The sequence below is a fragment of the Mytilus edulis genome, chromosome 2 (genome assembly GCF_963676685.1).
Source record: "Mytilus edulis chromosome 2, xbMytEdul2.2, whole genome shotgun sequence".
Lineage (NCBI taxonomy): Eukaryota > Metazoa > Mollusca > Bivalvia > Mytilida > Mytilidae > Mytilus > Mytilus edulis.
The window spans coordinates 66,045,581-66,117,669 of NC_092345.1; the positions used below are offsets into that span (position 1 = coordinate 66,045,581).

General features: G+C 32.5%; 2 protein-coding genes across 2 annotated transcripts in view; one reads left to right on the plus strand and one right to left on the minus strand.

Annotated features, from left to right (window-relative positions):
* Positions 1 to 31,738: 31,738 nt before the first annotated feature.
* Positions 31,739 to 58,152, plus strand: LOC139512706 (serine hydroxymethyltransferase, mitochondrial-like). The gene is made up of 12 exons (XM_071300563.1): positions 31,739 to 31,835; positions 37,900 to 38,049; positions 38,409 to 38,488; positions 39,344 to 39,544; positions 42,183 to 42,264; positions 43,534 to 43,656; positions 44,038 to 44,177; positions 44,830 to 44,992; positions 47,034 to 47,133; positions 48,758 to 48,913; positions 53,898 to 54,005; positions 55,108 to 58,152. The coding sequence occupies exons 1-12, from the start codon at positions 31,812 to 31,814 to the stop codon at positions 55,233 to 55,235; spliced, it is 1,455 nt and encodes a 484-aa protein (XP_071156664.1). The 5' UTR covers positions 31,739 to 31,811; the 3' UTR covers positions 55,236 to 58,152.
* A 5,771-nt stretch (positions 58,153 to 63,923) lies between these two features.
* Positions 63,924 to 72,089, minus strand: part of LOC139512708 (GATA zinc finger domain-containing protein 1-like) — a gene marked incomplete at its 5' end in the record, with an annotated part of 10,144 nt that continues 1,978 nt past the window's right edge. Inside the window, 2 exon segments of the mRNA XM_071300569.1 lie at positions 63,924 to 64,788; positions 65,397 to 65,577. Coding sequence (XP_071156670.1) covers positions 64,499 to 64,788; positions 65,397 to 65,577 — 471 coding nt within the window. The 3' untranslated portion in view covers positions 63,924 to 64,498.

Sequence of the window (72,089 nt, forward strand, 5' to 3'; positions counted from 1 at the left end):
CAGTAAAAAAGAGGAGTGATCGAAAATTAGAGTCAAAGAAACACTGACATGAAATTCCGAATCGAAAAGTATCAATATACAAAACATTACATGGAAAACATTAAACTGAGCAACACTATGTTCAAATAATAACAAAGCAGGGTAATTTCCGGTGATCTTGAATGGTAAGCTAGTGGCATCCGTCGTTTTGATTATTGCAAGAACATACAGGAATGTCAAAATCCGAGAGTAAGGACGGGGTTTGGGCTTCGCACATTAAAACATCAGTGATCGTATGTGACACAAGATTCTATTATAGTCAACCAAATCATTTGAAGGGATGACTTCAACTTCAACATTATAAACCCTCAATGCCATGATATACCCAAGTATTTAAATTTCTTGTCTTATGTTATATGACTTACCGATTGAAAAAAATGATAACCAATTTTTTTACTTCAATATAAAATATTAACACGAAAAATGTGAACAAACAAAACAAAAAACAAATAACATTAAAACATGAAGTCTAAAAGGTTAATAATTAAAGTTGAAAATATCAGACATATCTACAAATGATTGAATGTATTTTGTTATTTTAATCGTTTCGTTCATGTTTTATTGTCGTATCCCCTCCCCATCATCTTCTGTCACGCATACACAATATTTTAGGATGTTGCAAAATCTAATGACAACTGTTACAAAGAAAATGATTTGAAAAATGCAAACTGAAAAAAAAAATGCATGTGCGAACGAATAATCCGATGTACCCCGTCATTGCCCAGTTTGTTTGTTAATATGTCTATAATTATGTTAGTTTAGGATCAAACTCTTGGGGTCTTTTAATCTAAAATTTTAAAGCAATGTTAACCAGAAAATAAAAACTCTGAAAATGCAGGAATCCATCATTAGATTCATTAATACAAGTATGACCACAAATGTATGTAGGTATATTGGTAAGACTAAGGCGGGTGTTTTTAAACTAAGCTATGGAAGCCGAATGCTTCCAAGTTCGCGTTGTCGCGTCGTGGCCTTCGTATTTTTAAATTTTCCCTTTTTCGCGTAAAAACTCAAAATTGCAAATTCTATTTGATTTCTTTTTTTTTTTTTACGTTTTTTACGTTTTCGCTTCTGTGATTTTGTCTTTGAAAATACAAAGGAGGCAACGCAAGATAAGTATATTTCTTTTCAATAACAATATTTGAATCCGGTTTAGAGACCGACTACACAAAGGGTGTGAGAGGGGCGAACAACATTCCAAATAACACACTGAAAAATGAACAACTTCACGTATACAGGTGTAAACTTGGTTTCTCGGGAAGGGTCAGCAGTTACTCCCCGATCAGTTACACTTCGTAAATATAAACTGATCATAGATACCAGGATTGAAATTAAGTGTTTACTCCAGAAGCACGTTTCGTCTTTAAAAAAGGACTCATCAGTGACGCTCGAATTAAGACGTTATATTAAGTCTTCAAATTCAACGATTCATAATTACACATATTTCATCTCTTCCGTTAAATTTCTTTATTTGTAGTAATCATCAAATATCAATATCTAATTATACTATTTATTGTTGTTTATTTTTACATTATTTCACATATCACATAACTTTGAATAGATCGGTTCACGGTTCTATGTTTATAGAGGCATTATTTTTTTTTTTTTTTTTTTGGTTTATTTTCATTGTAAAACGTCGTAGACCTTGCAGAAGACAAATATTTCTTTCTTATAATGTGACTACGTAAATGCAGGCCTTTGAAGAAGATACCAAGTTTGCCTGTTTGAAACAATAATTTATCAAATATAATCAAAAAACGTTATTGACCATAATAATCGATAGGTTCTTACAACACTACATGGTACGCAAATCATTTCATAAATATTTTGAAAGCTAATAATATAATTGATGGGTAGCCTCGTGAATATTAACGCTGGCTCCTATTGACTGCTAGTTTCACACTAATCATTCTTAAATTATGTTTCAAACAGAGATTTCAATATTCAATTCTCTTTATGAGATTTCAATGTTTCATGATATGAATTTGAATTGTCAGTTTGGAACAGGATGTTATGATAAAAAAACAAATGTATCATGACAAAGATGTGTCGTGCTTTTTGAATTCCGAAACAATAAACTAAAACAGACTTTTGCAAAAGAGTGTATTTTGTTTCCATACATTGTTTCTAGTAATGATAATATTATGAATATATCTTACTTTGCGATTATTCCACTTTAAGTAACCGATTAATTTTGATAATTCATTCATTAATAAAATGCTTGTTATAACCCGAGGGGTTGAAGGCATATTAACAATACAAGTATATACACATTGCAAACATTATCAAAATTATATGTATGAAGGTGTTGTGTCCGCTGAAAATGGAAGTAATGGTAATCATTTTTTATGCAATTTCGGGAATTCTGGGAAAATATTATTCATGTCTTTTACAAAATGACTTCGTAAAAATTTATTAATTTTACATGATAAGATAAGATAGGTTTCATCTTCAACCTTATTATTATTACTATGTTTACTTATTCTATTTTCTCTTTGAATTCTTTTATATCTACCCCTCCCCATTTTCAAGAAATTGTTTTCTTACTCGCATTTTACATAATATTTTCGATTTTAGAAATTATTTTTTAAGTTGTACTTGTCTATTTCATATTTTGTATCAATTCTAATGTTCAAAAACATTTTTCTTGTTTCATAAGTTGTTTTTGATTTTTCAAAGAGTATATCGTCAACGATATCTCGTATTTCTTTTCTAATATTTTTAGAATAAACTCTTCTATTGTTTATAGTTTATATATTGTACTCTATTTTTGTCTGTTTTCTTTGTATTGGCTTTACTTTCTACATACGAGAATCATACACATGTACCTATGCTTAACCATTTAGATAAACAGAAAGCATCATGTAACAAAAGGGTTGTTTTCATCAATGGATATCAATGCTAAGTATTTCAATGATTATATTTCAATACAAAAAATCTAGGAGATACTGGGCTAGTTGACAGATTATTTACTTAGCCCCTAGTGCATATTTGCAAAATTTTAAATGTGTCTTTTCCACTTGGCTTCTATCAATCATTGCTACAAAATAAAATCTACTTGTGTCTTTTGGTGTGCTCGCATATCAGATCTAGGTTTTTTTTCATCATAAAATCCATATACAAAATTTTCGAGTTATGCATGAGAATGGGTATAACTTGGGATTTGAACATTTTTTTATATAGTTTTATACTTAAAAGTATACATCATAACTTAAGTACCTACCTCAGCCAATTCAATGTGTGATTAACTTTATTTTTCCAGACGCTTCATTTATATTTCCAAGATACTTTTATTTCAAAACTTTTTCTAGTTTGCCACCATGTGTACAACGATAATATAATCATAGACATAGAGCAAGAGGGACGAAAGATACCAGAGGGACAGTCCAACTCATAAATCGAAAATAAACTGACAACCCCTGGCTAAAAATGAAAGAGGATAAACAGACAAACAATACAACACATGACACAACATAGAAAACTAAAGAATAACCAACACGAACCCCACCAAAAACTAGGGGTGATCTCAAGGGTAAGCAGATCCTGCTCAACGTGTGGCACCCGTCGTGAAACTTAGTTTGGAAATTATATATCCGGGAATAGAGTCTAGTAATTAAAAATGAAATTAAATCAATTTAATTAGCTACTGTACCGTTCCATCAATATTGTAAACGTATGAAACAGATGAAAGATTTTTCAGAGGACAGCGTAATTCCATAAAAGTTTCAAATAGAAATAAGAAAATTTGGTATGAGTGCCAATAACACAACTCTCCATTCAAGTCACAATTTGTAAAAGGTAAACCAATATTGGTCAAAGTACGGCCTTCAACACAGAGCCTTGGCTCACAAAGTACATCAAGTAATAACGAGTCCCAAAGAACTAGTGTAAAACCATTCAAACAGCAAAACCAATCTATATAAAAACGAGCAAAGAGAAACACCTTTGAACCACATCAACAGACGACCATCACTGAACAACAGGTTTCTCACTTAGGACAGGTGCCAAACAAACGCAGTGGGTTTGAACGTTTTAACAGGCGCCATTCTTCATCCTAACCTGAAACAGCAGGACAACACTATAACACAGAAAGACACTCTATAAAATATTAATTGAAATAGCTTAACTCGATCAAACAGATATATTAAAAATATACTTGATCATGAATTTGATCTTTGGCGCAATATCAATACAATATGTAAAACAATGCAAAAAAAAGATGTTTAATAGAATAACGTAACTATAAATATAATTATTTTGTTGTTTGGAGTATGGAAATGTGTTTTACAAAATAATTTAGTTGTTCATAGCAGAATAGTAGTGAAAAAAATAGTTTAATACACTATTTTTACATAATTTTTAGCCTAACTGGCCCGAAGGGCCAAGTGAACTTTCTCATCACTTTGCGTCCGTCGTCCGTCGTCGTCGTCGTCGCCCGGCGTCCGGCGTCGTCTTTTAACTTTTACAAAAATCTTCTCCTCTGACACTAATGGATCAAATTTAACCAAACTTGGTCACAATCATCGATTGGGTATCTAGTTTAAAAAATGTGTCCGGTGACATGGCCAACCAATATGGCCGCCATGGCTAAAAATAGAACATAGGGGTAAATCCAGTTTTTTGCTTATAACTCAAAAAAACAAAGCATTTTGAGAAAATCTGATAGGGGTAAAATTGTTTATCAGGTCAAGATCTATCTACTCTGAAATTTTCAGATGGATCGGAAAACTCGTTGTTAGGTTGATGCCCCTGAATTGGTAATTTTAAGGAAATTTTGCTGTTTTTAGCTCACCTGGCCCAGAGGGCCAAGTGAGCTTTTCCCCATCACTATGCGTCCGGCGTCCGGCGTCCGGCGTCGTTAACTTTTACAAAAATCTTCTCCTCTGAAACTACTGGGCCAAATTAAACCAAACTTGGCCACAATCATCATTGGGGTATTTAGTTTAAAAAATGTGTCCGGTGACACGGCCAACCAACCAAGATGGCCGCCATGGCTAAAAATAGAACATAGGGGTAAAATGCAGTTTTTGGCTTATAACTCAAACCATTTAGAGCAAATCTGACAGGGGGTCAAATTGTTTATCAGGTCAAGATCTATCTGCCCAGAAATTTTCAGATATATCGGACAATCCGTTGTTGGATTGCTGCCCCTAAATTCGTAATTTTAAGAAAATTTTACTGTTTTTGGTTATTATCTTGAATATTATTATAGATAGACAGCATTAATGTTCAGCAAAGTAAGATCTACAAATAAGTCAACATGACCGAAATGGTCAGTTGACCCCTTTAGGAGTTATTTCCCTTTATAGTCAATTTTTAACTCTTTTTCGTAAATCTTAGTAATCTTTTACAAAAATCTTCTCCTCTAAAACTACTGAGCCAAATTAATCCAAACTTGGCCACAATCATTTTTGGGGTATCTAGTTTAAAAATAAGTCCGGTGACCCAACCATCCAACCAAAATGGCCGCCATGGCTAAAAATAGAACATAGGGGTAAAATGCAGTTTTTGGCTTATTACTCAAAAACCAAAGCATTTAGAGCAAACCTGACATTGGGTAAAAATTGTTTATCAGGTCAAAATTTATCTGCCTTGAAATTTTCAGATGAACCGGACAACCCGTTGTTGGGTTGCTGCCCCTAAATTGGTAATTTTACGGAAATTTTACAGTTTTGGGTTATTATCTTGAATATTATTATAGATAGAGATAAACTTTAAACAGCAATAATGTACAGCAAAGTCAGATTTACAAATAAGTCAAACATGACTAAAATGGTCAATTGACCCCCTAAGGAGTTATTGTCCTTTATAGTCAATTTTTAACCATTTTTATAAAATTTGTAAATTTTTACTAACATTTTCCACTGAAACTACTGGGCCAAGTTCATTATAGATAGAGATAACTGTAAGCAGCAAGAATTTTCAGTAAAGTTAGACGTACAAACACATCACCATCACCCAAACACAATTTTGTCATGAATCCATCTGCTTCCTTTGTTTAATATTCACATAGACCAAGGTGAGCGACACAGGCTCTTTAGAGCCTCTAGTTTGTTATTATCTTGAATAGTATTATAGATAGAGATAAACTGTAAACAGCAATAATATACAGCAAAGTAAGACCTAAAAATAAGTCAACATGACCAAAATGGTCAATTGACCCCTAAGGAGTTATTGTCCTTGATAGTCAATTTTTAACAATTTTCATAAAATTTGTAAATTTTTACTAACATTTTCCACTGAAACTACTGGGCCAAGTTCATTATAGATAGAGATAATTGTAAGCAGCAAGAATGTTCAGAAAAGTAAGATGTACAAACACATCACCATCACAATTTTGTCATGAATCAATCTGTGTCCTTTATTTAATATTCACATAGACCAAGGTGAGCGACACAGACTCTTTAGAGTCTCTAGTTTTTATTGTATTCTTGTCTTTTGTGAAGAATTGAGACAACTAGAATTGTCGCATTGCAAATCATACCACATCTTCCTTTTTATATTTTTCAATATGCCTTTTTGTTTATTTTTATAGGGATTAAGATAATAACACAAAAATGACTGCTGCACCCCTATTTTGGACATTTGTACCTATTACGTCTGTTTGTTTTGTTCATACATTGTTGTCAATATAACAGAATTTAATGCGACAAGTGAAAGGGTTAGCTAACTATATAACCAGGTTTAATACACTTTCTTCTACATACGAAAATGCCAGTACCAAGTCAGTAAGACAGTTGTTATCCATTCGTTTGATGTGTTTGAGCTTTTGATTTTGCCATTTGATTAGGGAATTGCTCTTTTGACTTTTTCTTGGGGTACGTAATTTGTTATTTTACTTTTTATCTAATGTATTCATTACTATCCATTTTACATCATTTCATGTATGCAACATGTGTTGTAAAAGTCGTCTGTCGAGAAAATAGAATGTTAATAGATAAAGGCAGCAGAAGTATACCGCTGTTCAAAAGTCCTATAAATCGATTGAGAGAAAGTAAATCCCTGTTTCACACTAAAATCGAGGGAAATACATCAACTTAAAGTGCAAAATAGGAACACTAAAGTGCAAAAAAACAAACGCTAATATACATAGAAACGAACTATTTGATAACAACTGCCATATTCATGATTTGGTACAGGACATTTTTAGAAAAAATGATGGGTTGAACCTAGAATAATGGCTAGCCAAACTTTTTGCTAATAAAGCAATGTTCAAACATATCGCTAAAATGACAACAGTACGGGACAGAAATACAACACAAACACACGCAAGAACACGCATCACTGACAGAGAAACGCAAAAACAAAATCCTTTAACTTTTTTAAATAAATATCAATGTAAAATCCATGTTCCGATTGGACTATTATAGTTTACTAGTTTGATGGTAAATAAGTATGCATTCCAGTTTGTTTTATTTAAATTCAAGGTTGAAATTAAGAATGCAACTCAATAGAAAATAAAACTGTGTTTTACTTGGCTAGAGGTAAGTTTTTTTAGTTCATTTATTTTATGTTTTGGAGGTAAGTATGACGTCTATTTTCACTAAACTAGTACACATTTTTATTTAGGGGCAAGCTGAAGACCACCTCCGGGTGTGGGATTTTCTTGCTGCATTGAAGGCCCATTGGTGTCCTTCGGCTGTTATCTTCTCTTTGATCGGATTGTTGTCTCTTTGATATATTCTCCATTTCCGTTCTCAATTTTATTGCATCGATCGAAATTCACTCGAAATATAATAAGAGCCGAAGGTAGCTAATCAACGACTTGTTCCTTTATTCTTATGAGGCTAACTTCATACAGGAACGTCTAAGGAAGAAAGAAAAGAAGTTAGCAATATCCTTTAACTTTACTTTCATCTATATAGATGATAATCTCTCACTAAATAATTCAAAATTTGGTGAATATGTTGAAGGCATCTATCCCATCGAACTAGATATAAAGGATACAACATACAGTTAAGGCTGCTTCATATCATGACTTGCATCTAGAAATTGACAATGAGGGTCGCTTTGCGACAAAAGATATGATTTCAGATTCCCAATTGTAAACTTTCCATTTCTATGTAGCAACATTCCAGCAGCGCCTGCATACGGAGTATATATCTCTAAATTGATATGCTATTACCGGGCTTGTATTTCCTATCATGATTTTCTTGATAAAGGGTTGCTGCTAACAAGGAAGCTATTAAACGAAGAATTCCAAATTGTGTAGTTGAAATCATTCCTGAGTAAAATTTACGTACGCCATCACGAGTTGGTTGGCCGTAATGGATAATCCGTTTCGGATATGATCCTAATGTCGAAACTACATTACCGTATCCTTTTCACGAATGTGACCTACCGAATTAGACTATGGACCAAGTTTGTTATAACATGCGTAACACGACGGGTACCTCATGTTGAGCAGGATCTGCTTATCCTTCCGGAGCACCTGAGATCAACCCCAGTTTTGGTGGGGTTCGTGTTGCTTAGTCTTTAGTTTTCTATGTTGTGTCTTGTGTTCTAGCATTTGTCTGTTCGTCTTTTTTATTTCTTAGTCAATGCGCTGTCATTTTATCATCGATCTATGTACCACTTGTGACTAATGCATTTTGCTTTGGTCGTATAAATTGCATGTAATTATAAAAAGGACACAACAGTATACAAAACACAAGATGGAAAGTCAAAGACTAACTCTTCAGTTTCGAATTGGCAACGTCATGGAAAAAAACGAAAGACTACAAAATTCAAATTAAAACACTTAATATATAGAAAAATAAAGACTGGGTAACACGAATCCCATACAATTCTTTTGTAAAATCTTCCAAAAGGTAACCACATCGTGCTCTTCTTTTTGGTATTCGTCGCGTCACTCATGCCATGGTAAATACAATTATGTGTGGTTACAACAATTGGATCATATTCGTGTTCGTCATAGTCACCAACATTTCAATATTTAGTGAAGTGACATCATCCACAACGTGGAGTTGAAGATAAAGTGGAGTTGAAGATAACGTGGAGTTCAAGGATAGAGCTATCTTCTTTTCATTCTTCCTTGGAGGCTTCTGTATGAAATCATCCTCATAGAAATAAAGGCACAAGTCGGCTAGATGAGACCCGCAGTTAGTTCACATATGATTGTCGGTTTTTATTTTAACTGTTCAGTGTTATCTAATCACAGAAGTCTGATTACATCACGATCCTGTCCATGTGCATGTAACACGACATGTGAAAATTATTTTACATTAATAGATACTGTGGCATGGTGTTTAAATCGAAATTTGATTAGAATAATTGGAAGGTCGTTTATGTACGATCGAGTGTGGAGTAAGAACTGCTTGCACTTCCATTACACCAGAATTCAATTCTTGGAGTAATGAAGCATTCGATGAATTCATGAAGCACTTGCTTTATTTATCCAGATTTGCATTGCATTCAATTTCAAATATTTATGTTATTTCTATCGGTAACTAACTGTCTGTCGTGTGTCCTGGAATCTTTTTTTATTCATTCGAATCTTTCACATTCAGTAAAACTTCATGGTTAGAGCACTGATAGTATAAATGCATTAGTGCATGCCCTAGTGTTAGTCAAGAGACATTCCCCAATCTGGTATTGAATGATACGTGATCACCTGGTATTACTCATCAACGTATTTGACAGGAGTATGTATAATGATAGTGGAGTTAAAAGAGGGACGAAAGATACCAGAGGGACAGTCAAACTCATAAATCGAAAATAAACTGACAACGCCATGGCTAAAAATGAAAAAGACACAAAATAGTACACATGACACAACATAGAAAACTATAGCATAAGCAACACGAACCCTACCAAAAACTAGGGGTGATCTCATGTGCCGGAAGGGTTAGCAGATCTAGTTCCACATGCGGCACCTGTCGTGTTGTTCATGTCACAACAAATCCGGAGGGATGATGATGCAACTTCACCGTTTGGAACTCTTGGTTTCAAAGCTTCTTTTGAGCAGCAACCCTCTATCAAGAAAATCATGCTAGGAAATACAAGCACGGGAATATCGAATCAATTAGAAGATATGTACCCCGTATGCAGGTGTTGGAATGTTGCTACTCAGAAATGGAAAGTTAACAATCGGAAAGCTGAAATCATCTCTTTTATCGTAAAGTTTTATTTTCAACCGACCTTCATTGTCAATTTCTAGATGTAAGTCAAGATATAAGGCCAACTTAACTGTGTCTGTTGTATCCTTTATCTCTCGTACGATGGGATAAATGCGTTCAACAAAGTCACCAAATTTTGAATTATTTAGTGAGAGAATATCATCTATATAGCGGAAAGTAGAGTTGAAGGATATTGCTAACTTCTTATTTTCTTTCTAAAAAGTTCCTGTATGAAGTCGTTCTCGTAATAATAAAGAAACAAGTCGACAAGAAGAGGGGTACAACTGGTTCCCATTTGAATGCCTACAGTCTGTTGAAAAACACGTCCTTCGGACGTAACAAAATCTATATAAATCCATACTGAGCATTCCAGAACATCTGAGAACTCATATAACTCAATATTACTGTTAGTGTAGTGTTTTAAGTTTGCATTTCTTTTTACTTTGGACTTGAATGTGTCTGTTTTTCTTCAAATTAATATTCGTGACTAGTATTTTCTGGGTTTTTTCCGTTTCGTTCCTTTTGCAAATAATGCGGATATTTTGTTCTGGTATTCATTTTAAATTTAGTCTGTTTATCTGGACCTTTTTATAACCTCATAGCATAACAAACATCAGTATCAAAGGGGCACTAGCTACAAGAGATATAAAAATCTAATATATGATTATTTTTGTTCAATAATTAAAAAAGTAAAAAAGTGAAATAATAATTCGCATTTAGCAGCGAGTATGGTTCAATTTTTTTCAAAATAAGCTAAGAAACATTGATGATAAATTATTCACTTGCAAGTGAATAGTTCGATCTCATTGAATCCGTATTCATGTGAACTTCAATTCAACCCCTTACCTATAGATGGATAACACATGAATAGTGCGTGTTATCTATACTATTAAACGAGAAGACCTCATTTTGTGTGTCGCTTCTCTTCCTTCCGCAATAAATTAATCATCATGCCTCTGTGTCCTATAGGTACCATATATTGTCGCATTTGTCATCCATTCTTATGATTATTCAGTTTTGGGTTATTTTGGGAGAAAAACGAGAAAAACTGCGTCCGGATATTTTTCCGTCATTGGACGAAATTATAAGTCAGACTAGACATCCGGTTTGCGTTTTTTCTGTACTTTGTAATACCAAAGACTATGAATAACGTGTATTTGCTATTTGCTACCATTTTCATATTTACTATCCACGGCAGTCACTGAGTTTAGTAAATAGAGAGGTTTTATATAATATGTTAATGACCGCCGTGGACCGGTTAGTAAATTGAGAGTTGATAGTAAAAAGCAAATACACTTTATTTATAGTAATGTATGTTCATAATATACAGATAAACGCTAACATTATTGAAATCAATAGAAAAAAAAGTTATAGGAGTTCTGGAGGGAAAAAAATAGGAGCCGGGCTAGAAAAAACAATTGTCCTGTCCCCAAGTACCTATAACTTTGATTACCTTTCCTGAAATTCTCCAGTCAATAATTTTTTACACTTTACATACTTTCAACCACGCTCTGGATGCCCGCGATTTCGCGGGTGTGTTCTAGCATTTATCATCCTTGCTTAAAGTATTTCAGTTTGGGTTATTTTGGGAGGAAAACGAAAATATAGGCGTCCATATATTGTTTCCGATATCGGACTGACTTTTTGAGAAATTTAAAAGACTTCTGCTGCCCTAAAGGCCTGTTTTGAAATCAAACATAACTTGCATAAGTACTTGGGACCGAATAATTAGTTTTTTGCGTTTTTCTGTATATTATATGATCATACATATACTATAGATAAAGTGTATTTGCTATTTATATATATCATCAATTCCAATAGTTTTCTATCCACGACAGTCACGGAAATATTTCTGTATACTACATACATATATACTATGAATACAGTGTATAAATTTGCTATAATGTACTATGAATTCCAATAGTTTACTGGGGTGACTTTTAATATATCATTGACCGTTTTGTATAGTAATTATAGTATATATATATATACATATGTATGTTCATAGAATACAGAAAAAAAACCAGAAAGAATAAAAATCGGCATTTGGAAAAAGGGGGAGGACAAACAAAAATGTGCCCAGTCCCCAAGTACCTTTGACTTTTGATACCTCTCCTGGAATTCTCCAGTTATAATTTTTTTTACAGTTTACATACGCTCTATTTCCCTGCGATTTCGCGGGTGTGTTCTAGTGTTATTTATATGAAAAGAATGTCAATAGTGAAAGTGAATAAAATGTAAATCCTTTGATTGACTGATTTGATCCACAAAAAACATTTTTATACGATGATTTACCTATTCTTTTTATCTATAATATAAAATTAAACAGACATAGAAAAAGCCAATTACACGAGATGCATTCTATTTATATCTATATTCATGTTTTTATCGCTTAGTGACCATTGGAGGTATTCGGATGTCAACTCGTTAGTTAATTAGATGGCGTCTAGACTAGAAGACACACGAAACGAAGTTCCATCTTATCGAGCTCATGCCCTGTAAAGTGTTTATTTTAGACTAATTGTAATTTGGATAACTGTTTTACATTGTCATAAATCAAATAGGAGAATTTGAGTCTAATCGATGAACATGAATTTTGCAGCTTTAAACCTTTAAACCATCTGTTTTAACCACAACACTTGTCTTTGAAAGAAATCTATTTATTTTTTCGGAGACAAGAAAGTGACAGTGTTTTTTTTACAAGTGTCTTTATTAATTTGACCTTTAAAGACCATGTTTCTTTGTAATTTATTATTTATTTATTCATGGTTATATCTCGTCTATATATCATCTTTGGTAAATGCTTGGTATAACTATAAATTTTCACTTCTCCGTACTGTGGACAACAAAATTATTAATTTTGTAAAAAAAAAATATTTCCATTCTCCATGCAAACTGTATACCTTAAAACAAAATTATTTTCCTTTACCTGTGTATAATATTGTATATGACTGCTCTTTGTTAAGGTAAATTGGTGTTTTTTAATTGTTTAACATCTCACTACTGCGGTATACTACTCTTGTCTTTATTTATTCACCCCTTATTTTATTGATTTTGTATTTAAATTGTATCGTAGATCATATCTATGCGTTCAGTGTAGGTTCACTTGTGTTATAATGTCTTTTGAATGAGTTAAGCCATTCCAATTTATATTTTATAGTGTCTTTCTATGTTGTGATGTTACACTATTGTTTCAGATAATGATGAAGGTTGGTACCTATTAAAACTATAAAACCCGCTGCATTTGTTTGCACCTGTTCAAAATCAGGATCTAATGTTCAGTAGTTGTCGTTTGTTGATATGGTTCATACGTGTATCTCGTTTTTATATATATATTTGACCGTTGGTTTGCCCGTTTGAATGGTTTAATGGTCTTTAATAAAGACAACCGTAGTATACCGCTGTTCGAAAGTCATAAATAGATTGAGAGAAAACAAATTCGGGTTACAAACTAAAACTGAGGTAAACACATCAACTATAAGAGGAAAACAACGAAACAACAGAAACATTGAAGTGCAACAAAAAAAACGACAATGTAGTTTAACACTAGTCATATGTTGAGGCCTTTTATAGCTCGCTGTATAGTATGAGCCAAGGCTCCGTGTTGAAGACATCGAGAGTTGTCTCATTGGCACGCATACCACATCTTCTTAGATCTAGCTTAATTTTTCTGAAGTATGTAAAGGCGGTACAATTTCTAAATCTCAATGACACAGATCTCCAATGCTAAGTGTTCAAGTAGACGATACACACGTCCATCTCCAAAAAATCTAAAAAGTGTATAGATGGAATTAAGTACATTAAAAGGGAAGAATGACTTCAAGTTCTGGTAAAAATGCATAATTTAAATATTATAAACAGTTATATTGTATATAATCATATCATTAAACTCACACTATCAATAAGGAATTACCAAGATTCCTTGACCATGCAGATTAATTCACATAAAAATGTGACATCATTAATAATTGCTAATACAAAATTATTCAAAAATCTCTCTAAACGTATAAAGCATGTTTTCAAAACCTATTTAGGGAAGATTAAAAGGAATAGATTTTTAAACCTGTAAATAAACCGAATCATACGGTATAGGTGGACAGAACTTCTAAATCAAGCAAATGTTGCAAAATTCAAGGTGTAGTCGACTGTGTTGTAAACCTGAATTGTAAAAAGATTGATTGTAAAATGCATTCGATGACCCTGTCATCCAACCAACAAGGGTAAAAATATCACATAAGGGTTTATTATAGAAGTCTATGAGAAAAATTGTAAAACACAATATCAAATGGTCACAACTTGAAATTTGATTTAAATAATGATAAAGGGTCTTCGGTAACTATTGTAAGGCTACAATGGGGATCACCTGCTTAGAATTTAACTACTGGTCCTAATTAAACCAGACTTGTTCTCAATCATTATTAAGGTATCTAATACTGTATATTATGGTTTAACCTTATCTTACATGATTTCAAAAACCACAGAAGATACATGTGAGCAACACAGGCTCTTGAGAGCCTCTAGTTTACTTGATTTTGTTTGGGGATCCAAATTTGCAAATATTATTTTCATTCACTAAAATCCGGTTTGCTGTCACTCTGACAGATTATTGTTAAACTCTTTTGTCGTCATTAGTGTCAAAAATGTTCATCTATATCTTATCACTGACATATAATACAATACAGGTATTTTATGTCTCTGTCAGTACAAAGGAAAATGGAAATGGAATAGTATACCTTCGGGTCTCACTTTTAAAACAGACGTTATGTTTCTTAGTGACTCCGTCGCAATATCATGCACACCAAACACTTATTTCCCTTACTGATATAATATTTGACAGGTTTATAGAAGGAAAAACATGAAGGCTCTTTTTGGACTTCTTTTGTTGATTGCGCATCTGTATACTGGGAAACATAATTAAAACGAACGTTAATTTATAGATTTATGAAACATTATACAATTTTTAAGTAATGCAAGTAAAAATCGTTATAAATAACTCCCGTTACAGTGAACATAATAATTAAAGTATAACTTTACGTGCCATCTCTTCATGAGGAAGAGAATGAAACATAATGAATAAAATATATCTGGTATTGACAGTTTCATCAATAAATTATGTAAAATTTGAATTGATGCGACAAATTAAAAAAAAAACATTCATTAGAAATTTCTTCTCTTTAATTTCAATAGATCAATGTTTGCTGTAGATTATTGAGTCTATATTCTAGACATAATCGATTAGAATTTAGAAACAATTGTGTATACTGACTCATGGATTAAAACAAACCTATTCATACAGCGGATTTTTTTTTACCTTCTTGAATATTATATTCTATCCATAATTATTTATCTGATTGTTTGTATTATCAATGATGAGAAATGTTCCTATAATTACCTCGAACAGGGCTTTAGTGAAAATATCAACATATTTTTATTGTTGAAATTTTTTGCATTGAATTTACATGGAAAGAAAAAGTTTTCAACTGTGTAATATATAACATACAAATATTTTCTATGCATTATGGTCTTCGATTGCCACTCCTTTGGTATGTTTTCCCGATTCCTATTGAAAATTGTGGCTTAGTTTAATTCTTCTTGGCTCAGTAGATAAGGGGGATAAGAGTTTTTTACGAAAAATTGTGAAAATTCCTACATAAAAGTGTACAAGTCAACAAAGATAAAATCTAAAATCGTGAAAATTGATTAAGACCTTCATTTCACAGAAAATAACAGATTTCGTCAAAGCGTTTTCAAGTCCTTGTACGGACAACGCTTGAAGTATCACTTTTCGCTACTAAAATCTCACCAACACATCAAAGATAAAAGCTTAAATCTTGAAAATGTAACTTGACCTTGATTTAGTCACAGAAAACAACATATCTAAATTTCAAAAGATTTCGTCAAAGAGTTTTTCAGTAATTGCACATACAACTAACCAAGTATAACGTTTCGCTCCTTAAAGGTCTACAACTAAACAACGATAAAAGCTAAAATCGTGAAAATTGATTGAAAACCTTTGAGCTTCTACATGGGGTTTTTGATTTTGTGATTACTTGGCCGTTTGTATAATGATTATTTGAATACCAGACCAAAACTTTCATGATTATTTGATTATTTGATAATCCAGGACTATAACGATAAAAGCAAAAATCATGTACAGATACATTCTACATAATAAAAGACTTTAACTTTTACCTCAGCTTAATACCTTTACAGAACAGTCATATCATACAAAAGAAACAACTAACTGGGTTTCTAATAACGACATCTTAATAGTTATTAAAGGTACCAGGATTATAATTTAGTACGCCAGACGCGCGTTTCGTCTACACAAGACTCATCAGTGACGTACTGGGCTGGTGATACCCTCGACGACAAAACGTCCAACAGCAGTGGCATCGACCCAGTGGTGTAAATAGTTATCAAAGGTACCAGGATTATAATTTAGTACGCCAGACGCGCGTTTCGTCTACACAAGACTCATCAGTTACGCTCATATCAAAATATTTATAAAGCCAAACAAGTACAAAGTTGAAGAGCATTGAGGATCCAAATTTCCAAAAAGTTGTGCAAAATACGACTAAGGTTATCTATGCCTGGGATAAGAAAATCCTTAGTTTTTCGAAAAGTTTTGTAAACAGGAAATTTATAAAAATCACCACATTATTGATATTCATGTCAACACCGAAGTGTTGACTACTGGGCTGGTGATACCATCGGGGACGAAACGTCCACCAGCAGTGGCATCGACCCAGTGGTGTAAATAGTTATCAAAGGTACCAGGATTACAATTTAGTACGCCAGACGCGCGTTTCGTCTACACTAGACTCATCAGTGACGCTCATATCAAAATATTTATAAAGCCAAACAAGTACAAAGTTAAAGAGCATTGAGGATCCAAATTTCCTAAAAGATGTGCCAAATACGGTTAAGATTATCTATGCCTGGGATAAGAAATTCCTTAGTTTTTCGAAAAAATTAAAGTTTTGTCACACATTACTCTTTACAGTCAGGATTATACATCGTCAAAATTATCTCCCCATTACGCCAGTACATTTTTACAATCGTAGAAATGGAAGCCATTGTAGAGATGACGCGCTGCCAATTTACCTCTTGAAAACCGATAAATTTATCCACATAGCACCATTACGATCCTTATATGTCAGTTGTATTTTAAAAGACAAATGTATTTACTAGCTAATGATCATCAGTTAATGTTCTTGTCTGCATTGAGTCAACTTAAAACTATTGTCTGATCGGTTGTCAGGTGGAATTTTCTAAAATTCATAAACATTTTAAAAAAATCGAATTAAATATTTCGTGGAAGGGCAGACTAAATATTTTCAGTGGTTGGGGGACTATAAACCCTAATTATCACACACAAAAAAATATGTTTTTTCGAAGATATGCAGTTTTACCATCCAACTTAAAAGACTATTGTCAAGTACTTTTAGTAAAAATTTGCTATTCGAACACACCTGCTCTGTTTTTGTGATTCATAAGAAAGGAATTTCACTTGACCTATATTTCATTTTTAGTACTATGAATTTCTTATGTTATAAAGTCAACCTGTAACCTTGATATATAAAAATGATAGAATCTGAAGCGAGATAACGTATCAAATACTCTTGCTTTTTATACATTTTCAAGACGAAGTATTCAACTCAAACACGCCCTAACATTAAAAGATACACTCGATTTTCTTTTCGATACAATTGTTACTCATTTTTTTTTTATTTTTCTTGAGTCACATAATGAAAGGACAGACACGAAAATTACTGAACTTATAGATTGATATGTCCGAGATAAAAAAAGAAACTTCAAATCGGAGGTTATGCATTTTCTACATCCAACTTGATAGATACCCATGTCGTCGACTTGATATCTAATTGTTCTGCTTACCTTTGTAATAGATGAACTGAAAACTTATGCATATGGTGTTTTTAAAATAAAATACTTCGTAATTGAGCAGAAAATTTTTATTTTATTTGTTTTTATTAACTTTTAAAATTTTTGTTACTATAGTAACCATTGCAGTAAGCATTTTTCTCTAACAAAGAGCTTTGATTCTTTTGATCTATTTCAACCGTGTTTCCGCCTGTTTAGAAGCATATCCAAGCAATCTGTTATAAATATGTCAATTTGATTTTTTTAATTATACAAATGTACAGATTTTTTTATTGGGAATAAATTGATATGATTCATTGTACATCATCATAATCATACGGATGAAGATTATCTGATATCCGGAATATTTAAGATACTTATATTCAAAGTTTCTTTTTTATAATACTTTTGTTGTTTTGTGCACTTTTTACGCGTTTATATAATATATGTGTTGTGTGCATGACCGTAATGATCCAGTACCCACGTGATAAATGGCGTTATAAGCAGGTATACAAAAAATAAAGTATAGTATGAATAATGAGTGTCGCAATCATGTTCACGTAAAAAATTTAATAGACTATTTGTAATTTGGATAACTGTTTTACATTGTCATAAATCAAATATGAAAATTTGAGTCAAATCGGTGAACATGAATTTGACAGCTTTAAACCTTTAAACCTTAAATTTTAACCACAGGCACTTTTCTTTGAAAGAAATCTATGTTTTTCTTCAGAGACAAGCAAGTTCCTGTGCTTTCAATGTGCTTTTAATAAGTGTGTTTATTAATTTGACCTTTTGATACTATTTGTAATGATTTTTTGTTATTTAATGTTTAATTATTCGAGGTAATAGTTCGGGGTTTTTTTTTAATTGTTTTAAAACATCTCACATAGGTATACTACTGTTGTCTTTATTTATTCACCCTTTGATTTAGTTTATTGATTTTGTATTTAAATCGTATCATAGATCAAATTTATTCGTTCAGTGTATTTTCACTTGTATTAATATGTCTATTGAATGAGTTAAGTCATTACAATTTTTATTTTTTAGTGTGTTTTTCTATGTTTTGATGAAACACTATTGTTTCAGGTAATGATTGAATGTTGGTACATATAGAAACTATTAAAATATAAAAAAAAAAAAAAAAAAAAAAAAGACTATTTTTCTGAAGTATGCAAAGGCGATACAATTTTTAAAAAAAAATCCAAGATTCCTTGACCATGCAGATTAGTTCACACAAAAATGTGATATCATTAATAACTTCTGATACACAATTATTTAAAAATCTCTCTTAACGTATAAGACATGTTTTGAAAACCAATGTAGGGAAGATTTAAATTAATAATTTATTCAACTTATAAATAACTCTAATCATACAGTATAGGTGGACAGAACTTCTGAAGCAAGCAAATGTTGCAAAATTCAAGGTGTAGTCGACTGTGTTGTAAACCTGGATTATAAAAAGAGGCAAACATACCAAAGGAGTGGCAATCGAAGACCATAATGCGTAGAAAATATTTGCATGTTATATATTACACAGTTGAAACTATTTCTTTCCATGTAAATTCAATGCATAATATTTCAACAATAAAAAAAATATGTTGATTTTTTTACTGCAGTTCTGTTCGAAGTAATTATAAGTACATTTCTAACCTTTGATAATACACACAATCAGATGAATAATTATAAATAGAAGATAATATTCAAGAAGAACTTTGAGAAAACTAATAAAATTAAGAAAGGAAATAAATGGGGAATGTGTCAAAGCGACAACAACCCGACCATAGTACAGACAACAGTCATGCCCATATCTCAAATTGAAAATTCTCAAGTAGTAGATTCACTATGCACAAATCGATACAGATATTTACCTAAGATACCCAAGAAGATCAAAAAGTTTATTTATCGATTGGTATTATCTTATTATAACTTTTCAAGTTAATGAAACAAAAGAATGCAATGATTTTCTTTTTAGAAGGAACCAAGTCCCAATTGTCTGTAAATGAATTGAATTATTTATTGACTTTCTCCCCATTTGCAGCAGTTGAATCGAATTTGAAGGCCCAAATATACAAATCTATTATATGAACAATATTTCCTGAGAACTAGTTCGTTAAATACTCAGTATAAAAACTTCATCGCTAGCTGTATTACTGATATGACAAAATGTTGGACAAACGGAATTTACTACTTATGTCATATTTCATTTTGTTATGTAATTTCATAGAACAATTATTTAATTATGTTTCCCAGTATACAGATGCGCAATAAACAAAAGAAGTCCCCAAAGAGCCTTCATGTTTTTCTTTCTATACACCTGTCAATAAATTAGTAAGGGAAACTGGGTTTGGTGTTCATGATATTGCGACGTAGTCACTAAGAAACGTGACGTTTGTTTTAAAAGTGAGACCCGAAGGTTACTATTCCTATTCCATTTTCCTTTGTACAGGCAGAGACATAAAATACCTGTATTGTATTATATGTCAGTGATAAGATATAGATGAACATTTTTGACACTAATGACGACAAAAGAGTTTAACAAGAAGCTGTCAGAGTGACAGCAAACCGGATTTAAGTGCATGAAAATAATATTTGCAAATTGGATCCCCAAACAGAATCAAGTAAACTAGAGGCTCTCAAGAGCCTGTGTTGCTCACATGTATCTACTGTGTTTTTTAGAAACCATGTAAGATAAGGTTAAAATCATAATAAATAGTATTATTACCTTAATAATGATTGAGAACGAGTTTGGTTAAATTCGTCCCAGTAGTTTTAAAGCAGGTTATCCACATTGTAGCCTTAAAATAGTTACTGAAGACCTCTTATCATTATCTTAATCAATTTTCAAGTTGTGACCATTTGATACTGTTTTTACAATTTTTCCCATAGACTTCTATATAAAGACCTATGTTCTATTTTTTAACCCATGGCGGCCATGTTGGTTGGATGACAGGGTATTCGGATGCATTTTTCAATCAAGATACTATATTGAAAAATGTGGCTTAGTCTAATTTTCTACTTGGCTCAGTAGATAAGGTAAAGAAGATTTTTGGAAAAGATTACAAAAATTTACGAAAAATTGTGAAAAATTTAAAGGCCAATAACTCCTTATATGAGGTTTATTACCAAAATTAATCCAAGTATCACGTTTTCCTACATAAAGGTGTACAAGTGAACAACGATAAAAGGTAAAATCGTGAAAATTGATTAAGACCTTCATTTAGTCACAGAAAATAACAGATTTCGTCAAAGCGTTTTCAAGTCCTTGCACGAACAACGCTTGAAGTATCCCTGTTTGCAACTAAAAGGTCAACAACTCATCAACGATAAAGCTGAAATCTTGAAAATGTAGCTTGACCTTGATTTAGTCACACATATCTAAATTTGAAAAGATTTCGTCAAAAAGTTTTCAAGTTATTGTAGAACACAACTAACCAAGTATAACGTTTCGCTCCTTAAAGGTCTACAACTAAACAACGATAAAAGGTAAAATCGTGAAAATTGATTGTAGACCTTTGAGCTTCCACATGGGGTTTTTGATATTATGATTACTTGGCCGTTTTTATAATGATTATTTGATTACCAAACCAAATATTTCATGATTATTTGATTTTTTGATAATCCAGGACGATAACGATAAAAATTAAAATCATGCACAAATACATACATAATCAGACACTTGAACTTTAACCTCAGCTTAATACCTTGATATTACAGAACAGTCAAACTTCATATGTGACAAACAATTAGACGACATAACAAGTCACTAGGTTTCCAAAAACGCCATCTCAAAACGGTAAACCAACATATAAAACCCAGATATTCAAAGCACTCATTAGACTGAAACTTGAATACTCTTCTTTTGGGTGGAAAGGAGGGAGTGCGGGAACATAAAATTGAGAATGGAAATGGGGAATGTGTCAAAGAGACAACAACCCGACCAAATAAAAAACAACAGCAGAGGGTCACCAACAGGTCTTCAATGTAGCGAGAAATTCCCGCACCCGGAGGCGTCCTTCAGCTGGCCTCTAAACAAATATATACTATAGTCCAGTGATAATGAACGCCATACTAATTTCCAAATTGTACACAAGAAACTAAAATTAAAATAATACAAGACTAACAAAGGCCAGAGGCTCCTGACTTGGGACAGGCGCAAAAATGCGGCGGGGTTAAACATGTTTGTGAGATCTCAACCCTCCCCCTATACCTCTAACCAATATAGTAAAGTAAACGCATAACAATACGCAAATTAAAATTCAGTTCAAGAGAAATCCGAGTCTGATGTCAGAAGATGTAACCAAAGAAAATAAACAGAATGACAAAAATACATAAATAACAACAGACTACTAGCAGTTAACTGACATGCCAGCTCCAGACTTCAATTAAACTGACTGAAAGATTATGATTTCATCATATGAACATCAGGCACAATCCTTCCCGTTAGGGGTTTAGTATCATACCATCATAACATATATGAGAAGAACATAACCCGTGTCATGCCAACAACTGTTTTTAAAAAAAAATAATGTGTTTAGTTCCGATGCAAAGACCTTATCAGTGACTCAATATTAACGCCAAAATATGCAATCTTTAATGACTTGACAACAGTATCGTAATTACACACAACCGATCCGTATTCAAAATAGAAATGGTCCAACGACGAACTGTTCGGTGTACCTGCAACAAATACCACACTATTGGTAGTGTTTTGAATATGCTTACCACAATAAAATTACCAGCACTAGTGGAAAGTAGGATACGAACAAGATTAATGATAACGTACCAGATATCATCATCTTTAGTTTGTTGCTTGTTACCATCATAAACCACAACACAACTTGGTCTAGGAACGACAGATTCACTAGGGAAAGATTTTAAGAATTTAAGATTAAATAAGAAAATCAAAAACGTTGGCAATGAAAAGATGTATAGTTCTAATTCGCACAGTGCGTTTCATTTTGGGTTGTATTCACAATATCTGTTGCTTTTTCTCTACCTACATCAACTCTATAATTCTAGAATTACACATTTTAAATCGCAGGGTGCTATTCATTTGGGATGTATAAATACGCAGCCACTGTGTAATTACTATTCCTTCGTCAAATTTGAAATTGTAATATTATATCAGCTCAAATTGATCAATGCTATTAATTGGAAATGTATTTCTGTGCAATCTCTGTTGTAATAACTGTTTGTCACCTGTGAAATTTTAGTATTGTACCAGGATATTGTACCAGGAACATATATATACTGTTCCCAGATTGTACCAGTTCATATCGCACATTAATATTTGGAAGCATATTTATCTAAAGCAATCTTCTATAAATACGTGTGTCATTTTGATTTTTTTTAATTATACAAGTGTTCGGTTTTTAATTGTATAACTGTACAGATTTTTTTATTGGGAATAAATTATATGATTCATTGTACATCATCATAATCATACGGATGAAGATTATCTGGTATCCGGAATATTTAAGATACTTATATTCAAAGTTTCTTTTTCATAATACTTGTGTTGTTTTATGCACTTTTACGCGTTTATATAATTTATTTATTGTGTACATGACCGTAATGATCCAGTACCCACGTAAGAAAGATATTTGACAAATGGCGTTATAAATAGGTAAAAAAAACGTAAAGAATAGTATGAATAATGAGTGCCGCAATCATGTTCACGTTAAAAATTGAATAAGAATGCAAAGTCAGCATATGTTATATGACTATTGATTACAACTGAGAAGAAAAGAAAAGCTTTTGATTATTTATCGTATGTAAAACACAGAGAGTTCTTACTTGTTAACCAATAAAAATCAATTATACTTTGTAGTTTTACCTGGATACGTACATGTAAGCAAAATTTATAACTAAATTCAAATTCAAAGTTTTATTTTTAAAGCCGATATTCAATAAACTACATAAACACAAGTTCTAGTGAGCTTTTCGAATCGACTGATTAACAAAATATGTACACACATACAAAAGTAATGAAAAAACACAATTTTAAACATATATATATATATAGTGCATAGTAAGATATCGTAGATAATATATAAAAGGCATGCAGGGGCAATTTAAAGTAACACGATACCGAATGGCATATCTCCCGATTTCCAAAATTTTTGGCATACGTGTACTTTGAATCGAGTTACATCGGAATATGTAATAAAAAATGGGGGTCACCATTTTTGTTTTTTTGTAATTTTCATAGGAAAACGTCAATTTTGGCGACAAATTTACTTAGGTATATAGGGGAAATGCCTTTTTTTCGGCTTACCTTTTTAGATTTTCGAATGGATGGCTATTTTCTTATATACGGAGAAAAACAAAAAACTAACATAATATCCAGGATTGCATAGTGAATCCATACACGTATAGAAACTCATATGTCACCATCCTTGTTTTTGAAATAAATGGCTTCAAAGTTGATCGATAGGCCTAGAATTTGACCAAAAACGTGTGACGTTATATATGGTGTACAGAATATAACGTTATTCCTTCTCAGAGAAATGGAGAAAAAAATATGTGTCGGGATCTGAATGAGTATATTTTATTTTCATTTCCCCTGTCGACTGTCGTAAAGTTCCTAGTAATGCAATATAAAATTCTACTGAATCAGATATAATTTTATTTCGTCCTGCACATGGAATTTCACTCATATGAATTAATATCAATATCGTCTGATTTTCACATCAAACGAGCATACCATGACTTGAAACTTGCGTGAACAGGTTCCATGTGAATCTTATGATAATTATAGTTCATGCATAAATCACCGGAATTTTGTACACGTTAAATTCACGTAAATATTTGAAATAAAATTATTTAAATAATATCTTTGTTCTAAAATTTAATTAAAACCATAAAAAATACCTTCAGATTTTTGTTAAGTTTACGTAAAAATTAAATGAAACATTTCACGTGAGATTCATCCGAATTACTGATTTTTAACTCCATCATATTAGACAATGGTGGTATCATCACTGCATCCCGTGATGCAGAAATATAGTATTTTAATAAAATTGATTCATTTAACAGTTTTCCAATTGCTCGGTTTGATGGTTGTTTAACGTTCAGTGGCAAATAGTTCATGCATGTTCGGAACAATACAATTTTGAAAACAGTTGTTTATAAAAGACACATTTGATGCACCAGTCAAAAAAGATTTTGTAAAAATTATGAGGAAAAATAATGATCATGATAAAATACACATTCCAAAAAATAAAATAACAAAACTCCAAGAAAAAATCAAAACGAAAAAAATCCCTTATCAAATGACGAAATCAAAAGCTGAAAAACATCAAAAGAATGATAAACAGCTGTCATATTCTTGACTTGGTAAATACAATACATGTAGTATAGTGTACTCTGCGTTGTGTAAATGTGTTACTTGTTTGCTCAGCAAGTCGGACAAACCTTGCAAACTGTTAACCAGAATAATTCAGTCGTTATATTCCGCTTACTACATTAAGTAAGTAGGAGAGATCGATTACGGGGAGGGACTGAATTATTCGGGTTAGCAAACTGTATGCAAAATTTCACAAATTTCATCATTCTGTCATTTGTGAAAAATTATTTACATAACAAATCTTGAGATCATATATGCATTCTTTATATACGTAAAACAACTGCGAAATTTAAAAGTTCCAGCTTGAAATTCAACCTGTATCAGTTGTAAGCCGGAGTCTGTACTCTGTGTGCCTTTGTATTTTATCAAAATGCCTAATCCGGCTGCCTGTCATGAAACAAAAAAGAAACTCCAGACGATATGCGCACCTATAATATGAGTAGTAACACCAGGTACATAGTTTTAAAGCTGAAGCAAAACTACTGTAGTTCTAAATAATTAGCCGATTTAACTCTATATATACTAAGTGCGGGATTAACGGTCGAACGGACAAATGTAAAACAATATGATGATACGTGCTCTATAAGTAATTTGGTGACAATGCATATTTTTGAATATGCAGTTCATATAATGGAATGGTAATTTGGAGATCTGAAATGTAGTAGTAATGTAAGAAGGATAGCATTTCCGTCATTTCGTCTTTGGTGGAAACTTGACTAATTGGAAATTTTACCGCATCTCCGTTATATTTCATAATGGTTTGAATTTTCTAGAGAAGAGCGCGCTAGCAAAAGTTTTAAGACTTAAACTAATATTTACCAAGAGACTGAAATGTTACTGTGAAAATTATACTACACATACTCAAAATTTTCCAACGTTTACTAAAACTACAAATAAGAAGTGAAAAGATACTATTCCAATTAGCATTAGTCACGATTTTCTTGATGTCTTCAAGGTGTTGATGTCAGTGAATTAATGCCTAGCTGTTGCTATCTTATAAATTGCATATCACACATCTCCATTTATCATTCTATCAGCCAACTTTTGTACAAATAACATGTACACAATTTTTTTTTTATTTGTACTTGTACTTTTACAAATAAAGTCTCATGTTACCCCACTTCCAAAATGAGCAAGCGGTAACGCAGATATTTAGTTTTGCCAATCTAATTAAAATATAGATCTCCGATTTCGTTATACTACGTTACTACATATGAAGTAACGTAGTATAACAAAATCGGAGATCTATATTTTAACAGGTCGAGAACTCTAGATTTCATTACGTCAGAATATATTTGCATAGTAATTTCCCAAACACAAGGCCAATACGGCCTTGAAAAACTGACCAATCGACTCAATGAGCTACAATGCATTGTGGGCTACTCACGAGTTTACTACAACCGAAAAACACGTGGAATTAGTGGAAGAACTGTCAACTAATATAGTGTCTGGGATTCTCAAAATGTATGTTTTTGTTCTGCGAATGTGATTATTGTAAAATATATAACATAATCTTCAATTTGCATGCTCAGAATAAAAAAGTATTGTTTACAGGCTTCACTATTCGACTTTTTTTTCGCCTTGTTAAAGTTGTTGAACAGGTTTTGTCCATTGTTATTCATTGTACCTGTTCAATACTTTTACGACCCGAAACAGTGAAATTTCAGATGAAATGACCACTGTCCACTATGAAATTTTTTGAGCTCTTTTAAACCTGTATAATGTCATTCCAAAATCATTTCGGCCTAGAAAAATACGAAAACTTTCATTGAAACACTTCTTTCTGTACTGGATGTGTAAAAATTATCAGGACCTGAACTGAAAGTAAGAACATCATGATATGCATTATGCTAAAAATAAGTGTTATGAAAGCGGCAGGGCGGATCCAGCCATTTCAAAAAGGGGGATCCTAACCTAGGACAAAAAAAGGGGGGGTCCAACTACATGTCCCCATTCAAATGCATTGATCGTTAAAAAAAAGGGGGTCCAACCCCGGACCCCCCCCCTCTTTGGATCCGCCACTGAGCGGGTACGGTATATAGCTTAATACATTTTATATAGCTTCATCCATCGATAAAGTCCGATAGTTGCTAATTTGATCACAAAATATACCTTAGAGGGTTTTTATCGTTCGGCTGCTGTCATGTTAACGTATGTGAAATATCTCCAATATTTAAAGCCTCTGGATCACATTGTCATATTACCTATTATTTTTATTCAAAAACGTGCTTTGTATATAAAATAAGAAGATGAGGTATGAGTGCCAAATGAGACATCTTTTATGGCTGACTATGCTATATTGGCTTTGCTTATTGTTGAAGGCCGTACGGTGAACTATAAATGTTAATTTCTGTGTCATTTTGGTCTCTTGTGGACAGTTGTCCCATTGGCAATCATATCACATCTTCTTTTTTATATTATATCCAACGCTGCAATTTTCACAAAACATATCAAATTTTCCACCTCGTCGCACATACATATAAGGATAACATCATTACAGCTTATTTCCTAATGCATGTAGAGCAAAACTTTGGTTAGCTTGCTTGCTTTGTTTGTATATTGTACAATCATATTAGGATAACAACAAATTGAATTCAAATATAATATATACAAGTTAAACTATGCCTATATATATTGTTTAAACAACTATACACACAAAGCAAGCAAGCCAATCAAAGTTTTAATTTGCAAGCAGTAGGAAATCAGCTGTAATGATTTTATTCAATTTGGCGAATGTCCGAGCCCGTTTAAAAACGAAAACAAAATGAAACTACAGTTGCTGACTTCACTACCTTCAAAACACAGGGAACAGTTTGGAAGTCTCTTCGCCTTTTTTACGAACACAAAATTCAAGGATCACACATTTGCCTTTAATCATCTATACGGAAATTGCTGTAATCGTGAATATTAGCACCGGCTGTTATCGACGGCTTACTTTACACCAGTAAGTTTGTCTCATGGGTAATTGTGTTTTTCGCTGTTGTTTCGTTGCTGTCTGGTGGACGAATACATGAAATCTCCATGCCATCATCAAACATATTAATGGCTATATATCGGGTAATTCAAACCCTTTTTTCTTCGCATAGAAACAACTCTTCATTAATCTAAGCATGGAAGGATTACTTTGTACCACAAACTATAAATGAGGATACAAAAAATGAAAAACTAAGCGAAATTGTGAATACCGCATTGCACGAAAAAATGTATTGTATTTCAATAAATAACACGTGTTCTCGGTTGATTGTAAACACGTAGTAGTCCATCATGCATTGTTACTCATTTAGTGGATTGGTCAAAAACCTAGGTAAAAATAAATTGCGTCACATGTAAATAAACAATTACATGTGCGAGAACATAAGTATGCTAATTTATGCATTTCCATATAAGGTAGTGGTCCCGACCTGTTTAATTAGATTGTAGTTTTGCGTAACTGTTCAATGTTGGTCTTCCTCGCGGTCTGCGTTTAAACTTTGTCGAATTTTTTGAAAAAATTAGAGGCAATGATTTAAATTGTAACAACTAAAGTTCCAAGTGACGGGTGTAAATTGTAGGATTGATTGCTTTGATTATTGGTTGGTTAACGTCCAGTGGAAAATAGTTCATGCATGTTCAGGACGAGAACAAGTTAACAATAAATACAATAGGTAGGTTTTGCAAAAGAGGCAGGGCATCCGCGATGATGGTCGGGAAAAATTAAACGCTATACATGTATATATATACTTGTATACTTGTTCTAGAAACTAATTTTAAGAAAGAAACTTTCCGGGCCTTTTCCGACGCCTATTATGCGAGCAATATGGCCCTCAGAGCCCTAAAAGGTAACTTTGTTAATTTTCTTTCAGTCGTTTTGTCTCCCAACTTGTACATGTACATTATTTCCAACTCAAAACTAAAAAAAAAAAACACCGAATACCCATGCAAGTGTAAATTAACACGAATATAAAATCTAAATGATTTCAAGATCTAGCTTTTTTACAGTCTCTTGCCGTTTGAATATTAAAAAGTCAGCCATTTGCATGTAAATTTCGAGAAAAAAATTATAACGGAATCAGGGAACACGGAACCGGTCTGACTACAGCCAGCCCCAACTATCAACTTGCGTTTGTAGACGCAAGTGGATACTCGGGACTGGCTTTATTCAGACTGTAACGGAACCTGAATTTTGTTATTTTATTGCTGCCGAGTCAAGTGCCCATGTATTTCTCAGCCTTCGTTAACTTTCTAATGGTTCATTCCGATGTTGCTGTCCGTCCTGAGTAGACGTGGTTTTTACGATTTCAAAGCTGGCACTGTATTTTAAAATATTTCCAAAACTATATCGAATTTACTCTGTACAGACCAATGAATTTCAGAGACTGTTTACACATGGAACACAGGAAAAGTTATTCGGCTAAATAACCACTTTTTTACATTCCATACAAACAAACTATTTTCTGTATGATTTTCAACGTCTGCTTGTATTGTGCTTTTCCCCCTAATTATATCCGTATTCTCGTCCAAATAAATTTCAATTTTGTCCGAGAGGTGCCGGTTTTTGATGACCATTTTAAAACGAATTAATAGTTGTAAAATTCCCCGTTTTTTCATACATCATCCTAAGCTTCTATGAATTAGATTTCTACTTTCAAAACAAAATTTCATTGGGATACGGCGTGAATCATGAATAAGTGCTTATTGCAAAAATAAACCAAGGTTTACTTTTATAAATTGTTATTTGGATGGAGAGTTGTCTCATTGGCACTCACACCACATCTTCCTATATCTATACCAAGAATAAAATGTGTGGCGCTAATACGCTTCCGTACTTATGCATAAGAACATATATATAGATAAAGCGTGCAGATGCTTAAATATCAAAGAAACAGAATATTTAAAAAGTAAAGTAATACTTTTTAAAGATTAACAATGAGCAGAATGATTGCCGGAAAACGATCAAACAATCTATGTCAAATAACTGCTACGTATTGCATCAAAACTTTCGGCACTCTGCATCTAGGGAATTTACCGTTAAAAATGCTACACAAAACCCGCTGCATTGGCTTATATGTGTGAACGTTATTCGATAACGTCAGGAACGATAACTCATGGCGTAACGTCATTCGGTATCGTGTTACCTTAATTTGCCGGCAATGATGCAATGAGATTTCTATTTTTTTTTATTTTTGGTTATGACATACAGTTAAAAATTCTGAGTTCTTATTCTTATGCATACATGCATGTGGCATTTAAAGACTAAAATTAAAATTGAGAATTGACTGATTTTAGAAATAATTTCAACTACATGTTAAGATATGATTTCATTGCATCAAATGCCGGTTGCTCAATGTTTTTATTTTTGTTTTTTTCTTGTTATAAATTCTTAATAATTATTTACGCTTTATATTTTTTTAAACAATTAAATGTGTCTCAAATATTGTTAGATGTTTTCTTATTTAACAACTGGTATATCAGTAATTATTTGATTCTTTTATGTTGACAGTGCGGCACATTTTCAGTTATCAAAGCAGGTTTAATCCACCATTTTGTACTTGAGAAAATGCCTGTTCCAAGTCAGGAATATGACAGTTGTCATCCATTCGTTTGGTGTGTTTATGCTTTTGATTTTGCCATTTGATTATCATTGACTTTCCGTTTTGAATTTTCCTCGGAGTTCAGTATTTTTGAGATTTTTCTTTTTTGTAGTATTTTTCAAAAGTACATGCAAATATTAACTATTTACAAAAAGCTGGCAAATAAAAAGTAAAATAGTAATTTCTATAGAAATAGGCTATTTTACCGGCCTGAATTAAGATATTTTAATCAGAGTCGACAAAATAGCCACTGCCTATATAAAACGATTCCGCTTCACTAGTAGGACTATCATACCAAGGATACCGATTTGTATACTATTATTACTATATACAATAATGTCAAATTCTTGATTCTACTACTATTAAACGTCAATATAGTATGATATCCCAAAGTTATCAAAGTCGGTATGACTCACTAGTAGTCTTGGGACTCGCACGCTTGGGCAAGGACTTTCTACATAATACAAATCAAATCAAAGTTTTATTTATTGTCGATACAACGTAAACAAAGTAACACAAGCTCTACTGAGCTTTTAAAATCGACTTTATAATTATTAACAAATAACCGTGCCATGTAAGCAAATAACATGCAAGCAAAACACACATATTAAGACATTTTTTTAATTATTTTTTGTCTCCTATTATTCTCATTATCTTCATTCAATGATATAATTTTGTTCGTGAGTGTCTAAATCGCTTTTTTTTTTTTTATCTCTATAAATATTTTTCCAGTATCGGTGAAGCTTCCCCATTTTTGCCCTTCTTGATTCAATGGAATTTTTTCCGTATTTCACCAACCGGATCCGGTTTCTCATTACAGATTACTTATAACAGGTCAAAGGTTAAAAGATGTTGTCGAGGAAAATTTCTGCAGTAAGTTTTCATAATTTACATTAAAAATATGCACTATTGGTACAAACTTTATATGATAATTTGGTCAAAATGTTTCAGGCATTATTTTAATGAATAAAGTTATTCATTTGACACAAAGCAAGCACGGTAAAAAGTTTTATGTTACGTCACCAGTACCAAAAAACTTGGAGCGTGGAAATTTTCCAGAAACTCTTTTATTCTTTTGAAAACCTTTTTTTTTAAATAAAGTACGAAACTTATTAAAGAATACAGTGTAGACAATGCAATTCATGAAAATTTCGTAAAAACAGTCATAAAATTCTGTTAAAACATGCATGTATCATGTACACTGTTGCCAGCTGGTTTGAACTTTGATACATTTGTGCCTGCTCAAAAAGGGGGGTGGGGGTCCGAGCGGTTCTGATCCAGAAATCCTGGGCTTTAAAACATGAAATCCTGAGGTCCCAAAGTTGAAGAAATTTAAATCCTGACATCCCGAAATTTGAAAAAAAATTCCCAAACCCTGAAAGGATCAATTCCAAAATCCTAAACTTAAAAACCCCTGATCCCGAAGCCCTAATAAAGGTCCATCTTCCCTCTGCATAATAATGCATTGTTCCAGATAGTCCAAATAATTATGACCTTGAAAAGCTAATTTTTTTTTTGTAATACCTTCCTACGACTGGTCATATGAAGGTGTCACTGAAAAATTAAAGTAGCCTTTCAAGGCATTTATAGTTATTAGGACTAGGGTTCAGAGATTTCCTCATAAATTCCTTCAAAACACAGATTGACAAACTGAAAACAATTGAATTAAGACCAGACTAGTAGTAGTAACATTTACTTCCTTTCTATATACATGTATGATCTTTGAATGTTAAAATCATGTGCAAGTCAACTCATATTCTACATGTATTAAAAGTGTTTCCACCAAGCATGTTTAGCATGGATAAACGCTGTGCCCTTATTTAATTTTTTCACTTCTTTGGATGACGCCGTTGTCTCGAAAATGCCCTAAAAAGAAGCCTTTTCAAAAATCAAATATCAAAATTTCGTGCCAATCTCATGCAGTTTCGATAATACTGTTACCTGATTGTGTAACACTCTAATTTTACTGACAATGGGATAAAGTTAAATACCTTGTCTTGGCAGTTTTATCACCTGTTAATGATTGTTCACTGCAAATTAGGGGATTTATAGTATAGATTATAAAGACAACTAATACCATCCATGCCATCAATAAGTTAATTCGGACACAGGCACTTGTCTCAGAAAAAAAATCCTGTATACTTTAATAATAACAAAAGATTCTTAACTGGCATTTTTGAAAAATGTCACCTGATCGCGAAATTCAGTTAAATTTCGATTTTTCTTTAATTTATCAACCCCACTTAAAATTGTTATGCAGTAAATTTAAAACACAATGGTGTATAACATGCCTACCTTTAATTTCTTCACTTGTCAGAATCTTTTGTAGCCAGCCTACCGAAGTATACATGTCAACTGTTTCATCTGACAACATATGCACCACACTTATTCCCACAAAACACTACTCTTTGGTGGACTTCAGCTGTTGTTTGCTCTATGGTCAGGTTGTTGTCTCTTTGACACATTCCCCATTTCCATTCTTAATTTTATCTTGTTCAAATTGGGTTGCGTCATTTTTGCTGTTCATGAGTAATATCCCTTTATAAATGGAAAAATTGCTAAATCTGTCGTTTCTGTTCTCTAACTTCAGTTTACCTCAACCAATTGCTATAAAACTTATACACAATGCTTATAATCACAGACATATTTACAAGCAGAGGCATCTTTGGCCCATAGTCACTTTTGAAATTCCCTATTTATTTTCATGATTTAATACATACACATATAGTCAACAGTCACAGAACAAGGTTATTATATATAATATATTTCTTACATTAGATGTACAAATGTATGTTTCATTATAATACGTTATCTAGATTGGCTACACTGCAATCTCGTGTTATTCCTTAATCAACTTCATTACACAATAAAATTTATCATTCATGATGATATGAGGTCCCACAATAAAGTGCACAGGTAAATTAAAAAAAAACTTGACAAATATCGTGCTTTCATGGTCCTACATAAAAAATGTAATTATAAGTATTGAATGCTTCTTTTTGTAACTTCATAGGGTTGTAAAAGCGTTGACCATGTGCACATTTTTTAGAATGAAGGGCTTTCGCACTTCAGTCAACGCTTTTACACCTCAATTCTTAAATAAATAAGCAGATGTTGTATGGTTAAGGGTTGTCAATGAGACAACCATCCACCAGAGACCATAGGACAAGAATGTAATTGGCATATATGTCTGATCATGTCACCCTACACCTTCAACAATTAGCAAAATTGATACTGTACAGCAAGGCTTCCAAAAAATATTTGAGACAGCCGGACATTTTATATCTGATCCCGATTTTAATCCCTTAAAACAAAGTTACAAAAGGCAATAATGTTAATCAGATAGCAATCCCAGTGATTGACATTAGATAAAACAAAATACGATATCAAACTTTATTTTGATATGAATTTGATGTTCTTAAGTAAACTATTAAATTGGCAGTGCATCATTCCAGTGATTTTCCTGGTGTTTAGGGGAAGGGTCCTGGGGCCCATGCAATTGGGAAAAAAATTATGGTTTGGGAAAAATATGATTGGTCTTTACGACGGCGGGCACACGGCATAAGCCGTGTTTGCCTCGCTAAGGGGGGTTGGGGGCATGCCCCCAAGAAAATTTTGAAAATTAGGTGCAAAATCCTGCATTCTGAGAAGGATTAACTGCATGAATTGCCTACAAAATAAGCTATCTTTTTAAGGAAAAGGATTAAAAATAAAAGTTGAATGTGTCTGAGGACACATTTGCATGCACTCAAGCTTTGTAACTTTACTCTTGAAAGGTAAAATTCAACCTATCCCTTCTGATTCTATTTATAATGATGAGAATCTATAGAAATTCTAAAAAGACACATTTGAAATCTGAAGCATTTTTTTTTAGTTTTATTTAAAATTCCAAGTTTTCCTTCATGTTTATTTTTAAACATGTCAACTAGTTGTTCCAGTTCTGTATCTGAGAGTCGGTCTTTTCCTTCTTTCACTTGTTTCATCAGAAGGAAGTAGAAACGACTTTTTGAATCCAAAAGCTTCCAGCTTCCGGCATTTACTACCGTCCACCGCCTTTAGCTTCTTTGTGTAATATTTGGAATTATGAGACATGATCCACGTTCATTTTGTTTACATTATGTCTCATTTTTTTGCTTTGTCATTGAATTATTAATTCGGATGTTTCAAGCGCAAACGTGACCAGAATATCGTAGATTGCAATGCAATCCAAAAAAGATTGCAAACCAATCATCGTCTTAAGTGAACGATAATGATAACTCCCGAAATACCCCGAACGCTCAGAGATTTGTCAACAAAATAATACACGATACGGAGATACGACAATAACAAAATCTCGCGACGATGTCCATATACAATTGGGAATTTTAGAGCTGAAAATTGGGAAAAAAAGAGCATATTTCTCTTTGGGAATGGGGCTGAAATTCTGCCCCAAAATGAGGGTTGGAAATCACTGCATTCGAAGTGTGCATATCAGCGTGCTCATATCTGCATTAGACTCTTTATTTGTGCAAAATGACGTTGTCAAAAACTTTACTTTTGATTTCAAAATCCCATTCTTAAACCGGATGTTGACATGACAATGGTAAGCCATGGACCAGAAACGGATACGTAAAATCCGTGTATGTTTACAAAGCATGACTGAGTGAAGAAGCTCTTTCCCCGTTATTTCTTCAACAAAAAACTTGAAATGAACGTTAGATACAGCAGTGTTTTCCATAAGAACCGGCCGCCGGCCAAATTGACCGTTTCAAACAGTTTTTTGGCCGGTTCAATCGTCATCAGTCAAAAAAAAAATAGATGTATATTTTACTTATACGACTATTCTATACGTCGTAACTTTATTGGATTGGATGCAAGCAATTCTATAAATTTATTCAGTCAGTTCTAGTGATTTTCTAAAATATATTAAAATATCACCAGGAATGAAATATTTTTATTCCTTAGACAGGTTAAGTAATGTTTGACATGAGTTAAATAAGGATGTTGGAATATGTGGATGTTGGGTTCCATTTTTATTTTCATTTTTATGATAAAACAATTTATAACGTTTGCATGCATTATTTTTCAATTTGTTCTGTTGTGTTTTATTAATAGTCGCGAATGAATCGATGACATAATTGTCAATTTGGTTCAAATGCACTACGCTGTATCGAAGATTCGACAGCTAGTCGATATTCCACGATCGGGAGACAGCCTCCAGATCTAGAGATGTCTCTAAATTGGGAGACATGGAATACATTATTTGTCTCCTGATTTGATATGACCCAACAGGCCTGAATACTTCAAGCAAATACAGAAAATTTCCTACGATAAAGGAATATTTACAAATCAAATTTGCTGTCAGACAGAATTAAAAATATAATTTAATTTTGAAAAATTAAGTCACACTTAACAAGAATACATGAAATCATGACACTAAGACTTATTAGTTAGAAAACATCAATTGAGGGGCATTAAATATAGATGTAAAATTAAAACCCTAATTTTGAAATAAAGCAAAACTATAAATGTTACTTCTTGTGATCATTAACATTTGGCTTCATACATTTTTAAAATATTTTTTATCCTTTTTAATGGTAATTTTCATTATGAATTCTTGCCAATAGGGCCAATACTACATGTATCTTTGGAACCATTTCAATGCACTCAAAAAAATGTGTGATAGGAAGAGATGAAAAGTGTGACTTAATTTCAGATCCAATTTTGTTTGTTTTAGTTATGCATGGATGACTTGAAAAAGTTTTTTGTTTCAACAGCATGTTTAGTTTTGGATTTGACCTTAAATATATTGCAAAATTATTTCAAAACAAAAGCTTAAAAGACATGATTATATAGAATAAAGTGTGCATCCTATCTATAATTAAAATTTCTAATAAATAAAATTGCTGTATCCAATACAGAATTGAACAGTATGCTCAATTTTGTGAACGTTTAAATTATAGCAGTATTCAAACTCTGAAAATTGTGCAGACAAAATTTTTTAGAAAAAAAGTTCTGCTGGTAGTATGTCAATTTGACAAGCATAAAATATTGTCTTAAAATTCACCAGATGCCAGGATTTTGAATCTAGATTTCAAAAATTTTTTCGGGGGGGGGCAAGCCCCCTCGGACCCCCCCTTCTTTCCGGTGACCGCCTACTTATTCATTTTGGCCTGTTAGGCCAAAATGAATGGAAAACCCTGGATACAGGTATCAATGATAATTTTAGCATTTTTGAAGAAATGTAGGATGCAAAATTAAATTTCCCACCTGTGCACATGCGCACACGTGTTCTCGGTCATTCAATGTAGTTCTGACGATTTTTCATTTAAAACTTTTAAAAAAAAATTCATCAAATCATGTTTATAAATGTATTTCTTTTAATTTGAATCTGCTGGACTAAATAGGTTAGATACAAACCGCTGAAATGTAAAAAAATAACTTTGAATAGACCGATTGATTTATACGATGTCCGTACTGAAAATAGTTTACCTGTCGCCTGAACAGGTAGATTTCAGCTGTCCAACAACTAATTAGCCTTGATTAAAATTATAAAGTATTGAAGTAGGGGTTGTTTTGATAGTAATTAATGATCATGTCACTTTTATGACCGGAAATGTGTGGCTGTTGAAGGCAAAATGTTAGGTCAAAAAGATCGCCAATTATGTTATTACAAATGACCCGTCTCTTAAGAAAGCCTTGAAAACAAAAAAGTATATGACCGTTTCATGCTTTGCCCAGCCAGACTTTTATCGGACATTATACAAATGTCCGGAATATATGACCGTTTTGGAAGCCTTGCTGTACAGTCATGTTACAGTAAGCCCTGCAATGTGACAAACATGACTAAACTGGAAACAATTCAATCGACATACTTTTGGAAAAATTGGTATGGAATATATATTTAAATTTGAATCCATGTTTTACTCCACTATTGACTTTTCAAAAAATATTTCAGGCTTTTGGACGGTCTGTCCTGTCAAGGAACAGCCTTCGTCTGCTATGGACAGGAAATGAGCCTTTGGCAGAGGATGATCCAGAAATATTGGCTATTATCAAGAATGAAAAGAATAGACAAATTAGAGGTCTTGAACTGATAGCTTCTGAGGTGAGTCATTGACACTTGTTGAAGATGTATATAGATGTACATTTTTGTACATGTAGGTGAGTGAAGCATGATTTTTATAGCCTCTTGTTTAGCTCATTGGCCTCAATGCTGGTGTGAGCAGACTGTTCAGATACATGGACTGCCATCAATGGGGTCCATTATATGTTGATGTTGTTTTCTGTTACAAAAAACTTCTCTTCTGAAACTTCCAATATTGTTCCATTTAGATCAAACACAATTGAGAATTGCCCTGCTCTCCACTGGCACCCAGCCCCTTTCAATTTCTAGCTGGAGCACTGTTGCTGCAGTGAGGTTTAAACATGTATAATATTCAAGCAACTGTTTTATTTTAATTTCAGAATTTCACAAGTCGAGCTGTAACAGAAGTTTTAGGATCATGTCTGACAAATAAATATTCTGAGGGTTACCCAGGTGCTAGGTAAGGAACTCATTCATTGTGTCATTTGTACATGTACATTACTACAGACCCAGGTGCTAGGTAAGGAACTCATTCATTGTGTCATTTGTACATGTACATTACTACAGACCCAGGTGCTAGGTAAGGAACTCATTCATTGTGTCATTTGTACATGTACATTACTACAGACCCAGGTGCTAGGTAAGGAACTCATTCATTGTGTCATTTGTACATGTACATTACTACAGACCCAGGTGCTAGGTAAGGAACTCATTCATTGTGGCATTTGTAGATGTACATTTCTACAGAAAAACACACTTACACACTTAACAGATGCTGCTGTTGGGAAAATATAAAATCCTAGTGACTAATTTATGTTGCCATTTATTAGGTGTTGAAGAAATGTGAATGGTTATAAGGTCAAATCCTTAAAATATTCTGTATGTGGAACCTCAAGATACTATTTTCCTATATTATAATTACAAGTAGGGGTAGGGACATGTCATCAGATGTGTGCACTCTTGTTTATATTGATTTCACCTTTGGTAACTGTTAATCTATTTATCCAACAAATATCTATGTCACACTTTTCTCAGATACATGTACTGAATATATTTATATTTGAACAGTTGCTTAACAGTGATGTGTTGTATCTTTTGTACACTTTTAGCTCTGACAGGTTTGCGATAATTTTAGCTTAGTATCTTTAACAATTCTCCAATAATAATCTTGTAATAGTGAAAACTGTTTAAGTTTTCTAGCATTTAGCATATTATTTTATTCTGACCTTGATGTATTTCTATGAAGTTTTGCAATTCTCACTCTGAATATAGTAACCTATATATATTAGTTAAAAGAAAATAATGTTTATATCAGATATTATGGAGGTAACAAGTTTATTGATGATGTAGAGAGACTATGCCAGAAGAGAGCTTTAGAATGTTTCAAGTTAGACCCAGAACAATGGGGTGTCAATGTTCAACCATACTCTGGAAGTCCTGCTAATTTTGAAGTTTTCACTGGACTACTTGAACCACATGACAGAATTATGGGCCTTGATTTACCAGACGGAGGACAGTAAGTACTTTAATGCTGCAAATCAGGTTTTATGTGTTAAGATTAATCAATGCTTTAACATCAGACATAAACCTGACAAAACAATGAGTAGAGATCACCACACTCAACCTTTAATGAAGAAAAAAAGCATACACATTTACCTTAGTATTTAAATGTACATGTAAGCAACATGTTTACTCATTATGTTGGGTTATTTACTATTTATCTCCTTTAACTGTACATTTGCTGTATTCATATTAAAAATTGTACAATATATTATGTTATTCCATATTGGTATTATTTTAGTAGGTTTCTCTTATGAATTGGGTTTTGAATAAAAAAGCATATTCACCTGGGAAAGTGTTATTCACCATGGTATAAATAAATATGAGAATCTGAGTCAAATCGGTGAACATGAATTTGGCAGCTAGTGCCCCTTTAAGGATGCTACCTGTAATACATTGTATCATGAACTAAATGATGGATGTGCCATACTAAATAGGAGTGTCAGTACCACACTTTGTTACAAAACTGAATTGAATGTTGTCTATCTTATATTCAGCATGTTACGTTTGCACGGATTTGTCCTACATTTAAAACGCATTACGAAATTTACCTGTTGAAAAGTTACTACATTTGTGCAGATTTAAAAAAAGACAGGAAAAAATAAATCTTTAACTTTTAAAAAAGTTACATTATATTGTTAAAATAAAATGAAATTAATTTGAACAAATTTACTTAATATAATAATAAAAAACTAACAAGATGGACTTTATTGTCTCTGAGACGACGGGCCAGAGACTTTTCATAGTCATAACAATGAGCAGTTTTATTCCACTCATCCAATCATCTACACTTGCGTTGAGATTATTCTACAAGTTCAGGCGACTACTAACATTAAAATTCGCTGCAGCGATAACCAAGCCCTCGTAAAACGCACAGACAAATAAAAAATTCAGTTTACCGGTCAACAACTTCTTGAATTTCAAACTGGGGAAATTTCCTGTCAATGCCATCTCAAATCGATAGGATACAGGTACAATGTACCAGACAATGACTGATCTATAGATGATTCCCGTATAGATATCATCTCCATGTTTACTGCGTTTTATTCATGGCTATATACTTTGAATGTTCTTTTTACCTAATAGTTTCAGTATTTTATTCAATAATGTTCATTTACATAAATGGCGCTTTTTCATGATTATATAAACAAATAAAGACTTGTCTATATATGAAATAACAAGATGTGGCATGATAACCAATTTATGTTCAAAAACAATAATCGAAAAAGAAATTACAGGTAAAAAAAAAAAACTCAGGTAAACTACAGGTAAATTCGTGCAAACGTATTTAGTACCATTTCTCCGCGCAAATGTAATCCGTGTCATTTTAAAATCCGTGCAAATGTAGGTCGCCCCTAATATTTAAATGTCTGATGTTTCCCTTATATGTATTGGCTGCAGTACCCTACAATACTATATGAGTTTAAACAATTTGATAAATTTAAACTGGTATATATCTGTCTGTCTCAACTTAGTTAATACCAGTTTTGTTCTTATCTTGACATTTCTCAACCTTGTTTAAAGCCAATCTAAACCATTTCAACATTCTCAAAACAATTTGACTGATACTTTAATTGATAGAATGAAACAGCTTTAAAATCCTTAAATAAATATGATTTATAAACCGATCTTAAAGTCAGATTTTTCTCATGTTTTAGTCTTCATTTCAAGTTTGAATAAATGAAGTTAAAAATCAATTTGATATCAGAGCGAAGTCTCAGGTTAACTTTGGTTGGCTTTTAGATTACCTTTTAATAATCTTTTTTTTTTAAATTACCTCTTATATGATTTTTAAGTCCTGTTACTTACTAAATTGGCTTAATAAAATACATGTGATTCATTTATATGTTAAAATTAGTTCCATCTAAATACTTTTCCTTTAAATTGACTTATAATTTATACAAAAAACTATGACTAATTATATAAGAACTTTTAAAAACCTCCACAGCCACCAGAAACAATTTAAATCAAAGTTTTCTGCAATCATTGGTTTGGTGTATAGTATAAGTTTTTAATCTATTTACTTACCAACTATACCTTTGTAATTGAAAAAATTTTCAAAAAGTTATGAAAATGTTAAATAACAAAAAATTATTAAAATTGTTAAAAGCTACTTGTAATTTCCTATTCTAATAAACTTTATGGTCAAGATGATATAATTAATATATCAATACATTCCCAAATCTGCATTCCTTGTTGGATTATCTTGCCTGATATAGCTTCAGATATTTGAGTAGGATTTGTCATGTACTATTATCTCTTTGTCACTTTGGACATGTTGGAACTGGGATGTGTCTGTAATCTGCATGTCTATGATCTTGATTATTTTTTTTTTTTAAATCAGAAAAATCAAGTTATTGATGAGAAGAATTTGTAAATTAAACTTAAATATATAATGGCATCATATATAGCTAACAGCCTGTATTAGGCATGTCATTTCTTTATTTTTAACAAACTACAGAGAGAGGGAGTTCATGTTCAAAATAAAGTAAAACATAAACAACATGATGTCAGGTTATTTTTTCAAGTATATTTCCATTTTCAGGCTAGGCTTCTCTTATTTCATCGTATTAATTCATATATATTTTTTTCAGTTTAACTCATGGTTTTATGACAGACACAAAAAGGATATCAGCTACTTCAATATACTTTGAATCTATGCCATACAAAATAGATGTAAGTGTATACTTATAAAACATCTTCTTTCATATTCATGGATATAAAACATCTTCTTTCATATTCATGGATATCAATTTTGGTAGGTGTGAGGAAGCCATGAATCTAAAATACAAATTTTCATTTACTGTGGATTCATTTATTTTCGTGGGTACCAATTTTCGTGGTTTGAGGAAAACTTACATATTCGTGGATATTTAATTTCGTGGTTTTGGCAAAGTCTACAGTTATTCCTTTAGAAAATTTGTAATTCGTTGAACATTTAAATTCGTGGTTCTCCTGTACACACGTAATCCACGAAATTTGGTATCCAACGAAAATAAATGAATCCACAATACTTTCAAATATCCAAGAAAATGGAAGTTTTTAATCCATGAAAATAGGTACAATGAAAATAAATAAATCTACAGTATTAATTTAATAGACCACTTTCGAGTTCATTCGTCACTGGAAAAAACTCGTCAATTATACGCGCCTTTCTGACGTCATTTACCAGATAGAGGAGGTCGCCTGTATCCCTGCACTTTTTACGTTCATCAAGCGTCTTAGTGATCGTCATTGTGCAGGATAAACTAGAAATAATGGAAGTGACGACATCCCTAAAAGCACAAATGGCGTTCACTAAAACCAGAGTTTTTGACGGAAATGCATCGAACTCGAAAGTTGTCTATTGATTTCAATAGATTTGTTATACATAGTCTTCAGTTAAACATTGTTAAAAATTGAAGTAACTAATTCATGTTTCTTTACAATAAATGATATTAAAAGTATTAATAAGTTTATGTCATTTTTGGTTAAAGATTGCATGAAATGTAATCATAAACCCTATGGAACTGAATTGAAATCAAAATCATCTGGGGCTTTAAGCTACCACTAAGATACACAAAATATAGTGCATTGATCATAACATTCTGTACATTATACATGTGCATGAACAGAAATTTATCAATGAAATATATGCTCAGATATTCAAGTCACAAAATATTAAATGTTGTACATACTTGTCAAAAAAAAGTACACAACTTAATCATCTTAAAAAAATGGAGTTATCTTCCTTTGTCCAGAATTGTAGTAGAATCAACTACAACCAATGCTTTATAAATTATACAATGCAATATTTAAGTTCACTTCCCATTGATAAATTAATGTAATCTTTATCCGTCAGTGCTTGTAAGCACTTTGATTTGTTCATTCTCTTGTTTAATTTCATGTTTTCATGTTCCCTTCATTGGTATACTTTGATATATGTTAGTATGTTTATATTTATAGCCAGTCTCAGGACTTATAGACTATGACGGTATGAGAACCTCAGCCAGATTATTCCGTCCAAAGATTATTATTGCAGGAACAACAGCTTACTCCAGACTTCTTGATTATAAAGTTTATAGACAGGTTAGTATATGTATTTATTTTATACATTTTAGTTTATATCTTACCTCCCTCTTGAGAGAATGTAACAGAATGAAGACCATACAGAAGCTATCAGAAGATTTCCAGCTTAAATATCTTGAAAACAATTAGTTTAATTATTCACAAGCTTGTAGTACTGAGTAATCCATAGCTTGGACACAGACCTTTGTCATTGAACTCATTTCATGATTCAATGTTTAAATAATATACTAAAGTTTTTTCTTGCCACTTGGTTTTACCAGGCAACTATTTTCAGACAGGATACAACCGACATTTAATCTCAATTGATTTTACATATTTCAAAAGCAATAATCTTTGTTTAGGGAGTAACTAGAATATCTTTAATTTAAATTATTTGTACAGATCTGTGATGAAGTAAAAGCTGTAATGTTAGCAGACATGTCACATATATCTGGACTTGTAGCTGCTGGAATTATACCAAGTCCATTTGATTATTCTGATGTAGTGACCACAACTACACATAAAACACTTAGAGGACCAAGGTAAGTGTATTTACATACCTCATTTAGCTATTTTTCTGGATATACCTGGATTTTACCTGTATTCTCTCCTTCAAGAGATATTTTTACCACAGTAACATATAAACATAATGATGATATTTATTACATCACCTATGAAGTAGAGTTCAACATTATTGTCTTGTGTCATGTATTGTCGTAACATAGTTTTTTACATAACACACTGGTAATATTTTTTGTTTCATCTTTTTGGCAAGTCACTTTGGAAAATTCACTCCACTATTTTAAATGTATAGATATTCACTTTTTTACCTTAACTGCTTTATCATGATCTTAAACCTTTTTGCCATTGAGTCAAAGATTTATTTGGACAAGATGTCATTGACCTCCAATTGCCTGAATGTATAATGCCCAAAAAACAATCAATTACTTTAGGACTAATCAGTATCTGTTATATATCTGAATGCTATATATGTGACCTTTATTCCAGTTAAATATTGGAATAAATATAAAACATACAAAAAATGCTTTAAACTTGTTTTTAAAAGAATCATTTGATTATATAGAATGTGTTGCTAAAATTTCAACGCATGATTAATTAATACAAAGATTAAAAGTTGTTGTTCAAATCATTCTTATCATTGCATTAATTAATCATCAATGTCTATCTTTTCAGGTCTGGCATGATATTCTATAGGAAAGGTCAGAAAGGTGTTGACAAGAAAGGCAACAAAGTCATGTATGATTATGAAAAGCGTATAAACAGTGGTGTATTTCCTGCTCTACAGGGAGGACCACATCAGCACCAGATAGGAGCAGTTGCTGTAGCACTCAGACAGGTTAGTATTTCCTGCTCTACAGGGAGGACCACATCAGCACCAGATAGGAGCAGTTGCTGTAGCACTCAGACAGGTTAGTATTTCCTGCTCTACAGGGAGGACCACATCAGCACCAGATAGGAGCAGTTGCTGTAGCACTCAGACAGGTTAGTATTTCCTGCTCTACAGTGAGGACCACATCAGCACCAGATAGGAGCAGTTGCTGTAGCACTCAGACAGGTTAGTATTTCCTGCTCTACAGTGAGGACCACATCAGCACCAGATAGGAGCAGTTGCTGTAGCACTCAGACAGGTTAGTATTTCCTGCTCTACAGGGAGGACCACATCAGCACCAGATAGGAGCAGTTGCTGTAGCACTCAGACAGGTTAGTATTTCCTGCTCTACAGGGAGGACCACATCAGCACCAGATAGGAGCAGTTGCTGTAGCACTCAGACAGGTTAGTATTTCCTGCTCTACAGGGAGGACCACATCAGCACCAGATAGGAGCAGTTGCTGTAGCACTCAGACAGGTTAGTATTTCCTGCTCTACAGGGAGGACCACATCAGCACCAGATAGGAGCAGTTGCTGTAGCACTCAGACAGGTTAGTATTTCCTGCTCTACAGGGAGGACCACATCAGCACCAGATAGGAGCAGTTGCTGTAGCACTCAGACAGGTTAGTATTTCCTGCTCTACAGGGAGGACCACATCAGCACCAGATAGGAGCAGTTGCTGTAGCACTCAGACAGGTTAGTATTTCCTGCTCTACAGGGAGGACCACATCAGCACCAGATAGGAGCAGTTGCTGTAGCACTCAGACAGGTTAGTATTTCCTGCTCTACAGGGAGGACCACATCAGCACCAGATAGGAGCAGTTGCTGTAGCACTCAGACAGGTTAGTATTTCCTGCTCTACAGGGAGGACCACATCAGCACCAGATAGGAGCAGTTGCTGTAGCACTCAGACAGGTTAGTATTTCCTGCTCTACAGGGAGGACCACATCAGCACCAGATAGGAGCAGTTGCTGTAGCACTCAGACAGGTTAGTATTTCCTGCTCTACAGGGAGGACCACATCAGCACCAGATAGGAGCAGTTGCTGTAGCACTCAGACAGGTTAGTATTTCCTGCTCTACAGGGAGGACCACATCAGCACCAGATAGGGGCAGTTGCTGTAGCACTCAGACAGGTTAGACATCAGCTTGTCATATGGTTTGTCTTGTTTTTGTCTTGTGTCGAGAAAGAACAAAACAAAGACAGGTGGACTGTTTCTTACAGATGTCATTTACTCCAATTTACCTCATGTATCTTATTCATAAAATGGATTAATTTGGAACAAATCAGCTAATATATATAATTGATTCATGTTTTACCATGGGTGTGAACTTAAAGCTTTGAAGAACATCATATTAGAATTATTTGTCCAAATAGATGTGTGTACTCAAAGCCTTTGAAGAACATCATATTAGAATTATTCGTTCTAATAGATCTGTAAATGTAATAATTATGACACATTAGCCGACTCTGAACAAGATAAATAGATGCCACAGAATTTACAGATGTAGCCACTTGTATTGGTTGAAGTATCAATGAACAATGAAAATAAATAGAAACTTCTTATTAAACACTTAGTCTCAATTAATTAAAAACATGAACATGTATTGTATTTTGGGATTATTGTTTCACTCTTTTCATCACATTTTGATGCATTCTTATTTAAATACCTAATGCACAAACAAGGAAGACTTCTTTGCAGTGACTAGAACAAGGAAGGTTTCAAACACATGATAGAGATGTAGATCCAGATTGTAAATAATATCTGTAAAACCTTCAAAATGATGTACTACCAATGATTCTTATTGTTTATATCAAACAATTGGAGTTTGAGCTAGTAAACTACACATGCAATTTGTTTTTATTTATTATACAATTATTTATTACAAATGTAATAGAGATTGTACCAATTTTTTTATAAGAGTCAAACATGGTAAATCTTAAAAGAAATGGATTAGTTTTCCGTTATTAAAAGTTACATAGTATATGTATATTTATACCATTATAGGCAATGACTGGGGAATTTGTAGAATATCAGAAACAGGTTGTGAAGAATGCTCAGATAATGGCAGCCGAACTTTTGAAGAAAGGTTATGATGTTGTATCAGGTATGTAGTTAATACACAAGAAGGGAGTATTTTATATCTCTGAAAGGGAAGAACCTGTAGCAGAAAGTAACTCTTTGTTTCTGATTTGTAATCGGTATCTTTTATTGGGCTCAATAAATTATTTAGAGTGAGGCATGCAAGTATCTACCCAACCTTTACTAGGTTTTTAATTTGATAAAGGATACATATTTGAAAAAAAAAGTATGTTTTAGTCATCTGATCCATATTTAGAATTATAATAAAAATATTTTTCAGTTACTTTTATTACGTGCAAAACAAATATAGACAATATTAGAATATTTTAGACTACTCTAGGGTAGGTCTCTAGAAATTGTCTGATTGATTGATTGTTGGTAATTTAACACCACTTTTAAGCACCTCTTTTGGACTATTTCGTGCAGCTAGTTTTTATTAGTTGAGGATGACGGGGTGCTCAGAGGAAACCGTGACCTTCGATTGGAAAACTGAAAGAAATTGTCTGAAAATCCTAACTTTTCATGATGCCTGTCAGTTGAAGTTTCCTTATAACACAGGGAGACCTATAATCAATGCCAATAAACTATAACACGTTTTGCAGTCAGTTCTTGTTATCGTGAAAATGGCAGAACAGTAATAAAAGTTTGAGTCAACCAAAGTTTTTACTTAAGGAGGGTCAAGGTTAAACCAATCAATCTAACTTAGGTTTTTTGAAGTGAAGTTGTATTTAAAGTAAGGTCTATGGGCTTGTCATTTTTGGCCATGGCGATATATATGTGCTCAGTTGATACATTATTTTAGAATGGTATTTCATCTTTAAACTCACCTGTTTTGAAAATGAGGTGTCAAGAAAGATTTTCATGAATGCAGGATTCTTAGACTTTTCTGAGTGAGAACCCTGCAATCAAGGGGAAACAACTCAAATTTGTAAGTGGTAAAATCAGGTTTTTGAATCCAGTAAATCTGATCAGGCTGTGTTCTTGTGGACATCCATCTAAAACACACATTTGTAGTTATTTGATAAATGAATGTATCTTGGAAGTCTGACTTTGAGACCTTGAACCATAACTTCTTGTTTCTTACTGACTAATGAACATTTTACACATGAATTTTCATCACCTCTAATGGTATGATCATTTGGACAATCACTTTGATAACAGGCTTATTGTATTTAGTTGAGTGTGCAATGATAATAATTATAAGATTGAATTCTTTATTTAAAGTAAGTGAACACTAATAAGTACAATAATTTATCTTTGTTGAGCCAGAGCCCCTCATAAAAATTTATCCAAATACAGATGCTTACACATGATCAATTAACAATCAAATGGTTCTGTTTATCATGAGAAAGGCTCAAAGGGCTCAATTTGCATGCAAGAAGAAAAAGAAATGTAAAACCTGTTATGAACTTATCTGGACTGTGTCAAGTTTTCTTGATACTTTGTTTAAAAGATCAATATCTTTGCCCTTTACACATTTTGTATGTTAGTAAATTCCAAAGAAGAATCAGTAGCTGTCAAGAAGGGACAGAATACACCCATTGTAATATGTTTTACTAGCACTAATATCTAAAAGAAATTTAGAAAGAAGGTAATTAATAATGTTTGATTTAATAATGTAATGTAGCATACTTTTATTTCTTATTTAGGTGGAACCGATAATCATCTAGTATTAGTAGATCTTAGACCTAAAGGAACAGATGGATCAAGAGTAGATAGAGTTCTAGAACTGGTAGAAATCTCAGTAAATAAGAACACATGTGCTGGTGACAAGAGTGCTGTTACTCCAGGTGGTCTACGATTAGGTGAGTAAAGGCATGATCGGGGGAAAAAAGAGCCTGAAAGTTTATATACTGTGTGTTTCATTTTACTATATTATGGGTCTTGTGGTAGTATGATTATCTAGAATACACAGGGACATTTCACTCACAATTCATGTAAAATTCACACAAGCTTAATTTTCATGTGCATGTGCAGTTATAAGTTTTATACCTGGCAAGGTCAAACTAAAGACTTTAAAATTAGCAATGCTAGATCCTCACTAAGCAGACAGTTTTTTGGAGAATGGACAACTTTTGGTTCTCAGAATTATAGATATGTCCTGGTAGGAGCTCTTGTTACTGAGTTGTATTTCTGTGGTCTGTTAGGCCACAATTAAAAATATTTCAGTTTGCCCAAACCCGACCCATGATGACTGGGTGTGGGTAGGTAGGTAGGCAAATTCTTTTTTTTTAGCTCACCTGGCCCGAAGGGCCAAGTGAGCTTTTCCCATCACTTTGCGTCCGTCGTCCTCCGTCGTCCGTCGTCCGTCGTCGTTAACTTTTACAAAAATCTTCTCCTCTGAAACTACTGGGCCAAATTGAACCAAACTTGGCCACAATCATCATTGGGGTATCTAGTTTAAAAAATGTGTGGCGTGACCCGGTCAACCAACCAAGATGGCCGCCACGGCTAAAAATAGAACATAGGGGTAAAATGCAGTTTTTGGCTTATAACTCAAAAACCAAAGCATTTAGAGGAAATCTGACATGGGGTAAATATGTTTATCAGGTCAAGATCTATCTGCCCTGAAATTTTCAGATGAATCGGTCAACCCGTTGTTGGGTTGCTGCCCCTGAATTGGTCATTTTGAGGAAATTTTACTGTTTTTGGTTATTATCTTGAATATTATTATAGATAGAGATAAACTGTAAACAGCAATAATGTTTAGCAAAGTGAGATTTACAAATAAGTCAACATGACCGAAATGGTCAGTTGACCCCTTTAGGAGTTATTGCCCTTTATAGTCAATTTTTAACCATTTTTCATAAATATAAGTAATCTTTTACAAAAATCTTCTCCTCTGAAACTAATGGGCCAAATTAATCCAAACTTTGCCACAATCATCTTTGGGGTATCTAGTTTAAAAAATGTGTGGCGTGACCCGGTCAACCAACCAAGATGGCCGCCACGGCTAAAAATAGAACATAGGGGTAAAATGCAGTTTTTGGCTTATAACTCAAAAACCAAAGCATTTAGAGGAAATCTGACATGGGGTAAATATGTTTATCAGGTCAAGATCTATCTGCCCTGAAATTTTCAGATGAATCGGTCAACCCGTTGTTGGGTTGCTGCCCCTGAATTGGTCATTTTGAGGAAATTTTACTGTTTTTGGTTATTATCTTGAATATTATTATAGATAGAGATAAACTGTAAACAGCAATAATGTTTAGCAAAGTTAGATTTACAAATAAGTCAACATGACCGAAATGGTCAGTTGACCCCTTAAGGAGTTATTGCCCTTTATAGTCAATTTTTAACCATTTTTCATAAATCTAAGTAATCTTTTACAAAAATCTTCTCCTCTGAAACTAATGGGCCAAATTAATCCAAAGTTGGCCACAATCATCTTTGGGGTATCTAGTTTAAAAAATGTGTGGCGTGACCCGGTCAACCAACCAAGATGGCCGCCACGGCTAAAAATAGAACATAGGGGTAAAATGCAGTTTTTGGCTTATAACTCAAAAAACAAAACTTTTAGAGGAAATCTGACATGGAGTAAAAATGTTTATCAGGTCAAGATCTATCTGCCCTGAAATTTTCAGATGAATCGGTCAACCTGTTGTTGGGTTGCTGCCCCTGAATTGGTAATTTTGATGAAATTTTTGCCGTTTTTGGTTATTATCTCGAATATTTTTATAGATAGAGATAAAATGTAAACAGCAATAATGTTCATCAAAGTAAGATTTACAAATAAGTCAACATGACCGAAATGGTCAGTTGACCCCTTAAGGAGTTATTGCCCTTTATAGTCAATTTTTAACCATTTTTCGTAAATCTTAGTTATCTTTTACAAAAATCTTCTCCTCTGAAACTACTGGGCCAAATTAATTCAAACTTGGCCACAATCATCTTTGAGGTACCTTGTTTGAAAAATGTGTCAGATGACCTGGCCATCCAACCAAGATGGCCACCACGGCTTAAAATAGAACAGGGGTAAAATGTAGTTTTTTGCTTATAACTCTGAAACCCAAATCATTTAGAGGAAATCTGACAAGGAGTTAAATTGTTAATCAAGTCAATATATATCTGCCCTGAAATATTCAAATGAATTGGACAGCCGGTTGTTGGGTTGCTGCCCTCCAATTGGTAATTTTTAAAGAAATTTTGCTGTTTTTGGTTATTATCTTGAATACTATTATAGATAGCGATAAACTGTAAACAGCGATAATGTTCATCAAAGTAAGATCTACAAATAAGTCCACATGACCTAAATGGTCAATTGACCCCTTAAGGAGTTATTGCCCTTTATAGTCAATTTTTAACAATTTTCATTAATTTGGTAAATTTATGTAAATTTTTACCAAATATTTTTCTCTGTTACTAATGGGCAAAGTTCATTATAGATATAATTGTAAGAAGCAAGAATGTTCAGTAAAGTAAGAACTTCAAACACATCACCATCACCAAAATACAATTTTGTCATGAATCCATTTGTGTACTTTGTTTAATATGCACATAGACCAAGGTGAGCGACACAGGCTCTTTAGAGCCTCTAGTTTTTTTTATCAGAATCTGCATGAAAATATTAAAAGATCTTATAACAGTATATCTTTATTTTCCCGTCAAACCTTTGTAGAGTCAAACAAAAGCCATGAATTTAAAACCTCTATAAATAAATTAGTCTAAATATGATTTGTATCCTGAGATGTTTATAATCCTGACAATTGCTAACTGTGTGAAAGGGCTGGTGGATTTATGAAGTGATTTCAACAGTTCCATCAACACGATGTTTTTGTAAAAAAAATATCAGCTGATTTAATATATAATGATTAAATTTGTTTGCAGTTTTTAAATCCTATTTCTATTAAAATAGATTAAATGTCCTGAAATATTTATATGAATTATTATCTATCATCCTTAGTGTCTTTTTTATGTTTTGAAGAAAAAAAATATTTTACATTATCACACAGGTAAACTAATTTGGCTATAAATAGATCAAAGCATGTTCTGTAGAATCTCCAAACTAATTTAAAACGTATTTGTTATAATTTTATTTCTTTAAATAATCAAGTTTAATTTTTGAAAATAATCATTGTTGATAAAATATAATTACATAAAGTTAACGTTTTCTGAAGACTATTTATTTTAAGGTCATGGTTCTAGAGGCTTCCTCACAAATTTGTATAAAAATCCAATATGGCGTCAATAACATGTTTTTACTTTTGCACATGTGAAAAAAATATTTCTGACAAAAGTCAGATTTCTCTTGTCATAAAGGATTTATATTCATATTGCAATAAATTATTCAGAAGGAGTTACATTCAGTTAAGATTATATTTCTGATTCTGTGAGCAATTATAGTTTTATCAAATTCTCCCAAGCAGCAACGTACTGATCTTGTCTAATGAGACTTGTAAATTTGAACTATTTGAATAAAAGGGCATCTAATTTACATGATAAAGGAAGATTATAGTTAAAGACAACAATTTATCAAGAAATAATTCTTTTTTATTCAGTAAAAACAAAATCTTCTTGCAAGATTGTAAATTCGCAACTTCCGGATCCATTTCCTGTCAGAATAACATTGAAAATATTCGATTGCACATGGTTTTGAACAAATCTACCTGAATATTCTAATCAGATATTCGATAACACGATGAAATTAACATTGAGCATATAGGTAAGGGTTTGGTAGTACAGACAACTACAGCGTAAAAAAACTGTGCCACTTCACATGTTTTACTTCTTTACGTTCGTTAAATCAGAAGATATCGAATATCGATTAACTGCGTCTCTTATACGCTTTCTTTTAATCTTATTCACAGTTACTTTCAAACGCAAAGACGACAAACATTAAGTTTTGTACGATGACGGAGCGGACCCCAAAAAAATCCGAAAAAAAAAATTCTTCAAAAAAACGTCAAAAAAGAATTTGAGGCGGCGGGTTTATTTTGGGTCGGTCGCGTTTGGGCAAACATACAATCTTTTTATTTTGGCCTTAACTTTCAATCTACCATGTTGTAAATATAGTTCAGCTGTTAGTCCAGTGCCAAGCCAGGTTAATGATCATATCACACTTCTACAGCTCTGAAAGCATGTCATATTTGCAGCTTGATATGAGGCATCCATCAATAGATTAATCATGTTTCATGTTCACTAAAAAAAATTGATAAGCTTTGATTAATAATGAGACAATTTTAATTCAATTCTTCTAAAGTCATTTATTTTAAGTACATATATAACTTAATTAATAGGAATCACCTATCATTTGTGTATCTTGTATTTACACTTTCATCAACAATTGCTCCTTTATTTGAACCAATCAAATCTACACTATACAATTTTATATTTGCACTAAAAAAAGAATTGTCACATTAATCATGTAGTTTTAAAAAGAATTTGAAAGTAGATACAAGAAGAGGTGTTATGAGTGCCAATGATGCAACTCTCCATCCAAGTCACAATTTGTAAAGTATACCACTATAGGTCCAAGTACGGTCGTCAACACAAAGACTTGACTCACACTGAACAGCAATCTATAAGAGGCCCAAAAAATGAAGGTTTATTACAATGGGGACATTATCTGCATCTCTTATACCTTAGGAGATGATTTATTTAGTTATCCAAGCCTGCATAGACAAGAGTCAAATGGTATTCCACCAATTTAAAGATATTTCAATTTATGCAAGGAATTCTACTGATAAGTTAATACCTGTGTTAGTCAATGAATAATTATTTGTCTATGTGACAGATTTGTTTAGAGCAGTAATTTCTTTATTCTTATACAGAAGACTATTTCTTTTGTAGGTGCACCATCTCTAACATCCCGTGGATTAAAAGAAGCTGATTTCAAAAGAGTAATGGAATACCTAGATCGTGGAGTTCATATATGTTTGGATGCACAGAAACATACAAGTGAGTCTATAACAGTTTTGGGGTAAAGTTTATGCAGTCAATACCCTAAGTTACTGACTTGATATCTAAATCTTCCAAGGCTTATCACTACTTATTTTATAAAGTGCATTGATCGTAACATTTCCAGAAATGTTTCAATGTAATATATGCTCAGATATAAAAGTCACAAAAAGATGTTACACCTGTCAAGAAAATTACATTACTTCTGCAAGTTGCAGGAATCTAATATACGTTCTAAAAATATAAATGATGTCATTGTTCAAATCATCTTTAAAAATTGGAGTTATCTACCATTGTCCAGAGCTGAATCAACTACAACCAATGCTATATTGACAATGCAATATTGAATTTTACTTCCGACTGATAAATTAAGGTTATTTTTTTCCTTCTGTGTTTACAAGCACTTTGATTGGTATTTTAGTTTTATGCATACTTTATCCATTGATGATATGCTCCCTGTCTTTGCTTTCAGAGGTGAACATCTTTTGTGTTGAAATTATTTATTTAAAGACAATTTTTCGCCTTTTAAGGTATTAAACATGTTTTGCTGAGAGTGAAGATGTGATATATAATAATTTGAAACATGTCTAATGTAGTTTTTTTTTTAAATCTTGGTGAGAGATGAGAAAACATATACGAAAGGAAGATTTTAAAGCTTTTCAGAAAGAAAAAAATTAATACACCATATAATTTAAAAACTGCCATGACAAAGTTTCATTTAGCAAATGGGAATGCATTAAAAATAAAGCAGAAATAACAAAAAAACAAACACTTCTCTATGATCTCACTTACTTTTTACATGCTCTATGTTCTGTGTTGATTGTTTATCAAGAATATGATTGAAAAGTTTTTATCACCTAAACCCAAAATTTAATTATCAGCTAAAGTTCTTGATCAACAAGCACAGAATGGATTTTTTATTTGTCAATTATAGGCTAAGGATTCTCAATAAATGTAAAACATTGCACAGAGGATTTTGTTTATTATATATTCATGCATTGGTTCAATATTAATTAATATTATGATTGGCACCAGAAACGCATTTCATATGACTTTAATAGTATATGTTAAATGATTTTTTGATTTTTTTTTATATTTTCAGAAACATTAAAGGAATTTAAAGAATTTGTAATAAGTGATGCAGGCATCATTAAACAGCTGGATTCTCTAAGATCTGAAGTTGAGGAATTTGCTGAAGGTTTCCCAATGCCAGGTCTAGCAGATAGATAATTGTAGAACATAGAATAGCAAACCACTGGACTTTCTGAACTAAGATGGAGATGTTAAAATAAAAGTGTTATCATTTTTAATCAATTGCATGGTAGCAGGTTTAAAATATTTCTTTCTTTAAGGTTATTTGTTAATACAATAATCGTCACTAAAACTTTTTTTTTTTTTGTTCAGTTTAGGGAAAAAGTCATTGATTGGTGCTCTTTTATTTTCATGTACCGGTAATAATTCTTTAAATAGTCATCCATAAGAAGTTTCTGTAGGTGATTAAATGTATACACTGTTAAATGTTACTGCCATGTTAATAATTACAAAAGCAGCTGTTTGTTTTTTACATCATTAGTTATTTTAATTTTACATTTGTTTATCATACTGAATTAAGATTTTGAGAGGATATTGTCTTTATTCAGTTAATGGCATATTTTTAAATTGTTTTATTACATGAGATTGTATTTTTTATTTAATGTTCAATTTTATTTGTTGAAATTACAAATAGGAATGTGGAATAGGTGCTTGTCCCTGTATAAAAAATCATGAGGATTGTCCAAAATAAAATGTTTAAACTAATGTTAGAAAGTTGGAAAATAAATGAGACAATTATTCATGATGGCCTTGGCTTAGGATGTTTTCTGCTCTTTGGTCAGGTTGTTGTCTCTTTGACACATTGCCTATTTCCATTCACAATGTTGTGGTATCTTCAGCAGAAAAAAATCATTTCATGTTGATTAAATAAGATAATTTTATTTCAAACTTATTGAAATACAGATCCAGTGTCCTGTTTTTATATTTGTTAGTTGAAAATTGTGCAAATTTTCACTGCATTCATTGTTAAATTTAAAAAATAACAAGGCCAGTCGAATCCTAGTTACTTGAAGATTTTTGGTAGAGGTAAAAAGATTGTCACCCATATGTGCGCCAAAATATTTGACTACCTCATGATACATAGATTATTGCATGCCCTTCTGTGGAGTTTCCTTTCAAGTTCACAGTATATTTTATGAAATTGATAGGAACTTCAATTATTGGAAAGGATATTTATCTCATACATGTACTAAAATGTCATAGAATCTCTAATAATAAAAGTATTTTATTGTAACATATATATATAACTTTTTTTAGAGGGATTTAAACTTGTTAGGAGATAAGTGTATTTTATAAATATCCTGTATATTTTTACATTCTGATTTATATATGGAAAAAAAAGAAGTAAATTCATTGAGAAAAACTTATTTATGATATTCAAAAGTTGGATGGTTTAAAATGATATCATACCTTAAATGGATGAAATACACATTAAAATCATTTGTTAAATTGTTTCTCAGTGATTACTTTGTAAATCTATTTATCTAGAGTAGTACTTTGTAAAACAGTTTGTACATTTGAAATCAAATTAAAATCAGTATTATACTTATATATTTTTCAATGAGGTAAGTTGCAAAGCTGTAATGGTTTTATATAATATCTAGTTTACTTTATTTCTATGAAGACGTTTACAAAAGTTTTCTCATAAACGTTCATACATCATTAACATTGTAAAGACCTTATCCCTTAACATTCCAATTTTTTGATACATCATTTACTATCCTATTTACCTTTGCAAAACAATAAACAGATTGATCATTTCTTTAATTAGCCAACAAAAACAAATTCAATAAATTAAACTTATTATTCCTAGATTAGCATCATTGATTTTAAAAGGATGAAGAGTTGCCTCATTGGCAGTCATATCTTCTTATTTTCAAATATGATAGAAAATGCATTTTTTCTAAATGCACATTTTTGCTATTTTTGTAAGACAAGATTACTAGTTATTTTGAAGAAATAATTGAGAGGTCATTAATGTTAATGTGTTCATGGTAAAATCAGCATTTTTAGTAGTTTTAGGTCAAATAATAGAATGTATAGACAGATAGTTATAGATAATTAGATAACTTATATAAGTTTTATAGCATTTGTTTTTATCAGTGATAAATGTTTTTGAGTAAGACATTTTGTCTGATTTATTACTTTTAATAGTGTTATTTGTGAAGTGCTCATGACAGTTTGAAGATAAAACTGAGATTGCTGTGTTACAGATGTTTTATTTGCAGTTATTTCAAATTCATTCACGATTTGTCTTAATTTTGCTGTGTTACAGATGTTTTATAAATCAAATATATAACATAATTTTAAGATCAAGTATTGCACACATATTTTGATAAGTCTTATTAGCGTGTTGGAATTGTATCAGACAACCTCTACTTCCCGTCTAATATGGCCACCCTTACTTTAAATAGAAACTTGTTATTATATTCTAAATAGTTACTGATTTTGACTGTTTAATTATGCTTTAAAAAACATGTGAATATAATGGTCTACTTCAATAACTATGCCCTACATCCAAGATAATTGCCACTGCAGAACAAAAAAATTCTTAAAATTTCAAAGGACAGTGCATAAAATAATTTAAAATAGGACAATTTGAACAAAAGCTATATGATGCCTAGCTCATTAGTTTCAAAATACTATCTTGTGATATGGAATGGCTCGAGAGGACATAATTTTATAACACTAGTACTTAAGATTGTACAATGTATTACATTTATTGTTTTTTATTTACATACACAATGTTACATAATAATAATTATTATTGGTTAGTATTGAAATACATAAATTCTTTTTTTCTGCTACCCAATAGATCATTTTGGAAATTTATAAAATGAAGTTGAAGTTTTATTGTGTTTTTTAAAGGCAGGTTTTAACTTTGTAGTGCTTATTTTGCTTTGAAATATTCTTTCTCTTTTGAAGTGCACAGTTTACTTAACTTATGATTTAAGATATATTTTGGGGTTTTTGTGTTTAATTATTAACCCTCATATGAAATTTTATCTTTTTTTAGATGGAGTTGTGAATATCTGAAATAAAAATCTGATGTGGTTGTCTTCTTATCTTAGAATGGTTTAAGCTCTATCTTTGCTGTTGCATTGATAAACGCATGCCTTTATTTGCCTTGAAAAATCTCTGTCAAAGGGTTATCACTTATAATATGCTGGTGAATTTTACCTGAAGATGTAATATTGTTATTTCTGTTAGCTCTTTTATTCCTTAAGGGCATACAAATTAAAGCAAGGTATTGACAACCTGGGCATTTCAACATTGTTGTTATCTCTGTAAAATCTTACCATGAAAAAAGCAAAATAACAAAATTATCCAACTCCCATGAAAATTCAAAACATTCCCTAATCAAATGTCAAAACCAAAAGCTCAAACACGTTAAAAAAAAGGAAATCAACTGTCATAATATGGTACAGGCATTTCTTATGTACAAAATGAATTAAACCTGGTTTTATAAATAGCCAATCATCTCACTTGTATGAAAGCCACATAAAATTCCATTAAATTCACAACCCTGAAGATAGTTTTAAAAACATTTTATATCATTAGACATTAAAACCCTATGTCCAAATGAAACCAATTGGTTTTTGTCAAGCCTTCAAATGTTGTAGCAGAAAGCTCCACAGAGAAGGGGATCAAGCAGCATTTAACTAACTTCTTAAAAGCTTTATATTTTAGAAGGTGGAAGACCTGGATACTTCATACTTCGTATATAGATGCCTAATGTTACGAAGCTTCTGTCTGTCACATGACCATTGTCCTTGACCTCATTTTAATGGTTCAGTGACTACTTGAAAAAAAGTTTTAATTTTTTTTTTTGTAATCTTCATTTCTCTCTTATGCGTAATATGATAACTATATTTGGTATGTGCATACCTTGCAAGGTCCTCAACCCCATCAGACAGTTTTCACTTAACCTCAACCTAATTTCATGGATCAGTGAACAAGGTTAAGTTTTGGTGGTCAAGTTTTCTCGTTTGAATTGTTTAACATCTGTTGTTTCGAGCCTATTATAGCTGACTATGCAGTATGGGCTTTGCTCATTGTTGTAGGCTGTATGGTAACCTATAGTTGTTATATTTCTGTGTCATTCGTTTTCTTTTGGAGATTTGTCTCATCAGCAATCACCACATATTCTTCTTTCTATCTTAGATACTTGTATGGAAGGATTGTAAGGTGTACATGTCCAACTGGAAGGTGTCAACTGACCTTAACCTTATTTTCATGGGTTCAGAGGTAATAGTTAAGTTTTTGTTTTGTCCATTTTTCTTACACTGTATGCAATAGGTCTACTATATTTGGTGAATGGAATGATGTTAAGGTGAGCATATCCAACTGGCAGGTGCCATCTGACCTTGACCTCATTTTCATGGTTTAGTGTATTTTTTTCTAGTTTCGGGTTTTAGGTAAAAAATTCAAGTTCTCTTCCTTAGTCTAGAATTGCTGTTAACTCAACTACAACCAAATGCAATATTTAATTTTACTTCCCACTGATAACTTGAAGCAATCTTTACCATTCAGTACTTACAAGCACTTTGATTTTTATCTAATACTATATGCAACTATATTTGGTGTATGGAAATATTTTATGACGTAATTGTCAGTCTGGAAGGTTTTATTTGACCTTTACCTCATTTCAGGGTTCATTGCTCAGTGTTAAATATTTGTGTTTTGGTCTGTTTTTCTTTAATTATAAGCAATTGGTCAACTTAATCTGTTGTGTGTATTCATTGAAAGCTGTACATGTTTGCCTGGCATCGTTCATCTGACAATGACCTCATTTTCATGGTCCATTGGTCAATTCAGTATTTTCTTGGTTAAGTCTGTTATAGAAGCTATAAGCAATATGTCAACTATGTTTAGTGCATTGAATGATCGTAATATGTACATGAATTCTTGTTTGGTTCATATGACCTTGACCTCATTTTCTTGGATCATGTCAAGTTTATATGATAGTTGTAGAAAAGCATTATAATTAGGACTATCAACATAATATCAATGGTAAGTAAAGTAGGAGAGATAATTCAGCGTGTGCTTTCTTGATAAATTTTACAGTAATGAAAAATACAACTGATCTCCATCTATAATATTTTACATGGACTTTTGATAGCTAAATGCTCATTGCTCAGTGTTAAATATTTGTGTTTTGGTCTGTTTTTCTTTAATTATAAGCAATTGGTCAACTTAATCTGTTGTGTGTATTCATTGAAAGCTGTACATGTTTGCCTGGTATCGTTCATCTGACAATGACCTCATTTTCATGGTCCATTGGTCAATTCAGTATTTTCTTGGTTAAGTCTGTTATAGAAGCTATAAGCAATATGTCAACTATGTTTAGTGCATTGAATGATTGTAATATGTACATGAATTCTTGTTTGGTTCATATGACCTTGACCTCATTTTCTTGGATCATGTCAAGTTTATATGATAGTTGTAGAAAAGCATTATAATTAGGACTATCAACATAATATCAATGGTAAGTAAAGTAGGAGAGATAATTCAGCGTGTGCTTTCTTGATAAATTTTACAGTAATGAAAAATACAACTGATCTCCATCTATAATATTTTACATGGACTTTTGATAGCTAAATGCTCATTGCTCAGTGTTAAATATTTGTGTTTTGGTCTGTTTTTCTTTAATTATAAGCAATTGGTCAACTTAATCTGTTGTGTGTATTCATTGAAAGCTGTACATGTTTGCCTGGCATCGTTCATCTGACAATGACCTCATTTTCATGGTCCATTGGTCAATTCAGTATTTTCTTGGTTAAGTCTGTTATAGAAGCTATAAGCAATATGTCAACTATGTTTAGTGCATTGAATAATTGTAATATGTACATGAATTCTTGTTTGGTTCATATGACCTTGACCTCATTTTCTTGGATCATGTCAAGTTTATATGATAGTTGTAGAAAAGCATTATAATTAGGACTATCAACATAATATCAATGGTAAGTAAAGTAGGAGAGATAATTCAGCGTGTGCTTTCTTGATAAATTTTACAGTAATGAAAAATACAACTGATCTCCATCTATAATATTTTACATGGACTTTTGATAGCTAAATGCTCATTGCTCAGTGTTAAATATTTGTGTTTTGGTCTGTTTTTCTTTAATTATAAGCAATTGGTCAACTTAATCTGTTGTGTGTATTCATTGAAAGCTGTACATGTTTGCCTGGTATCGTTCATCTGACAATGACCTCATTTTCATGGTCCATTGGTCAATTCAGTATTTTCTTGGTTAAGTCTGTTATAGAAGCTATAAGCAATATGTCAACTATGTTTAGTGCATTGAATGATTGTAATATGTACATGAATTCTTGTTTGGTTCATATGACCTTGACCTCATTTTCTTGGATCATGTCAAGTTTATATGATAGTTGTAGAAAAGCATTATAATTAGGACTATCAACATAATATCAATGGTAAGTAAAGTAGGAGAGATAATTCAGCGTGTGCTTTCTTGATAAATTTTACAGTAATGAAAAATACAACTGATCTCCATCTATAATATTTTACATGGACTTTTGATAGCTAAATGCTCATTGCTCAGTGTTAAATATTTGTGTTTTGGTCTGTTTTTCTTTAATTATAAGCAATTGGTCAACTTAATCTGTTGTGTGTATTCATTGAAAGCTGTACATGTTTGCCTGGCATCGTTCATCTGACAATGACCTCATTTTCATGGTCCATTGGTCAATTCAGTATTTTCTTGGTTAAGTCTGTTATAGAAGCTATAAGCAATATGTCAACTATGTTTAGTGCATTGAATAATTGTAATATGTACATGAATTCTTGTTTGGTTCATATGACCTTGACCTCATTTTCTTGGATCATGTCAAGTTTATATGATAGTTGTAGAAAAGCATTATAATTAGGACTATCAACATAATATCAATGGTAAGTAAAGTAGGAGAGATAATTCAGTGTGTGCTTTCTTGATAAATTTTACAGTAATGGAAAATACAACTGATCTCCATCTATATTTTACATGGACTTTTGATAGCTAAATTATAGGATAAGATATCTAAAGCAAAGACTTGTGTGGTACTGATAAGTTGAATATAAAACTTGTGATGTTTTCTTTCAAAATACATACACTTATGCACAGGGTATTGTCCTTAAACAAACAAAAATACCAGTTCTTAGTCTCTGATACCTATACAGCTAGGAAATTTAAGAACCTGTGTGAGTGCACAACTTAAGTTCATATTCTCATTACTCCTTCAAAAGTCAATTGAAAAATATTTCTTGGCTACATGCACATTTAACATTTTATGTCCTTATTATCTACAAAGTTTCATGAAATTCTGTGTTGTGTATTCAGAGGAGTTGCAATGACAATCTGTTGTATATAGTATATAGGACAAAATTCTATGTTCTATGTTCAAAGGGGATAAAAAAAAATTGAATCATAATTTCCTGTTGATATGCACATCTTCATGTATGTCCTTACTATCTGCAAAGTTTCATGAAAGTCTGTAGCATGGTTTCAGCGAACTTGTGATGACAAACTGATGCAATAGTATTCTAAGTTTAAAAGGGAACAACTGAATTGAACTATATTTCAACAAAATAACCAACAATCAATCTGAATTTATAGTAACTGTAAAGCAAATTTGTATTGCAAATACATAACACATGTGTACAGTGGTGTAATAAAATGTTTTTTAATACATGTACCTGTGACTTTGTTCAAGTTTTAAAATTACAGATCTTTGACTTAAAATTAATACATAAATTGCTTTCCTTGTAGATATTGAAGAAATATTTTGTACAAAATCGTGCAATGAAAAATTACTAAATAACTGATCAGATTTGAAACCTTACTGAACATTTCTTGTTTTGAAATGTATGGAGGGTCCTACCAAATTTCATGCAAGCTGTTTTTATCACTTGCTGTCCTTTGACTGTACTACATTTTAAAACAAAATTTAAATTTGATCTGTGTTTTGTGGTAATAAGAATTGTGTATAAGATTCATAACAATTGGTTGATGCAACCTTAAGTTTAAGAACAAAAACATTTTGTTTTCATTTGCAAAGGGGCATTACCCTAAAAATTCAGAAGTAACACAATCCAAATTCAAACTTGATCTGTGTTTTGTGGTAATAAGCATTGTGTATTGGTTGAGGCAACCTTGTTAGAATTTGAGAAAGGAAACCAATAACGAGATGTAGGTACAGATCAAGGCTTCCAAAACGGTCATATATTCCAATCAATTGTATGATGTCCGGTAAAAGTCCGACTGGGCAAAGCATGAAAAGGTCATATACTTTTTAGTTTTCAAGGCTTTTTCGGTCAATTTAACATAATTCACGATCATTTTGACCCAAACTTATGCCTTTAACAGCCACACATTTCCGGTCATAAAAGTGACATAATGAAACAATCCCTACTTCAATACTTTCGAATTTTAATCAAGGCTAATTAGTTGTTGGACAGCTGAAAACTACCTGTTCAGATGACAAGGGTAACACTTATTGCCCCCTCTACTACGATAGGGATAAAAATATCAAAGTATTTAAACTATGGTTACATCAAGCAAAGTTGACAGATAGTTTTGGCATTTCTGCTTTGAATCTTCAGGTTTCTTTAGTTTTTTTGTTTCACAAATTTTTTGATTTCAAGAGTGTATCCTTTATTATTTAAGGAATGTGTTGTAAACACTGATTTCTGTATCATATGTCAATATCGGAATATGAAACCGCTAGGCAAATCATTACGAAAGTTCACCAAGAAAAACTGACAGCTATGAATAGCACAATAATGTTAAAAGTGGCCATGGCTCAATTTAAAATGATTTTCAAAAATAAAGTTTTTACTGACTTTATTGGTTTAACTTCAGTAATTTACAATTGCTTTAATTCATTCAATACTGTATTTTACAAGTTCAGTTTTTCGTCTCCACATTCACACTGTTACAATACAAAGATTTTACAATTTTCAAGACAATATATTCTTTACAGTATCATATGTTGTTTTGCAAGTGGTCATGGTCTATCAGTTCAATATAATAGTATCAATAAATTTTCTAAGAATTGGACTGTTTCAACAATCTATATTGGTTACATAGGTTGAAACAGATTGATTCAAGTGATTTTTTCAAGAGTTTTACATCAGGTTTTTCCTGAACTTTAAATATCTTTTAAATGGCTTTTGATAAAATTAACATATAATTGAACGTTTACAAGAAACTCAGTAACATATTTTATTGGGTTATCTACTGCAATACAAAACAGATATATTTAAACAGTATAGTACCTACTATTGTCTTTTTTTTAAACAATGATTTGATAGTTTGTAAATAGTATCAGAATTAGCAGATCATCATCTCATTATCATTTATTTCAAGTATACAAAATAGAAACTAAAAAAATAATTTTCATCATGAATCTACTTCCATTTTTTCTACTGGTTTCTTTTCTACTTTTTTCTCTTTAACTTTTGTTGGTTTAGTTTCTGCTGGCTTTTCTTTTTTAACAGTCTTCACATTGAATACTTCTTCTATTGATTGTAATGGCTTTATAAGATTTTCTGTTGTTGTCCATATATAACATAAATCTGGTTTCTGTGATACAGTTGGATAAGGTCCACTTGAACACTTGAAATACTCTGATGGAGCATGACATACAAACTCCATATACTCCATACTCCTGGGTAAATCTTCCTCTGGGCCTAAAATTGGAAAAATAAACAAATAAATTATATGTAGGTCTTTTGTGGAAACATATTTAACCTTCTAGAAAACCTGAAAAAATTCTCTAGTAATTTTTTTTAAAACAAGGTGCACATATTCAATGTTTATTCATTCATTCTAGAATTCTAAAGGCTCTGGGTAAAAACCAGGAATTATTATGTAAACTGGATACAAATTGATGCTTTCAATTTACAGCAAAAAAAAAACCAATGAGATTTTAATGGCAGTAAGACTTCTGATACACGTACCAATAAACATGATAATTATAATACTGATCAAAATAACTATAAACATGATAATCATAATACTGATCAAAATAACTATAAACATGTGTTTCCTACTGTTATAACATTTTTTCAAGTAACATGTTAATTTCATCAATAATTTTCATATTCATCAACCATACATTGTAATTCCTTTCATTTTCTATGTCAAGACCATCTTGAATATGTATTACTTTTATTTTTACCTTGGACTCTTTCCACTTGCATTCATTATTGAGATAGTTCCCTTATTACTAGCATCAAACTTTAGAATAGCAAAACATACACGTATTTAAAATCTCAGGTTAAGACCAAATACATACCCATTATATATGTGGTGGGATCAAAGTTCCCTTCTTGACTATTCTGTGTTGGTAATAACCATGAAATTACTGCTGACTTTTCATTATACTGGTCCTGCATAAAACCTCTAATCTGTGCGTAATACACAGACAGGTCATGGTCTACCAAGGAGACTACATCCCCAACCTGGTAATACATTCCCTGTAAGATAAATGTGGAGTATGTTGATAATACAGGGACAGGTCATGGTCTACTAAGGAGACTACATCCCCAACCTGGTAATACATTCCCTGTAAGATAAATGTGGAGTATACACAGACAGGTCATGGTCTACTAAGGAGACATCCCCAACCTGGTAATACATTCCCTGTAAGATAAATGTGGAGTATACACAGACAGGTCATGGTCTACTAAGGAGACTACATCCCCAACCTGGTAATACATTCCCTGTAAGATAAATGTGGAGTATACACAGACAGGTCATGGTCTACTAAGGAGACATCCCCAACCTGGTAATACATTCCCTGTAAGATAAATGTGGAGTATACACAGACAGGTCATGGTCTACTAAGGAGACATCCCCAACCTGGTAATACATTCCCTGTAAGATAAATGTGGAGTATACACAGACAGGTCATGGTCTACTAAGGAGACTACATCCCCAACCTGGTAATACATTCCCTGTAAGATAAATGTGGAGTATACACAGACAGGTCATGGTCTACTAAGGAGACATCCCCAACCTGGTAATACATTCCCTGTAAGATAAATGTGGAGTATACACAGACAGGTCATGGTCTACTAAGGAGACTACATCCCCAACCTGGTAATACATTCCCTGTAAGATAAATGTGGAGTATACACAGACAGGTCATGGTCTACTAAGGAGACATCCCCAACCTGGTAATACATTCCCTGTAAGATAAATGTGGAGTATACACAGACAGGTCATGGTCTACTAAGGAGACTACATCCCCAACCTGGTAATACATTCCCTGTAAGATAAATGTGGAGTATACACAGACAGGTCATGGTCTACTAAGGAGACATCCCCAACCTGGTAATACATTCCCTGTAAGATAAATGTGGAGTATACACAGACAGGTCATGGTCTACTAAGGAGACATCCCCAACCTGGTAATACATTCCCTGTAAGATAAATGTGGAGTATACACAGACAGGTCATGGTCTACTAAGGAGACTACATCCCCAACCTGGTAATACATTCCCTGTAAGATAAATGTGGAGTATACACAGACAGGTCATGGTCTACTAAGGAGACTACATCCCCAACCTGGTAATACATTCCCTGTAAGATAAATGTGGAGTATACACAGACAGGTCATGGTCTACTAAGGAGACATCCCCAACCTGGTAATACATTCCATGTAAGATAAATGTGGAGTATACACAGACAGGTCATGGTCTACTAAAGAGACATCCCCAACCTGGTAATACATTCCCTGTAAGATAAATGTGGAGTATACACAGACAGGTCATGGTCTACTAAGGAGACATCCCAAACCTGGTAATACATTCCCTGTAAGATAAATGTGGAGTATACACATACAGGTCATGGTCTACTAAGGAGACATCCCCAACCTGGTAATACATTACCTGTAAGATAAATGTGGAGTATACACAGACAGGTCATGGTCTACTAAGGAGACATCCCCAACCTGGTAATACATTCCCTGTAAGATAAATGTGGAGTATACACAGACAGGTCATGGTCTACTAAAGAGACTACATCCCCAACCTGGTAATACATTCCCTGTAAGATAAATGTGGAGTATACACAGACAGGTCATGGTCTACTAAGGAGACATCCCCAACCTGGTAATACATTACCTGTAAGATAAATGTGGAGTATACACAGACAGGTCATGGTCTACTAAGGAGACATCCCCAACCTGGTAATACATTCCCTGTAAGATAAATGTGGAGTATACACAGACAGGTCATGGTCTACTAAAGAGACTACATCCCCAACCTGGTAATACATTCCCTGTAAGATAAATGTGGAGTATACACAGACAGGTCATGGTCTACTAAAGAGACTACATCCCCAACCTAGTAATACATTCCCTGTAAGATAAATGTGGAGTATGTTGATAATTTGTATTAAATGTAGATATGGTACTGTGTATACATTGTACATGATTCCAATACAGGTGCAATAGGATAAGCTGTCCTCTGACATCATTTATGACTTCTGGCTTTGCCACCATTTCATGACATAAAATGAAATAGAGAAGTTCTATCATCTGAAATTGAACTTTGAAAGCAAAGCATTGAATATGGTACATGTATCAGGATTTGCTCTCACAAATGGAAATTATTATATGTTCAATCTTTATTTCTTTTTTAACAAATAAACTATGACTCTGTGTACATAAATTTGAAAAGTACGTAACAAAAATGCAGCCAGATGTATTTTTTATTGTGACATTCTATGAAAAAGGCCTCAGGCTGAAATGCAGAACTTGAGCTTTGTCTTGGACATTGTTGGTGTATCAATATATTCAATTAATTTTCTCTAAAATTCAAGACTTGTTATTCATGTTATTAGTCTGCACAAGAGGATGACATTCAAAAAATTGTCTCCTTAGTGTTAATTATTCAGAATCTGGCATTTCACCTAAGTATAATGACATAATATGACTGATGTATTTAAACATGTATAAGATGTTTGTATTTGATTGAACAATTAACAGACATTCATTGGTATCAATAATCATGAAAGAGTAACCAAGCCAAATTAAACAACACTTAGCCATAGAACTTGTAAGAGCTGTATATTGTTAGAAAATTAAGGGAATCTCTATTTTAAAAAACAACATATGAAACATACAAATTTATACCTCCACAAGTCAAAAACAAAATTATACTTTTTTTGTCTGAGCACTGATATGATCTTTCAAAAGCAGAGGTCAAAATGGACACTATTGTATCATAGATCTATAACCCTTTATGTGGTTGAGGCATTGCGAACATGTTAACTTGTGAGCTATAGGGTACTAATGATACCCAGTTTAGGGCTGCTATAAGTATTCTATAAACTGGAATTTAATGATTGCAAAATCCCATTACGCAGTATAGAAAACTCCCATGTACATGTAGGTTGATTTCACATCTAAAGAAGCTCTTACTTGTAGTTCCTGTCGGAGGAAAATGAGACCAACATAAATAAATGGCTATTACGGTACATGTTAATATTTTGCAAAAAGTAAGTGGATGAGATCTGAAAATGCATCCATAATATAGCATGATCATATGAAGCTTGATACCAAATTTGAACCTGACAAAAGTGCTACCAAAAGTGACGGACTTAAGAAACAGATAGTAGGATGAACAGATTAACCAGTATACATATACATTGTATGCCTACTCCTTTTAAAAAGAGGGGGTATGATAAGAAAGACCTGCACATAATACATAATTTAAAAAATACTCTACATAAATATACCAGATGCTCTGCAGGGCGCAGCTTTATACGACCGCAGAGGTTGAACCCTGAACGGTTGGGGCAAGTATGGACACAACATTCAAGCTGGATACAGCTCTAAATTTGGATTGTGATTAAATAGTTGACACAGCATAGGTTTCTGACACAGAATGAAAGTGGTCTAATGAACTTAAAATTTTTTTTTGCCTTTGAGCAATTCACTTTGCTGTTGAATATTAATCCTCTCAAAAAAGTGTTTGAAGAAATTTTCTTTTTATTCCATGAAATCTGAAATGAGAAAAATTTAACCCCCCCCCTTTTTTTTTACATTCCCCTTTCCCTTTTTCCAAAACTGATCTCAATTCAAATTTCTAATGGAGTTTCCAACAATAACTACTCATTTAAATACATCATAAAATATTAAAATGTAAGGGGTCATCCATAATTGTCAACCATTTTCCAAAGTGTACAAAACGTACACTTTTTCAGACCCCCCACCCTCCCTCAAAAAGTGTACATCAACCATTTTCAGATTTCAAGAGAAGAATCAGTCATTCTTAATAAAAAGAAGATCCTATCTATTATATTTTAGTTTAATATAGAAATTTGCATTGAAAAAAAACTAAAACATATCTGACTGTTTTATTTGATGACATCTATGATGCTTGTGTTTTGTCAGAATAAAGAGTACAAAAATTAGCGTTTCCCCTATTACACAGTGGGAATGGTAACTCCAATAAAAAAGGGCACCTAGAGCATGCAAAAGATTATCAAAAGGGCACATAAATTATGCTAAGAATCAAAGAAAGGGAAATGCATGGTTATATTGCATTTGTAAAGTATGGACTGACAGTTCTTGATGGAATCAGAGCTCAAGACAGTAATCAATAAAAGTGTAATGTTTTAAAACATTTTGAGTTTTTAATTTTCCCGCCTGTATTTCTATTTAAAAGGTCCCTGTAAATATGCCATTCATGGCACTATTATCGTTTATGTATATATACTGTAACGTGTACATATATTGGATATTTTTTAAGTTAAGGTTAAACTTCATATGGAGGTGCTCCTAATTAAAGGAGGCTTATACTAAGAAAAAATCAGTTTACTTCCGGTTTACTGGTTTACTATTTTGGAATGCATTACAAGGAAATTAATCGAAGGACCAGTTTAAAATCTTTTCACAAAATGACGTCTTGTCAAAATCAAAACATTCAAAGAATTTAGCATGTTAGTGTTTCCATCAATTTTGTTTATTAAACAGAGTAAAACGATATCGATCAATAATAAAGCAGGTGAAATTGACAATCAGGGGTACTGAGAAATGCTTGCAAACTTTTTGTTAAAATAATTTTACTAGTTCATATTTTTGAAAGATTTAGTTTTCATATGATTTTATCTTGTAATCGTTCAATCCCGATTGAGTAGAATTATGATATCGAAATCAATATCATCAAGTGAAAATAATAAAGAAGAAATAAGAAGAGAAACACACCCAAGCCAATTCTCGATTTTATAAATCGACTTTCCCTACGGAAACGATATAAATTCCGGAAATAAAAAAAAAGCGTACGGTAAAAATGTTGATTTTTTAACCCCCTCCCCTCAAGTGTACGTTTTGTACACTTTGGAAAATGGTTGACAATTATGGATGACCCCTAACAAAAGGTGCTTGTTATCACTGAATGGTAAAGATTGTTTTAATTTATCAGTTGGTAGTAAAAGTGAATATACATTGTATATTGTATAAAACAATGATTTAAGTTGACTCAACTACTATTCTGGACAAAGAAAGATAACTCCAATCAATTGAAAATTTCTTGCTATTGCACAATATTGTGCAATTAGATATTTCTGGCTATTGCGCAAAACTGTGCAATTGAAAATATTTGCTATTGCACAATACTGTGCAATTGAAGATTTCTTGCTATTGCGCAATACTGAGCAGTTGAAAATTTCTTGCTATTGCACAATACTGTGCAATTGAAAATTTCTTGCTATTGCACAATACTTAATATAATAATTTTGGATCCTGATTTGAACCAACTTGAAAACTGGGCCCATAAACAAAAATCTAAATACATGTTTAGATTCAGCATATAAAAAAAAACCAAGAATTCAATTTTTGTTAAAATCAAATTTAGTTTAATTTTGGACCCTTTGGACTTTAATGTAGACCAATTTGAAAACGGGACCAAAAATTAAGAATCTACATACACAGTTAGATTTAGCATATCAAAGAACCCCAATTATTCAATTTTTGATGAAATCAAACAAAGTTCAATTTTGGACCCTTTTGGGCCCCTTATTCCTAAACTGTTGGGACCAAAACTCCCAAAATCAAACCCAACCTTCCTTTTATGGTCATAAACCTTGTGTTTAAATTTCACTGATTTCTATTTACTTATACTAAAGTAATTGTGCAAAAACCAAGAATAATGCATATTTGGGCCCTTTTTTGGCCCCTAATTCCTAAACTGTTGGAACCAAAACTCCCAAAATCAATCCCAACCTTCCTTTTGTGGTCATAAACCTTGTGTCAAAATTTCATAGATTTCTATTCACTTAAACTTAAGTTATTGTGCAAAAACCAAGTAATGCTTATTTGGGCCCTTTTTGGCCCCTAATTCCTAAAATATTTGGACCCAAACTCCCAAAATCAATCCCAACCTTCCTTTTGTGGTCATAAACCTTGTGTCAAAATTTCATCGATTTCTAATCACTTTTACTAAAGTTAGAGTGCGAAAACTAAAAGTATTCGGACGACGACGACGACGACGCCAACGTGATAGCAATATACGACGAAAAATTAAAATTTTTGCGGTCGTATAAAAATGAACCATTCAAAGGGCCCTGTAAAATTAAATAAAAGATTGTGCAATACAAAAATCCTTATTAAAATCTATCTTTAATTTCATATTATTTCTATTGAGAAATTAATACTTTTGGAGAAGATTTTCATTTATATGCCATGTCAGACATGGCATTAATTTGTCATGCATGTGTACTACATGTAGGTAGATTTAGATAAGTTTACTTTGCAATGAAAAAAAGTTGTAGATAAATTGGCTAAATAGACAGAAAGAATTCCTTAAGATGTTTTAGCAGGCTTTCAGTAAATGCAGTATACCGCCATCAAGTACAAACAAATAAAGGGCACCTTAAGACAGAGAAATGTGTACCCATTTAATATGCAGTGGTGTCATATGAAACCAGTTAATTCAATTAACTTTAATTACATATAATATAAAACAGATATATTATATTT

Excerpts from the sequence above, each read along its gene's own strand:
- LOC139512706 (XM_071300563.1), top strand. The coding sequence starts at position 31,812 with ATGTTGTCGAGGAAAATTTCTGCA. Across the intron at positions 44,178-44,829 it reads AAAACACTTAGAGGACCAAG|GTCTGGCATGATATTCTATA; the intron begins GTAAGTGTATTT and ends CTATCTTTTCAG. Across the intron at positions 44,993-47,033 it reads TTGCTGTAGCACTCAGACAG|GCAATGACTGGGGAATTTGT; the intron begins GTTAGTATTTCC and ends ATACCATTATAG.